This window comes from Lepus europaeus, unplaced genomic scaffold (assembly GCF_033115175.1).
Source record: "Lepus europaeus isolate LE1 unplaced genomic scaffold, mLepTim1.pri SCAFFOLD_425, whole genome shotgun sequence".
NCBI lineage: Eukaryota > Metazoa > Chordata > Mammalia > Lagomorpha > Leporidae > Lepus > Lepus europaeus.
This window is the reverse complement of record NW_026909301.1, coordinates 8903-80216: the sequence shown is the minus strand read 5'-3', so window position 1 is coordinate 80216 and position 71314 is coordinate 8903. Positions and strand designations below refer to the sequence as shown.

Here is a 71314-nt window from a genome sequence, read left to right as displayed (position 1 = left end):
GCCTTTCTGAGGACTTGATTTTCTTTTTCTTTTCTTTTCTTTCTTTCTTTTTTCTTTTTCTTTTTCTTTTTTTTTTTTTTTGACAGGCAGAGTTAGACAGTGAGAAAGAGAGACAGAGAGAAAGGTCTTCCTTCCATTGGTTCACCCCTCAAATGGCCACTACGGCCTGTGCGCTGTGCTGATCCGAAGCCAGGAGCCAGGGGCTTCCTTCTGGTCTCCAATGCGGGTGCAGGGCCCAAGCACTTGGGCCATCCTCCACTGCCTTCCCGGGCCACAGCACAGAGCTGGACTGGAAGAGGAGCAACCAGGACAGAACCGGCGCTCCAACCAGGACTAGAACCCAGAGTACCAGTGCCACAGGTGGAGGATTAGCCTAGTGAGCCTCGGCGCCGGCTGGGACTTAATTTTCATACATACTCTGAGCTTTTTGCCTGTGCAAACATGTCCCTTTTTCTGGAGGGGAAAACATCTTCACTTCCCATATGATACAAATAGACACCTCCTCTCCTTCCACCAGGTACATAAAGTCCCCATGCTCAGGCCTTCCATGCAGGAAAATCTTTTCTTTCTTTTTATTTATTTATTTTTGACAGGCAGAGTGGACAGTGAGAGAGAGACAGAGAGAAAGGTCTTCCTTTGCCGTTGGTTCACCCCCCCAGGGGCCACTGCAGCCGGCACACCGCGCTGATCTGAAGCCAGGAGCCAGGTGCTTCCTTCTGGTCTCCCATGCGGGTGCAGGGCCCAAGCACTTGGGCCATCCTCCACTGCACTCCCGGGCCATAGCAGAGAGCTGGCCTGGAAGAGCAGCAACCAGGACAGAATCCGGCGCCCCGACCGGGAATAGAACCTGGTATACCGGCGCCGCAGGCGGAGGATTAGCCTAGTGAGCCACAGCGCCATCCCTTTCTTTTTATATTTTTTAAGATTTATTTATTTATTTATTTGAAAGGCAGAGAGAGAGAAAGAATGAGAGAGAGAGAGGGAGATAGAAAGATCGAGTGATTGATCTTCCGTTCTCTGGTTTACTCCCCAAATGACTATAACAGCCAGGCTGGGCCAGGCTAAAGCCAGAAGTTAGGACCTCCATCCAGGATTCCCATGTATGTGGCAGGGGCCCGAGTATTTGGGCCATCTTATGCTGCCTTCCGAGGTGCATTAGCCAGAGCTGGATTGGAAGTGGAGCAGCTGAGACTCAAACCAGTGCCCATATGGGGTGCCGGTGCAGCAGGCAGAGGCTTTATCTGCTATGCCATAGTGCCAGTCCCTGCAGTGAACTCTTAACCCTATACTGTTGTCTGCCCCAGTGTCTAGGTTAGTCTACTTCCCCCAGAAAGGTCCCAAACAGAACACACAGGAAACTGGGTTCTATGACTTAAAAACATATGATAAAATCTACACAATATAAAATTTGCTGTTTTAACCATTTTAAATGTACAGTTCAGTGGTGTTAAACACAGCTGCATTGCTGTGCAACCATCACCACCATCCACTTCCAGAGTTCTGTACCTTGCGCACCTGAAACTCTGTCCTAATTCAACACCCTCTCCCCACTTCCCCCTTTCCTCCAGCCCCTGGCAACCCTGCTTCTACTTGCTCTATGAAGTTGGCACTGGTTCCTCATGTAAGTGGATCCTGCAGTGTTTGTCCTTGGCTGATGTCACTCAGCCTGTCTTTCAAGCTCACCCCTTTCGTGGCCTGTGTCAGAATCCCCTACACCCCATTGTCCACACACACCACCTTCCGCTGATTAAGTTGTCTGGTCGACGAGCGTTCGGGTGGTTCTTGCCTTTCACTACTGCTGTGAACGTGGCTGTACACACAGCTCTACATGGCCCTGCTTCCGGTTCATAGGCATAAACACCCAGAAATGGAATCCTGGGCCACATCATCATTCCATGATGAATCTCTTGAACCGCCTTTTTACCGATTTACTTATTTTCATTTATTTGAAAGAGAGAAAAAGAGAGAGATCTTCTATCTGCTTGTTCACTCTGCAAGTGCCCACAAATAGCCAGGCCTGAGTTAGGCCAAAGCCAGGAGCCAGGAACTCAAGCCAGGTCTCCCATATGGGCAGCAAGTAATCCAGCCAAGCCAATTGCCTGCTGCCTCCCCAAATTTGCATTAGCAGGAAGCCAGGTTTGGAAGTGGGAATGGGGTTGGAACTCGGGTGCTCTATACGAGGTGCAGCTGCCCCCACCAGTGTGTTAAGTGCTGTGTCAAATGCCCGCCTCTTGAGGTACCTCTGTTCAGTTTCCATAGCAGCTACAGCATTTTGCCCAGGTGCTTCTGCTTTCCACATCTTCATCAATACTTGGTTTTCTGTTTGTGGCAGTAGCCATCATAATGGGTATAAGATGATACCTCCTTGAGGATTGCATGATTTTTTCACCCAGAAAAATTTGTTTTCCATCCCAGGTTTTGATGGGAATGCCATGGCTTATTTGTACTTGGAAGAAGAGTTTTTGAAAAGCTGCTCTCTCCACTGAACAGCAGTAACTCAGGGTACACTTGCCAGCAATGCTTGGGCCTAAATATAGAATACAACCTTTAAAAGGTGCTAGCTGGGGGAACCCTGCACCACTTGGCCATGCTGGGCTCAGTGACCTCCTCAGGGGATTCCTGACAGTTAAATCCTGTCCTGGCTTGGTGATGGTGGTGATGGGGGGGCAGGTGGCAGCAGGTGGGGAATGCACTCGTTAACATAACACCAGTGGCAGCTTTGTGCATGCTGTTATGTAAAGGCGAGAATGTTCTTCGTCAGGGTCAGGCAGAGACTCTCCTCCTATTTCAGGACTTGACACCAAGATGTACACACACAGAGCCTTCTCTTCTGGCCGCAGAAGGGGGAGTTAGTGCACGGTGGTGTTTGTGCAGAAAGTGAAAACGCCCATTCAAGGAAAGATTGTGTTGCTTTCCTTTCTCTAAAAACACTCTCGTACTTGTCACTTTACCCTAGCCACAGAGTAATCTTCATATCTAGTGGAAAACATACCCATTTTACAGAGAGAACGTAGTCTTGGAGTTGAGTTGTTAAAGGGTTTCCTGGTCAGTTGGCCCAGCATCCTATCTACAGATGGATACAAGGCTTTGGATGGTGATGACATGGCAGGAGCCAACATTCTGTGGGGTTGAAGGGGCTGCATTCTTCCGGACTTCCCAGGGCTCGAGCAGGGCACTGAGAGTGGTGAGTGGTTGCAGAGAGGAGCCGGGGTCTGAGCCTTTTGCCATCCAGTCTTGGTGTGTTGAAGCTCAGAGCAGGTCCTGAGACAGCCACACCTCCGCTGGGCCTTCCTCACCTGCTCACTAGTGCTCGAGGTTCAGTTTAGTTGATTTTGCTTAGCTCAAGTTTAGAGACCATGGCTTAGGACTCCGATGATCACTGAACTCAACTTCTCACCACATGGTGTCAGAGACTCGTGAATTTGCCGGGTTTTTTGGTGATTGTTGCTCTGCTTTGCACAACTTGGAGACCACTTGAAACTGCGTCACTGACGATGCCCTCTAAGTGACTGCTGGCTCTCACCTTCCATTTGAATGGTCCGAGTGGACACGCAGGTCTGGGCAAGCTGGCCCGCATGCAGTCCCTCTCTGGAATTTGCCGACGAGGGCCTGCGTGTCGGAGAGAGCACAGGACGCTCAAGAACACGGTCCCTGAGTGCCGTTGACAGACAAAAGGCAACCCGCTTGGACTGGCAGCTCCTGTCTGCCGAGGTCATCCTTCGGCTCAGGTGGCCTCCGCTGGATCCGAGCCCCACAGCATGACAAGCCTGTTGTCCCAGAGACTGGAGGCATGGCTGCCGCCGCGTTTCAGATTACTGTGGGGATGGCTAGGAACGTGCTGATGGTTTCCTTAAATAAGCCAGCTCACAGCAGTCTCTTGCTCGTAAAACAAAAGATAAACAAAACCGACTTCAAATGGGCAGCTCCGATCAATATTCTGGTGTGGACTTACCTGTGTGATGTATAACTTGTGTTTTCATGATTTGTGTCTTCCCAGAAGCACATTTTGTCAAGGGTGCCATGACAGAAGGACAGTGCTTCAGTTAGCAAGAGAAATAGTTTTCCTATGTGTTATACTATTAAAATTTAACTTAATATATATATATATATATTTTAATTTTTGACAGGCAGAGTGGACAGTGAGAGAGAGACAGAGAGAAAGGTCTTCCTTTTTGCCGTTGGTTCACCCTCCAATGGCCGCCGCTGCTGGTGCGCTGTGGCTGGCGCACCACGCTGATCCAAAGGCAGGAGCCAGGTGCTTCTCCTGGTCTCCCATGGGGTGCAGGGCCCAAGGACTTGGGCCATCCTTCACTGCACTCCCGGGCATAGCCTGGAAGAGGGGCAACCGGGATAGAATCCGGCGCCCCGACTGGGACTAGAACCCGGTGTGCCAGCGCCACAAGGTGGAGGATTAGCCTGTTGAGCCACGGCGCCGGCCAAATTAATATTTTTTAAACCGAAGATATTCAATTTTAGTTTGTATAAAAGTTTTTTTTTTCCTTTGGTGTAATCAGTGGATAATGTTACATATTACGTGCATGTCTCAGATGTACCTATAAGGCATCTTTGCACCATGTGGCTTCTTCTTTTTCTTCTTCTTCTTTTTAAAAATATTTTATTTATATATTTGAAAGGCAGAGTTACAGAGAGGGAGAGAGAGAGAGAAAGGGAGAGACAGAGAGAGATCTTCCATCAGTTGGTTCATTCCCCAAATGGCCACAATAGCTGGAGCTGGGCCTATCCAAAGCCAGGAGCCAGGAATTTCCTCTGGGTCTCCCATGTGGGTGCAGGGGCCCAAGGATTTGGGCCATCTTCCATTGCTCTCCCAGGAAACTGGGAACTGTATTGAAAATGGGGAAGCCAGGACCCAAACTGGTGCCCATGTGGGATACCAGCACTGCAGGTGGCAGCTTTACCTGTTACACTACAGCCCCAGCCCCAGTAGTGTGGCTTCTCAGATAAAGTCCTCCATGTGCAATTGTATCCACTCTAGAGGCTGACACTCTATGGCCAGAACCTTATCCTCTTGGCTCATAGGGATGAGAAGCCTTAGAATAAAAGGAGTCTTCCTCCCGTTTCATTTCTTCTTTTCTGAACCACAAGAAAGGAAGCAATGAGTAACAGGAAATAAGAATATTTAGGGTAGGAAACCACCTGAGCACTAAGGCAGGGTAATGGAAACACATCCAAAACACTAACAAAGCGTGTAACACGTGTTCCCTTAGGAAAACGCCATGTTCTACTCATCCCCTTTCTCCCAGGTTACTAAGCCAGCTAACGAGGGGAATGCTGTGATTTGGATTAATTCTCAGGTAGACAAACCTCTCTAATGAGCTACGCGCAGCGATAGGGAGCAAAGTGCAGATCTGGCTTTGTCTAGCTTTGAGTGGGATGCCAAGCCTCACTGGCAGAGCCACAAAGAAGGCACTAGTCATATGACGATGGAGAAAAATTGGAACAACAAGAAGGCAAATCCGTTTGGGGTGTAGGGTATTGCTGGAAGATGACATTTTCTTTCTAATATGCAAAGATCAAAATCTTTAAAACATGACCAAATGTTATGCAATCTATGGATTATAAGGAAAAAAAGAAATGTTGGAACAATTGGTGTGGAGTTGAGCTGTAAGAGCTGATGGGTTTCTGAGAGAAATAGCCCTGAGTCATTGTTCATAGATGTGAAGTAGACTAGTAGCTGAAAAGATTGGTAGCGTCTCCTGATGGCCAAAGTAGGAGGAAATGTCAAGCAGCTATCAGTCCCTGATGAAGAATGATGAATCCCGCTAACAGGATCACGTCTACAGCAGTCAGTCATGGTCAGCTTGTTCTTATCAAGCTGGAGAAGTCACACTGTCTTCTCAGAAGCTGGGGACAATCTCAAATGTAAAATGTTCATGGCCTGAGACAAGAAGTTGAACTTTTCAGGTGTTTTAAAAGGTTCTCTACCAGAGTTGTTCATTTGGAAAGAAGAGACAAAGTGTTTCCAAGGAGATGAGGTGTCTAGAAACTATATTGAGATGCAGAAGCGCAGGATGAACCCCAGAGCTTACTAATTGTAAAGACTTCTGCGCTGAAGGGTCATGCTCCTGCCTGGGGACAGAATGTTCCCTTATGAGTTGAGTGCCCAGTAATGGGGCCAAGAATTAAGTGGTCTGGGCGTGCCTTGTGAGGAGCTGAGAGTCCATCAGGGTGGCCAGTGTGCTTCTGGGCTGCCTGAGATGCATGGAACAAATGGCTTCAGTCAGAGTAGACATCAGGGTACTGAAGAAAGCACCTGGAAAATGGAACTAGAAGATGAATGTATTTCAGCACAGAAATCTTTGAAATCCATTTAAGAGATCTTCAAGAAGTTCATGAACAATGTGTATTATTAAAAAAACTATTCATGGATTTCAAAATTTTTTAACACCAAAATATACTTACCTTTTAATTCCATTTTCCATAACATTTTTAAGTACCCTCACATCCTTTAAAAGTTAATTAATTAATTAGTAAATTAGAGAGAGAGCGAGAGAGAGAGCATTCCTTTCGGCTAATTCATTCTCCAAATGCCTGCAATAGCCAGGGGTGGGCCAGGCCACAGCTGGGAGTCAGGAACACAATTCTGGTCTCCCACGTGGGTGGTAGGATCCCAGTTATTTGAACCATCACCATTGCCTCCCCTGGTGAGCATTCTCCAGAAGCTGGGATCAGGAGCCAGAGTTAGGAATCCAACCATGCACTGTGATGTGGGACACAGACATCCTGACCTCGGGGCTAATGGCCACCTCCATCACTCGTGTGTTCAGGATTGGATAACTGCTGCTGCTTTGTGAGCAGAGGAAATGGGAGAGCGAGGCACGGTTCCTTTCCTGACAGCCACAATGAAGTCCACATTAAATGGCAAATCTGTGAAGTTAAACTCCGATTAGCCAAGATCACCTCCCTTGTATGTTCTGAAAAACTTCCCACAAAACCATTGGTGGAAAAGCTAACAAAATATTACACTCAAAAGCAAATTTTTAAAAAGCAGCTTTTCATCAAGGAATATTGCTCGTAAGCACACACTTTTCTTGTTTCTAACTACAAATATGTTGTAGATTTGCTGCCACCTTTCCCAACTTCTACTTTGGAGCTGGTGTTCTTTGATTATTGGTTGAACTTAGTAAGAAAACTTACTTTATTAATTATTAAAATAAAATGTTATTATGAAAGTATGTTTCAATAAAAGGCTGAGATTAACACTATCAAAATTCTTATTTTTGAAATTTAATAAGATATTAGATCATCTGGAGGGGAAGTTACATATACTGTGTGAATGTGAGTTTTCTTAAATCAGTGTTGATGGGAGCAATATTTTAATGAAAACATGATGCATGTGAATGGCATGCTATTTCATTAAAATATATCCATATTATGTAATAAGCTAGATTTAGTTATTTAATCACTTGAAAAAATATAGATTTGGGGATTTTGAGTTGAGGATTTTTATTTTTTTTTCACAACTAAAGTCTCCATTTTATAGAATGTGGATTTTCATAGGAGACCTAATCCTCATTTGGTTAACTCTTTAAAATTTAAAAGAAAAACTGCATTTGACTGTGGCATTTATTATCACAACTTTGAGTAGGATGCTAGCTAAATGTGGAATGCATGCGACATACTAGACGCTTTCTATGGCTTTACCTGGAAACTGAACTGATTCTAAATAACATTGCTTCCCTATTAAACGACACTTGGGCAAATATGATTAAGTTTGTAGGGGTGAATAAAACATGAGCAACAGCAAAGTGCAGGAGCTTTTCATGTCCAGCTTTAACTGATGTATGTGTTCGTATAAATGTGCTCCTCCAATAATGAGATCAGTTTGAAAAATATATTGCTGTATGACTGAATTAAATCAAAATGAAAATTTTTATAGTGATTGTTAAATCCCAAATTGAACTGATCTCATTAAACATGAAATTCAAGTATATTTAGACTATCGCCTACATGTTAACACACGAAAATAATGAGATATGAACAAAAGACTTGGAAAAAGTTACTTCAGGTTTTTTTTAGCAGTTTCTCCGTTCCCAGGTTTGACTGATTTTCTGTAATGTGGTGAAATAGCTGGGGACATGCGTCTGAAGCACGTTGTCCGTGTGGGCTACTGGGGGCCGCGCAGACTGGTGTGGTCCCCTGCTGTCTCCCACAGGGCGTTCGCTCCTGTGCTTGTGCTGCTTAGGTCAGGTGGTGACCTGGAGCTGCAAGTCAGCGTTCACAAACCAGAGACGTGCGTTCTGCTCTTTGAGGAAGGCGCGCTGAGTGGAGGAAACAGAGGGGCGCAGTTTTCCAGGGAACTCCTAACCTGCAGCAGATTTTACTTCTGTTCCTGGAATCCCTATCACAGAACTTTCTGTGATGATACCACATGTCAGCCATAGAGGCCGGCTGCCTCTTTATCATGGGCTCGCCCTTCCTTCCTTCCTTCCTTCCTTCCTCCCTCCCTCCCTCCCTCCCTCCCTCCCTCCCTCCCTTCCTTCCTTCCTTCCTTCCTCCCTTCCTTTCTCCCTCCCTCCCTCCCTCCCTCCCTCCCTCCCTTCCTTCCTTCCTTCCTCCTTCCTTTCTTCCTTCCTCTTTATTTATTTATTTGAAAGGCAGAGTGACAGAGAGAAGGAGAGTTGGAGAGAGAGGTATCTTCCATCCACGGGTTCACTCCTCAAATGGCCGTAATGACTGGGGCTGGGCCGGGCTGAAACAAGAGCCGGGAATTCCATCGAGGTCTCCCGTGTGAGTGGCAGGGCCCAAGCACTTGGACCATTTTCTGCTGCCTTTCCAGATGTGGTAACAGGCAGCAGAGCAGTCGGGGCTGGGACCAGCTCTCCAGTCTGGGATGCTGGCATCACAATGATAGCTCCACCTGCTGCGCCACATCACCAGGCCCTGAGCTGTACTCTTTATTTTGCTGCTTGAAACCTACGTGACAGCCTGGCACTATAATTATGGGGTTTCACCTCAACCTTTACTACAATGCAGGTACAGAAATACACAGACACATTTTTGGAGGATTGACATTGCAGAAAATGCAGCACACATTTCTGTTTATCGTAAGAAAAGAAAGTGTTCAAAAGGTATGCATTTCAAGTTATTGCAGGTTATTGTGTGAGAATCTCTGCAGGTAAAACATGTTTAAATTCAACCACAGGACTGTCAGTGCGTTTAAAATCAGGCGGAAAATCCTGGTGTTGTTGCTCATGGCAGATCACAGGGATGCTGTATGTTTAGGACGAGGTGCCAATAACTGAGTTTTCTTTGGGGGATGAAAGCCATTCAGGGACAAATGCAGCAGCAAAATATCACCAGATCAAAATAACATTCTGGGGCCAGCGCTGTGGCACAGTGGGCCAAGCCTCTGCCTGCAGCCCTGGCATCCCATATGGGTGCTGTCTTGTGTCCCTGTTTGCTCCTCTTCTGATCCAGTTCCCTGCTGATGGTCTGGGAAAGCAGCAGCAGGTGGCCCAAGCCCTTGGGCCCTTGCACCTGAGTGGGAGACCCGGAAGAAGCTCCTGGCTTCAGGCTTCGGATCTGCTCAGCTCCAGTCTTTGCAACCATTTGGGGAGTGAACCAGCAGATGATAGACCTTTCTTTCTGTCTGTTACTCTAGTTTTCAAGTAAATAAAAAGCAACAACAACAACAAAACAAAACAGCGGGCTGGATTTGTGGTAAGAGGATTAAGCTGTGGCCTGCAACATTTGCATCCCATATGAACACTGGGAAAGACATCTGTTTAGCTCTTGATTTGGTGTTGGGTTAGGTGATGTACAAAGAACTTGAATCAGATATCTCAAAGGAAATGGCTACTGTTGGCTCTTGCTTTCTGGATAAATGAGTTCATTATCCCAGTGAAGGAAAATGGTAGGGGTGGGCAACAATACCAGCCTTTTAACCGCTGCTCAATTCCCATTATAAAATTGTTCATGATGTATCTGTCTAGGCTGATGTGCCGAAGCATGCTAAAGAAATTATGGTCAATGCAGAAATGTGAATCATAAATCTTAAATGTATACATTTAGCAAATGAATGTTTATAGTACATGTTCTGATTTGCATTAGGTATAAGACATTTGCTGGGAAGGTGATCAAATAGTAGATTACCCCCAAAACCACACTGAAGATACAGTTCCAGATATTATTGGCGACACAGATATTTGAATTCCTGCAATGGTCTGAGAAGATTATAGCTTCTTCCTCGAGGCACAGGACAGAAAATTTCCCTACACAAAAGTGGAAATTTCCAGATACCACAGGAGTCGGGGGGCTGGACATTAAGCCCTGATACGGAGGAGGATATAGTTAAGAGGGATGTGGTCATAGCCTATAAGAAAAAAGTTTATCCATACTCGGTTTGGATGCTCAGTAACTACTGCCAACATCAGTTCCCCCACCCACTTACTTATCAATGGCTGAGTCCTTAGTTAATCACTCTGTCCTGAGCCCGACACTGAGTTAGACGCTGGAGATACTGAGATGTTGCAGCCCCCAGACATGCCTGCAGTTCCCCCACAGAGCCATAAAAGCTTCACAGCTGTGTGGCCAACACAGGTAGAGGGAAGTGTGACTCCCTTGGTATAGAATGTACAAGGGCTGTGTTTCAAAAAGAATCCACAAAGGGAAAACTTCCTGAGCTGGAACTTGAGTAAGGAGTGGGAATTCATGTTTCCTCAAAGTATAGTCCTTGGATCACTGGCATGAGGATCACTTCCCTAGCTTGTGGGAAATCTTCTTGGGCTCCAACCTAGGCCTACTGACCCTCCAGGGAAGAGCCGAATAAACTTCAAGACCCCTGTCTCGAGGTCTGAGGTGTTACTGGCAAGAACCACCCCCCCCCCCCATCATTCATTGCTCTGACTTGCAAAGCATACTTTCCATTTGCTACTCATAATTAACTTGCAGGGACGGCATAAATACAACAAACGACTTTTACGGATGGCTGGCAGCCTGTTGTGGCCAAGTGCCTTCACATTCCACGGGCAGTGCTCTGTCCAGTAACTGGGAGTTTGCAGTCAGTCACCTCTCAGACTGTGCTGCACTGGGCAGAGTCCTGGAGGCCCCTGCTGTGGCAGCTCGTGGCCCTGTAGTCACTGGTCAGAGGAAGGTCCTCAGGTTCAGGACATGGAAAGGGAATTCTGGGGATCTTGGGATATTCTCTGTTCATGAGGGTGCTTCAAAAATTCCATGGGAAGTGGAATTAAAACATGTTTATTTGGGTGCAAACATTTTCTTGAAATCCCTGTATATGAGGGAGATGTACATAAAGGCCACAAAATTACATGTTATGAAAAAACTATGCATGGATTTCAATTTTTTTTACCAAAGAATATTTTAATTCTATATTTCCATGGATTTTTTTTGAGCCAGCCTTGTACTAACCAGCATGGATGTATTTTTGTGTTTTGACAATTGGTATAGTACCAGCATACCAACTAAATATTGCCTTGATGTCCACATAAAACAAAAGACAATGAGACAGTCACGTGAAGAGTTCAAAAAAAATTTCTGTTCTCCCTACATTGAAGGTTTCAGCATATCTTAAGAGTAAAGTCACAGGCATTTGGATAGTGTTAGAGAATATGCATTATTAGAGTTTAAATTATTAGCTTATTTTAGTTGACAAATAGTGAGTGTGAATATTTGTGGGCTACAATGTGATGTTTTGATATTGTGGAAAAATTCAATGAAACCGACTAACATAGCCATCACCTCACCAACATACCATGTTTTTGTGGTGAGAACGTTAAACACCTACTCTTTCAGCAACTCTGAAATCCAAAGTGCACTATTATGAACTGCGATCACCCTGGAGAACAAGAGTTCACTGGCACTTCCTTCTCCAGTCTAACTGAAGCCTCAATTAACATCTCCCCTTTAAGCAACATTTGCCCTTCCTCACCCTTCCCTCTCCCTTCACTTTCTAAATTTGTGATTTGTAAGAGCTGGCCTAAGTAGAATTACTTTTACGTCCTTCAAAATCAGTAATCACCAAGTTCCTGTAACTTGCACACATTCTAACTGCATCCTTTGCATTTCGGGGTTCATCAGAATGTATTCCTGATTTGACTGGCGCCGCGGCTCACTAGGCTAATCCTCCGCCTTGCGGCGCCGGCACACTGGGTTCTAGTCCCGGTCGGGGCACCAGATTCTGTCCCGGTTACCCCTCTTCCAGGCCAGCTCTCTGCTGTGGCCTGGGAGTGCAGTGGAGGATGGCCCAAGTGCTTGGGCCCTGCACCCCATGGGAGACCAGGAGAAGCACCTGGCTCCTGGCTTCGAATCAGCGCGGTGCGCCAGCCACAGCGCGCAGCGGCCATTGGAGGGTGAACAACGGCAAAGGAAGACCTTTCTCTCTGTCTCTCTTTCTCTCACTGTTCACTCTGTCTGCCAAAAAAAAAAAAAAAAAAAAAAAAAAAAGAATATATTCCTGATTCGCCAGGGCTTACCCTTGGGTGGTTTCCTTTGCACCCAAAAGCTGTTCTCTGAGGCCTGAGTCTGGGCACGCTGCAGACTGCAGAGGGAGGTGGAAAGTTCCAGGCCTCTGGTACCCAGTTGTGCATTCCCTCCTCTGAGGCCCTGCCAGGAGTCTGGGTCAGTGTCAGGGTCAGGACATACTGAGAAGCTCATCGAGATCCTTCCCAGTGTTGGATTCCACCACCAACTCCTCTCGGGGCGTCCAGATACCTGGGTGCTGCCTTAGCTCCTGCCTCTTCTCTTGCTTCTCCCCTGTGAGCTTGCCCAAGCGAGCTCCTCAGAGGCAAGATTTAAATAGACACAAGACCATGCTAATTGTTTTGTGAATATTTCTGCACATCAATTCATTATGTACTAGAGTACTTAAAAATTTGGTGGAAGTAGAATTAAAATGTTTATTTTGGTGAAAAATATTTAAAATTTATGCATAGTTTTTTCCCATAATAGACATTTCCATGAATTTTTGAATACCCCTCATAGGCACAGAGTTCAGTTTTTTTGTTTGTTCGCACCATGGAGTGGGGTTTGGTACAACGGTTAAGACAATATTTGGGATGCCTGCATTCCATATCAGAGTGCCTGGGCTTGAGTGCTGACTCCGCTTCTGATTCTAGCTTCTTATGAATACCCTGGGAAGCAGCCAATGATGGTTCAAGTATTTGGGTCCTTGCCATGCATGTAGAAAACCTAGATTGAGCTCTAGGATCCTGGCTTTAGCCCGGACCAGCCCAGGCTGTTGTGGGCATTTCAGGAGTGAATCAGCAGATGGGATCTCTCTCTCATGATGGTTCATGGACCCATTCACTAAGTGGAAGGGACCAGACACCTAATATTCAGGACTGATAAGCTTTTATCCACAGAATCTGAATTACATACGTCATATTCAGAAACATTCTTAAGGGCTTTGCAGTTTTCTTGTTGCTTTTTCGAAATATATTTTTTAAAAGAGATTCATTTATTGTATTTGAAAGTCAGAGTTATACACACAGAAAAGACACACATACACACACACAGAGAAAAAGAGAGAGTGAGCGAGAGAGAGTGCTTTCATTTGCTGTTTCACTCCCCAAATGGCTGCAGAGGCAGGGACTGGGCCAGGTGGAAACCAGGAGCTCCGGGTCTCCCACAAGAGTGGCAGGGATCCCAGCACCTGGGCCATTCTTTGCTGCTGTTCTCAGGCCATTAGCAGGGAGCTGGATTAGAAGTGGAACAGCTGGGACTCAAACTGATGCCCCTGTGGGATCTCAGCATTGCAGGTGGTAGCTTTACCCCCTGTACCGCAACTGCAGCCCTAGAGACATCTTTTCAAGAAAATATTTGAGAGGCAGACAGAGAGATTCTATCTCCTGGTTCTCTCTCCAAATGGCCGCAAGAGTCCCTTGGGTGCTGAAGCCAGGAATCAAGAACTAATCCAGGTCTCCTATATGGGTGACAGGAACCCAATTATTGAGTGGCCTCCTAGGTCTCCATTAGCAGGAAGCTGGAGTCAGGAGCCAGAGCTGACTATGGATCCCAGCACTCAGATGTGAGGCATAGGCTCCCTAAGCTGCCCCAGCAATAGCGTTGTGGAAGTGGGTCTAACATAGAATGCCCTGGGGACCACAGAACCTCCCCTCCAGAAATGACCCAAGAGGAATCCAGGGAGGGCAACACATAAAAAAGCTGATGCTCCCCACCATGCCTCCGGGCCTTGGCCTGGCTGCATCCCATTTCCCTTGGCAACATGTGCGGGGGAAGATGCAGGAAAACAAACCACTGGAGATGAAACATTTTGCTCGGCTAGTCTAAGCTCTGATCTCCGAACATCCCTGCAGCCGTGGGACCACACAGCCTCTCACCTTAGGAAACGCCGAGCTGCGGCCAGCCTCTGCCGGCACCCGCCGCCGCCAGCAGCCAGTCTGCCGGGAGGGGCTGAACTGAACTTGTGCTCAGAGCAGGAGACAGGAGATGGAGTGATAAAAGTGAGCCCAAAATAAAAATTAAATAGCATACCGAGAACACCACGTGCAAGCCATGCTCTTAAAACTGTCTGCGGTGAGAAGAAATCAAAGAGTTTTATTGGGTGATGAGAAAACACTGTAAACTCCATGTGAAAACATTCCAAGGTTTGGTCTTGCGTGGCATAAAAGAGGAATTTTACTAAGCAAGACTCGTTTTGATCAAATGGACATAAAGGAGCTATGATTCCCTTTGAATGTGGTTATTACACGCGCGCACACACACACACGTGTGCCCATGCACACAGTGTCTTAGTAGTCTCGTTGCACAGTTTTTGACGTGTCCAGGTGCTCTGCTGGACGACACTTGAGAAGAGGCATGCCGTGATCTGTGGTTTGCAGCTTTAGCTTCGCAGAAAGCGCTATAGATAATTCTACACCCGCAAAGCCAGGTTTCCTCACCCCAGCCTGGGCTCTCCTCTCTTCTGCGCATGTCCATTTTTGGGAGGACTTAAACCACTTCCAATGATCCCATTTTGACCCAGAATCAAGACAGAAGATCGGGGTGGAGGACCAGAGGCAGGGTGAAGAACATTGGCTTTGCATACTTGCCACCCTCCCTGGATGCTGCCTCGATCGCACTGGGGGGAGGTTTGTGGTTCCCAGGGCAGTCTGTTTTAGACTTAGACCCACATCCACACCTGTACCCCCAGGTGGTGGGGAGACGAGCAGGCAATGGTTTGCTGGATCGTCTATCCCAGGTGAGATCAGAGATCCTTGCAGGTGGGTGGGGGAAGCAGGGGCTCCAGTGGAGTCCTGTCACTCCCTGCTGCAGCTGCAGGGGTCTGACTGGGGAGGAGGACTCAAGCAAGGCCAGAGGGCCCACGGCTGTCAGAGGTGGTGGCTCCCAGCCCATGCAGGACGTTATCCTCCTGGAGTGTGGGTGGGGCTGAAACTACCCAACAACTGTTTCATCAGATCCTTGGGGTGGGGTGGTGGACCAAGGCTCAGTGGTGTGCAGACACCGTTACCCCCCACCCCCCACCCCCACAACCCCTGGCTGGAGGGTTGAGAACCAGTGTTATAGCAAAGGTGAGTTTGGGCAAGACAGTCCTTGGTGGGGAAGGTGGGGGCAGCAGGCAGGGCCAGCAGGACAGGAGTCATGTTGTTGGTGTGAGAACAGAAAAGTAGGGACTGGCGTGGTGGCACAGCAGGTAAAGTTGCTGCCTGCGATGGCAGCATCCCATCTGGGCACTGGTTCATATCCCGGCTGCTCCACTTCCAATCCAGCTCCCTGCTATTGTGCCTGGGAATGCAGAGGAGGACGGCCCATGGGAGACCTGGGAGACGCTCCTGGCTTTGGCCTGGCCAAGTGCTAGCTGTTGAGGCCATCTGGGGAGTGAGCCAGTGAATGGAAGATCTCGCTCTCTGTGTTTCTTTCTCTCTCTCTGTGTGTGTGTTTCTCTCTCTCTCTCTCTCTCTGTCTCTCTGTCTCTCTGTAACTCTGACTTTCAAAATAAAGAAATAATTTTTTTTTCTTTTTATAAAGAAGAGAAGAGCAGTTACAAGTCAGAGGGTTCAGCATTTTCTCCCTGGGGAGGACAGGGAAGGTGGCAGCTGAAGAGAAGTCACAAAAACGAACATCAGTTGTGTCGTAGATCAGCTTATTCATCACATATATGATAGAAAAATAAAATCTGTCTTATCAAATGACCCAAGGTGACTAAATATGAGAGATTTTAAAAAAGCCCATGGGAGGCCAGCGCCGCGGCTCAACAGGCTAATCCTCCGCCTGTGGCGCTGGCACCCCAGGTTCTAGTCCTGGTCGGGGCACCAGATTCTGTCCCGGTCACTCCTCTTCCAGGCCAGCTCTCTGCTGTGGCCCAGGAGAGCAGTGGAGGATGGCCCAGGTCCTTGAGCCCTGCACCTGCATGGGAGACCAGGAGGAAGCACCTAGCTCCTGGCTTCGGATCAGCGAGATGCTCCGGCCGCAGTGGCCATTGGAGGGTGAACCAACGGCAAAAAGGAAGACCTTTCTCTCTGTCTCTCTCTCTCTCACTATCCACTCTGCCTATCAAAAAAAAAAAAAAAAAAAAAAGAGTATCCAGTAAGGTGATGATCCACCAAGAGAGCGGATTTCCGCAGTGCTGTGCTCTGTTCCGTCCTAGCACACCTGCGCATGGCACTGCTCGATACATAATGTAATGAAAGGAAAGGACAGTCACCCCGCGTCTCCCTTCACCTCCTGAGCCAGCGCCTCTGCCTCCAGGCCCCTTCTGCTCTGAGAGTCCGCTGCTTGGATTCTGAAAGGAGCCCTGTTCACAGCCCCTCGGGAGAGGGAAAGGTTTTCCTCTCCCTGGCAGAGCTGTTTGCTCAGGTGACCGTTCAGTTCTACCCCACGTCGTCGGCAGCCCTGGGAGGACCCCTGGCCGAGCTCTGAGATCAAGGCCAGCATTTTCCTTTCCTGGATTTGCTCGGGTCCTGCCCCGCCCCACAGACCACAGAGCAGGTGTGCTTAGTGAGGATGCCTTTCGTCAGCCGCAGACATCAGGCTGTTTCATACTTAATGCACAGAGAATTTCAAAGTATGCTGAGTGAGGGTGTACACTAGAAGTGATTTCAGAAAGGATCTTCTGTGCTCAAGCGAAGAACCACAGTTTTAATATTTCTTCCGCAAATTCCTCTCACTGTACTCCATAAGGGCTTATATATTTTTTTCCTGTCCCTTGTTAGGAGCCTAATCAAAATTTTAAAGTAATTACAAATTGTTGAAATTTTGCTTTTTCTATTTCCAGGAGCTGGGTTAAAATGACCCTAACATCTTCATCTTGGTGCCTCCATAAGCCTTTGCTAGGGAAACATAATTAATCTAGTCTGTGTCCCATACACGGTGTCATGAACCCAATATTCTTTTTTTTTTTTTTTTTGACAGGCAGAGTGGATAGTGAGAGAGAGAGAGACAGAGAGAAAGGTCTTCCTTTTTGCCATTGGTTCACCCTCCAATGGCCGCTGCGGCCGGCGCATCTCGCTGATCCAAAGCCAGGAGCCAGGTGCTTCTCCTGCGGGTTCAGGGCCCAAGGACTTGGGCCATCCTCCACTGCACTCCCGGGCCACAGCAGAGTGCTGGCCTGGAAGAGGGGCAACCGGGATAGGATTGGTGCCCCGACCGGGACTAGAACCCGGTGTGCCGGCGCCGCAAGGCAGAGGATTAGCCTGTTAAGCCACGGCGCCGGCCCTGAACCCCATTTTCTGTAGCAGCAATCATCCCAACATGCCAGGGCATGGCTATCACTGGACACTGGCTAAGTGAAGTGCAGACTGTGGGAATGGGTAGCAAGGGTGTGTTTGAGGTGGTTTCCAGTGGTCTCCAGGTGGTCACCTGTGGCCAGGTGACGGGTCCTTCTCACTGAGAGTGTTCTTCCTGAAAACGTTGCTTTCCTGCCTTGCACATGGCCCCATTCAGCATTTTTAGAACCCTCACGGGCTTGTTTGGTGGGAGGGGAAACAAAAGTGGAGAGAACAGTTCACATTCCAGTGGGGGACAGATGAGTCTCCTGATGGTATAATAACACAGGACGTGATCACAGGACTGCTGAAGTCCAACGGAAATAGCCACCATCTCAGCCCCACTGCTCTTTGAAGGCTAAATTCATCTTCAAGTTGACTTTTTAAAAAATTGACTTTTATGGAATGGCAATGAAAGAGGGAGTGGGTAAGGTTGTCCAGTTGAGCTAATTTTCCGGTGTTATTCCATCACTTGCAGGAAACGTAGAATTCTGAGGTAGCCCTGGGCCAGGTTCGCAGCACAGGGTGAGAGTGAAATGATGCCCAGCCAGGCGGGTGCACGCCCACTGTGGATTGGCCACAGACTGCCATGCCCACTGGTTCAGGCTGGATCCCACAGCAGTCAGCAGAGCCACAGACAAGACAAGAACGTGTACTACTTAAAACTGGTTACGCAGTCAAAATAGGCATCTGATCCCCTAAAAGTAGTATTTTATACAGGAGAAAAAGAATTGGCAAGACTTAAACTGATAGTTTTAATTGTGTACTTGCCCTTGGACCTGCTAATTAGAAGGACTCGTTTCCAAAACATGGTTCAGAAAATCAGAATGCGGGAAATACTCTTATCTAAAGGAACGGTCTCAAAGCTATTTTGATTCTGCACTGCTATCAGTAAAAGGTCGTTAAGCATGCCTCAATGTAGGTATTTGTTTATTTTAAATTTATTTATTTAAAATTCAGTTACAGACAGAGACAGAGAGGGACACACACACACACAGAGACAGGGACAGAGAGAGAGTGAGAGAGATTCTATTCACTGGTTCACTCCCCAGATGGCTGCAATGACCGGAGTTGGACCAAGCTGAAGCCAGGAGCCTGAAGCTTCATCTGGGTCTCCCACGTAGACCCAAGCACTTGGACCATCTTCCACTGCTTTCCCAGACCGTTAGCAGGGAGATGAGTTGGAAGTGGAGCAGCTGGGACATGAACTGGTACGCATAAGGGGTGCCAGTATTGCAGGCCATGGCTTTTTCTGCTGTGCTACAATGCCAGCCCGGATGTATTTATTTAGTTATAAAATGCATTGGTAACCAGCCCATAGGGATTTACCTTTACACATAGCATTCAGTATATCATAGGTACTTACAAATTATGTGTCTAGTTTTGTTAATATAGATTTTAGAGCATGTAAAACATACAGTTTTTAAACGTGGTGCCTTGGCTCTGGGTGCTGCAGCAAAGCACGGTGTACTGTAGGGTGCCACAACAAACCTTTATTTCCCACAGTTCTGGAGGCTGGACGCTGGGATCAGGGTGCTGGCAGATCCAGCGTGGCCCAGGCCCACTTCCTGGTTTGCAGATGGACATTTCCTGTTATAGTCTCACATGGCAGGAAAAGAGAAAGAGCAGCCAGTGCTGTGGCGTAGTGGGTAAAGCCACTGCCTGTGATGCTGACATCCCCTGTGGGCACTGGTTAGGATCCCAGATGCTCCTCTTCCAATCCAGCTCCCTACTAATGGCCTGGGAAAGCAGCGGAAGACGGCCCAAGTCCGTAGGCCTCTGAACCCACATGAGAGACTTGGAAGAAGCTCCTGGCTCCTGGCTTTGGCCTTGCCTAGTCCAGGCTGATGCAGGAGTGAATCAGTGGATGGAAGACCTTTCTCTCTCTCTCTAAATCTGCCTTTCAAATAAATAAAAAAATATTTTAAAAAAATACAGAAAATGGAGAAAGAGAGTGAGCTCTCCTGTCTGCTCTGCCAAGGCCACTGAGCCTACCCATAAGGGCTCCACCCTGGTGACCTAATCACCTCCCAAAGGCCCTACTTCCTAAAACCGTCATCCTGGGGAGGGGACACACACATTCACTCCATAGGAAATGGAATCAGTAGAAGAGAATTCTGACATTTCCTTCACACTCCCCACGGGGACACGCCCCTGTGCATAAGCCCCGTGTAGGAGACCAGCCTGAAAAATGGTTTGGAGTGGAGAGAACTGAAACTGAGCTGTGTTTATTTGTTTATTTGAAAGAGTTGCAGATGCATACATACACACACACACACACACACAGAAAGAGGGAGAGAGGAAGAGAGAGAGAGATGTCTTCCATCTACTGGTTCACTCCCCAAATGGCTATAATGGGCAGGGCAGGGCCAGGATGAATCCTGGAGCCAGGAGCCTCCTTCGGGTCTCTGACACGGGTGCAGAGGCCCAAGGGCTTGGGCCATCCTCCACTGTCCTCCCAGGCCGTAGCAGAGAACTGGATAGGAAGTGGAGCAGCTGAACTTGAATTGGTGCCCACATGGGATGCCATCGCTCAGGTGGTGGCTTTACCCGCTACACCACAGTGGTGGCCCCTGATAAATTATTATAAAAGGAATTGTAAATAGTTACAAAGGAATCCATATGCAAATACATTAACTATCTCATGAATGAGTGAACTTGAGTGATGTGAGGTACTGTGATGCCGTTCTGCCTTGAACGTGACTTTGCAGAGGTGTGGTTTGCGTGCCTGGTGTGGTTTCCCTCCCTGTAATAGTGATGGGCAGAGTCACTGCAGGAACCCATGCCTCACTGCTCTTCCCACTTTCTTGGGTAGAGGACCCGTTTCCCTTTGGGACAACAGACAAGGTGGGCCCACAGCTCCGTGCATCCTCCAGAAGCAGCTTCTTACGTGACTCAGAACTACTAAGTTAAAAGGCTTCGTGTCGACCTCCCCAAGGACAGGAGAGGAGAAATGCAGCTTGTGTTCCCTGGAAGCGCTTCAGTTCAAAGTTCCTCTAGATGTCAGTATTACACAGGGAAATGAAAACACAGCAGCCTGAGGCCATGAATAAAGTCCTTCGTACATTATTTAACTGGTAAAACCTATGTGGTGCAGAGTGGCCCAAGAATGAGCCAGCCTCATTCAGCAGCTGGTTTCCTCTTTGGTTGGTCAGGGCAGGCTCTGCCTGAACAATGCCAGTCCTACTTGTGGGTTACACCTGACACTCAGTGGCCGCAGAGCAGGTGCTGTCTGATGGGCACCCCAGGCAGTCTTGCAGCCACATTCTCAAGCTTACCTGTTTTCATGAGCTGAGACTGACCGGTGGACATCAGTTGTCATAAAGTCCACATATGCTTCTGGGTGTGACGCCACACAGAATAAACCCAGAAGCCCAATACACGTCAATCCATCGGAAGTTTTTGCTTCAAAACAATTTTTGCTTCAATCCATCGGAAGTTTTTGCTTCAAAACAGCAGTGCTGAAAGCCAAAGCTACAAAATTGTGTCTTAAACACAATTTGTTTAACTGTTTTATTCGACTAATTTGGATATATACTTTCAAAATTGAACTTGAGTTATCTTTCTCTTTTGTTCTGTCCCTATTCCATGTTAATTCTATTGTTTTTAAAAAAGATTTATTTATTTAAAAAAGATTTATTTGAAGAGCAGTGAGAGAGAGAGAGATCTTCCTTTCTCTGGTTCACTACCCAAATGCCTGCTACAGCTAGGGCTGGGCCAAGCTGAAGTCAGGAGCCAGGAACTTCATCTGGGTCTCCCATATGGCTGGCAGGGGCCCAAACAGTTGGACCATCACCTGCCTTCTTTCCAGGCACATTATCAGGGAGCTGGGTTGGAAGAAGAGTAGCTGGGACATGGGATGCCAGCATTAAAGTAGTAGTTTACATTGCTGTGCTACAATGCTGGCCCTAACTAATCTTTTGACCAATAAATGTTTATCTCTTCATTCTGCTAATCTGTTATTCGTTTTATGGTTTTTCTCTTAAATTTTTTAACCTCCTGTGGTAAGAAAAAAGAACCAAAGTAGTAGATCTCAATAAATATTAACAATGTAACATGTCCCTAATCATTCTTTTTTTTTCTCCGAGTCAATACAAAGTAGAAATTAAGAGCACAGTCTGAAATGAACATCTAAGTTAGAACTACAGCTGCCGCGGCTCACTAGGCTAATCCTCCGCCTTGCGGCGCCGGCACACCGGGTTCTAGTCCCGGTCGGGGCGCCGGATTCTGTCCCGGTTGCCCCTCTTCCAGGCCAGCTCTCTGCTGTGGCCCGGGAGTACAGTGGAGGATGGCCCAAGTCCTTGGGCCCTGCACCCCATGGGAGACCAGGAGAAGCACCTGGCTCCTGCCATCGGATCAGCGTGGTGTGCCGGCCGCAGCGCGCCTACCGCGGCGGCCATTGGAGGGTGAACCAACGGCAAAAGGAAGACCTTTCTCTCTGTCTTTCTCTCTCACTGTCCACTCTGCCTGTCAAAAAAAAAAAAAAAAAAAAAAAAAAAAAAAAAAGAACTATAGCTCTACTATTTCCAGACTTTACAGCACTGGGAAGTTATCTAACTTCATTTGTAAAATGGGACCAATATTATCTATCCCAAATTGTTGTTATAAGGAGCAACCGAGTTAACATTATAAAGTGTGTAGAAGAATTGCTGTCACATATCCCATGTTCAGTATATGCGAGCCATCATCATTGCTATCATCATCATCACCAACCACACCATCGTCATCACTGCCATCATCACCTTCTTCATCACCATCACCATCATCATCATTACTGGGTTAAGCCCCCAGAAGTCAAGGTCTTTTTGTCCATTGGAAGCACACAATCTAGTAGAAAATGACCAGGAAGAAAAAGTTCCACAACATACTGCAGGAGACACGAGGAGTAGGGGCACACGCCGAGTTCTGTGCAAGCTTAGAGGACGGAGTGACTGGTTTTGCTTCCCTAACTGAAGGCCACTTTCCCTGCAGTGGAAAAGCAGGCACGGCCATCTGCACGTTTCCTGGAAAGAGAACCTCTGAGGCTCTGATCTCCAACCTTGGTTTCCACAGATTTGTTAAGCCCCTGGGTTGCAGGGTCCTCATCTGAAAAATGGAGAAATTTTGAAACTGGAAACTGTGCTTTGAGTCTGTGCGCCACACTTACAGGGTGTTTTGGGTTTGCGAATCACCCTAAGGCAAATTGTGTTCTGTTTCAAAGTGAGGAAGGAGCCTAAATCATTGGGCATCCATACAATTTCATTCATTTATAAGGCATAACTTTAGAATTTGTGATAATTTGGGTGGATTGGGCTAATGTTTACCTTTTATATGGTATTTTAAAAGGGTTTGCTAAACTAACTCAGAGAATGCAGGGTTGTAAGAAGAGTGTTTATCTACTCAGGAAAAGAGCCATCTGTTCTAAGCAATGTGAAAGCTCCTCTTACAAAACTTGCTTTCATCTCCGACTTTCTGGTTTACAAAGCCTGTTCACGTATATCCTCTCATTTTTATTCGATTTATATGTGAGCCACATCAAGATAACTTAAACAGAGGTCAAGGGTGACATACACATGATCAATATCCTTTAATCTATTCACGAAGATGAGCTGCCTTCTACAAACAATGACAGAGTTTTACAGAATTTCTTTGAAAATAGTGAGTCCATTTGCTTTCAGATCCCATTGTCTATCCAACATTTCTTTAGTTCATACTATTCTGTCGTCTGCATTACTGTTAATTTTTGTGCTTTCCCCCTTTGTTTGAAACCATATAATAGTTCTCAGCCTGGGGTAATTCTTTCCCAGGGCACATTTCGCAATTTCTGGTGATTTTTAAATTCGTATGATATTTGATTGACCAATTTTCAAAGTGGAGGAACAGGTTTTGAGATCTGTTGTATAGCAGGGTAAACAGGGCCAACGTTAATATAGAATAACTGAGAGTAAACTTCAAATATACGGAGCCACCTATGGTTATTGCAAGTGAGAGAGAAGGTACGACTGGTGTGTGTGACAGTGGCCAAGGATCCTCTCTCCGTCCTGTGATGCTCACGGTGTCAGCTGTGCTGAGGTTGAGAACCCTGGTGTGTGAGTAACCTCATCCCTTGTGCATCCGCAGGCTAAGGAGGAGGCGTGGTCGGACCGTGGTCTGGAGGGAAGGACACCTGCCAGCTGTGAGAGACCAGCAGCCCTCACAGGTAACACCTCTGGAAGACTAGAGAACCATGCCAGGAGTGCTCTGCCACAGAGGCCTTGCTTGTTCAGAGAAACTCACAGGGCCCTGGAGCCTTGTAGGGGGAGGTGCGGTTTTCTGAATACCTCTATTTGAATGGCTTTGGGTCTTACCAGCTACAAACAAGAAAATCTCTTGAAACTCAATTGTCAATCAATTGGTCCTATTTCCTTCTACTTTGCTGTTTAAAGCTTCTGTCTGCTAATAGAAGGAAACCTGAATAAAAATGCCATTATAGGAAGCCTGGCATATATCTGGTCACATCAAATCCCCATTAAAATGTTTTGTGTCCTATGGTGGCTTCTAGAAAGATCTACTCAGAAAAAGCAGCTCTCTTCTGAAAAAGAAAAGGTTCATATACTCAACGTAGAAAACACCGAGAAGACCAACACCTCTCTCACGCAGAGAAGTTTTACCATGTATCACTCGGCAAGCCCAGATGGTGGCGAAGACTTCGCTCCAAGGACTTCCACAGAGACAAGAGCGAATATGGATGAAAAAGCCGCTTCCAGCAGCCTGAACGGGCAGGAGAATAGTAGAGCTGGAGACGACATGCAAGTTGCCATGGATCAAAATGAATGTCCAGTGTTCAAAGGAGAGAAAACTGGATTTCAGGAAGACACTGGTGAAAGAGAAGCGGAGGAAACAGGAGAATCAACAGCCGCAAGTGAGACAGTGCCCGCCCAGTGCTTTAGCAAAGAGCAGAACGCTGATAAAGCTAACGGGGATCAACCCCGCGGAAGGTAGGGTCACGGCAGCGCCCACCACGGCTGACGCCTCTGCAGATTGATGTCCATCTCCCCATAAACGGAGGGCGTACTCTTAAAGCAAAGCTTCAGAACCGTCTCTCAGCTTATGTGGGTTTTTCAGTGACATTTTCTCCCTATTATTTTTTTTTCTGTGTCTCTGTGATATTTTTAGTCATTTTATTGTTCTTTTCTAAGTCTTCTCCCAGCTGGTAGACAAAAGCAGTAACGGTTAGTGTTCACAGGAATCAGGGTTTTCAGAATACTCGGCAGGGGTGGTGTTGCGATGCCCACAGCCTGTATCCCAGTGCCTCAGGTGCAGTCTGCCTCTGCTCTGGTCCAGCTTTTTGTTAATGTGCACCTGGGAGGCAACAGGTGATGTAATTTGGTCCCTGTTATCCATGTGGGAGAACTGGATGGAGTTCCTGGGCCCTGACTCTTGGCTGTGGCTAGGCCCGCCCCCAGCTGTAGCAGGCATCCTAATTTTCCAGGAACTAAATATAAACACTAGCGATGATTAAGAAAGTCCCTTTGTAAAGAGGTGCTTAGTAAGGGCAGGAGCTGTCCAAAACCAGAATCTAGGTCAGATCTCCCACCAACAAAGGTTTACGCTCACTGCTGTTAATATTCAGAGAGACTACTGCTTCTTTTACTATGCTGTACTTTAGTCACTTCTCCCTCCTGTAAGGAAAGAAAGTGTAAGAGAAGATCAAATCAGGCATTGCTGAATGACTGCGTTGGGACAGGGCCATTGGAAGACTGTGGGGTCACCAGGAGGGCACTGGGGAGAAGCCTTGGGGTCCTGGTAACTCTACCCCTCTAGAGGGGGAGCACACTGCTCTTCTCCGGTCCCATGCCAGAATGTCAACTCCCTCACAGAGCCTCCATCCTCTTCCCTGAGCCGCCGTTGTAGGGAAGCTTTGACGCTGAGGATGTTAACCATCTGAAAGTTTTCACCTTGAAACCTTGAGAGCTGCAACTGGGTTTTATTTTCCAGGTGTGTCAGCAGCACAAAGCCCGTTGCCACATCCCCAGGCCTGGGAAATCCAGCAACAGAACTCGCTGTCCAGAACGTGGACCAAAGCGAGTCCACCGGCTGCAGCAAGCGCAGAGTGACCGAGGAGGAGGAGGAGTCCTTTGCCAACGAGGACAGCAAAAAGAGCAGAATAGATGTAGGGGGTGCAGGGGAAGAGCGAGCCTTGGAAAGGCCCCAGGAAGCCCTGCGAACCCAGGCACGCGTACAGGGCAAGCCCCAGGAGCCCACGGGAACGAAGACCTCCAGGGAGCCAGGCCCGGGAAGCCCACTGGGTAGGACACGGCTTTTGTTGCAGACTTTTCAGGCTTCTTAACCTTCTCATGCAAGCACCTGCAGCCAAGCCTCACGCAGCCTAGCAGTCTAAGGGATCTGTGATGTTATCCCGAATCACTTGTGTCTTTAACTCATCATTTTCTTTTGTAAATCTGAAGCAATGAATGCCACCAAGAGAATTGGCTCATGATGTTATTTTCCAGCATACTTACAATGTGAGAGGTGAATGCCCCTGTCAAGTCCAATTCCCAGAGAGTTATGTTATCTAAAGTTTCAAAGAACGTTGACATTTGGCAGTATCTAGAACAAGATAACTGCTCAAGAAACGTATTGTGAAAAACATAAATCATTGAAAGCAAAGCTGTTGTCTACTGCCCTCAGTATCATTACTGTATGCAGTGGCTGCTTAATAAATGAATAAATGGAGAATAAGTAGGTTCGTGGCCAGCAACTATAACAGCAGTAGTCATGGAAAAGTAAAAGGAATATGGGGAGACATATTATTGAGTAATTATGTAAGTTAGAACTGAAGCCGACATGGACTAGAGCTTAAACACGTAAGAAGGAAGGTGCAACGTGGGAGAAATTTGAGAGCTGTAGAATACACACTTACCTAGTTTTATTGGGTGTTTTATTTCCAGCCAGCCAGGAAAAAGTCATCTTTGTGCCTTACATGTGTCTTAAATAAAGCCCACAACATTTTGGAAAGTAATTCATAATGTCAAAGATTTCAATGATGTGAAGAAATGTTTCATTTTTCCTTTCTTTTCTCTTCATTTTGATTAAAATAATGGACTGTGGGGATTTTTTTTTTTTTTTAAAGAAATTGATCAAACAATTTCCTGTGTTTGAATGAAAATGGGCCCAGGCTTGCGGGTAGCATCTGTTTGGACTCAGTTAGAGCTGGAGATTTTTGACTGTTTTGAGCTTTCTTGGGCCTGAAGACGGTGAGAGCAGTGGTTGTGGGGTCCTGACCGTCTTCCTCAAAGACGGCAGGGGTCGCCTTCAGAGTCACCGATCATGACAAAAAGTGAAAGTGAATTCGGATTCTTAGGTGTGACACAGATGGCCTGTAATATTTTATTAAATGACAGATCTCCATCAGGATGCCGACGCTTGATGCCATAAAGAGGTTGGGTGCCTGACAAGTGACCCTTCTTTTCCTCTTACCTTCAAGATGACATCCTGGCTCCCGCTGCCCCGTTCGATCATCGCATTGTGACAGCCAAGCAGGCGGCCGTCAACAGTTTCTATACTGTGAGCAAGACAGAGGTTTTAGGAGGGTAAGTAACGCGTGGTTTGAACAGTCTTTCAATGGAAGCAGCCTCCTGCGGGAGCCTGAGGAGCTCCTCCACCTTGGCCATCTTCCACCTAAACAAACACTGGAGGAGCTGCGGCCATTTCTGCCAATCGTCTCTGCTGCCAGAGGCTGATGTGAGGACCCTGGAGGGGCTGTGCTTGTTATCTGCCCAACTTCCTGTGTTCTGATGTCCGAGAGTCAGAACATCCCAGTGTGCGTCGCTGAGGGTCTAGAAGCTGTCCAAAGCCGTGGCTTAAACCTTGTGAGACAAAGTGGAGAAATGAGTCCAGACTGTGTATTTCTTGTGGCAGGTGTCAAACCTTTCGGTCATTATGGCTGGTTTTCCAGTTCTGTTGTTTCTGTATTAATTATTATCACCCGGTTCAGTTGATTACTTTCTGTACTGAAAGGTTTGTTTGAGGGACACCTACGTGCACCCTTTCTCCCTAGAGAAGGAAGGTGTGGGTGCATCAGGACTGCATTCACAGTGGGGATGTTTGTTCTTCTTTGGCTTCATTCAAAATCCACCTATAAGGCCGGTGCCTCGGCTCAACAGGCTAATCCTCCACCTGCGGCGACGGCACACCAGGTTCTAGTCCCGCTTGGGGTGCCGGATTCTGTCCTGGTTGCTCCTCTTCCAGTCCAGCTCTGTGCTGTGGCCCAGGAGTGCAGTGGAGGATGGCCCAAGTGCTTGGGCTCTGCACCCGCATGGGAGACTGGGAGAAGCGCCTGGCTCCTGGCTTCTGATCAGCGTGGTGTGTCGGCTGCAGCGCGCCGGCCGCAGCAGCCGTTTGGGGGGTGAACCAATGGAAAAGGAAGACCTTTCTCTCTGTCTCTCTCTCTCACTGTCCACTCTGCCTGTCAAAAAAAATCCACCTATAATTCTTGCAACTCAAGGCCTAAATGATAAAGTTTACTACCATCAGCACATTAGTGCAAACTCTGAAGAGGAAGTCAGAAAGTTCACACATGTGCACACACACACACGCATGTATACATGCAAATATGTCAACACATGGAAACTATAGGTGGTACAGGTTGTCTGTGATTGGTCATCAAGAAGTAGTTGATACTGGTAAAGTCTGCTCTTCCCTTCCCATTGCACATTTCTTTTGCTCTCTGCCACATGGAGCCACCTGACTTCTTTTTCTCAGCTGGTTAATCATAGAAAAAAAACCCCTCAAGAGCCCATGGGGATAAGCTGAGGGAGAAATGAGAATTACAAAATACGAACTGGTGCCACGGAAGTCTGAAATACTCGGATCTTCAGGGACTCCAGTGGCAAGCCAGTAGCTATTTCGCTAAAGGAGGATAGTTATTTGCAGAAAAAAACTGAAATGGTTCCAAGGGTTTGTGCTGCTTTTCCAGTAAGGGTTGTCACCGGCTCCCTTCTGCCCCTCTGGGCCTGGTGGCCCTGCACCAGTGGCTGGTCATCACTTGCTCTGGGCGCCACTGCACATCAGCAGCTGTAATTCACCCACAAGTAAGTTAGACGAGCGCAGGTGAATGCGTTGCTTAAAAATGCAGAGAGATCACCCCCAGTTGTACTTCTTCCTGCTAAAAAAAAGTTATGTGAGAAGCAGAGAGACAGAGTTTCCACCTGCTGGTTCACCCCCCCAAATGCCCACAATGGCTGCGGTTGGACCAGGCAAAAACCAAGAGCCAAGAACTCAATCCAGATCACCCAGCTACCTGAGCCATTATCTATTGCTTCCCAGGATGTACACTGGCAGGCAGCTGGAATTGGGAGCTGGAACTAAGAATAGAACCCAGGCGCTTCAATGAGGGACGTGGGTATCTCAACTGTGCCTTTGTCATTAGACCAAATGCCCTCCTTGTATCTCCTTTTTAGTATAAGGAGTTTCAAGATCAGCAGCTAGTCTGGCATCCTTGGCAGAGATATTCCAATATGCTAGAGATCACTGGATACCAGGAATTTTCTGGGATCATGTCTTAACCTTGTAGACTGTAGGGTATTTATAACTTCTCTGATATCCATGTTCCACTAGCATGAGGCTATTGGTCTGCTGGACCAGCATGAATTCTGTGAGGTAGCTGCAACATTTAAGACCCAGCAAAGCCCGAGAGTTGAGGTAGCCCTGGAGTCAGGCAGTTCCAGGGACCGTGGCATGTGAAGGCACAAAAGCGTTTCTTAATCTGTGCTGTGCTGGTGTGCTCCAGTAGAAACTGCAGCTGGAGCCATGGTTGGAATTGAAGGCACTGCTCAGGGGTGTTTACAGTAATCTGACGTCATTACCCAAGAGCCACCTGCTTCGGTACTGCGCGGGATGTGATAGCTGTGGTGGCCCCTGCCTCAGTCCGATGTTGCCGTGACCCCTTGTCTCTGGTGGTGTGGCCTCCCTCGAGTCCCCTGTATTGCTTGGGAGGCCCCCCTTTCACTGGCTGCCATGACAGCCACCATTGCACACAGCAGGGACATGTGGTCTATTTCACATTCCTAAATAAGGAATCAGAGTGAGCAAATCAAATATCAAAGTTGCTTATGAGTGTGATTGTGTAGGTATAAACCTGACTTACAAAGTGCATGTATGTTTGTCCTCTGGAGTACTTCAAAAGGGTCTTGGAAAAATAGAGTCTAAAGATAAGCTATTTTGGTCCAAATTTTTTTAAATTCTTGCATAGTTTTTAGACACATTTCCATGAACTTTTGGAAGATCCCTTGTACCTAAACTAAACTATCAAAAACCCATAGGTAACTATGTAAAATGTATTCTTATTAAATGTATCTATATACGATATTATTATTATTTATATGCATTTTTCCAAAAAGAATTTGGTGGGCCGGGTGCACAGAAGGCTTTGTTCACATGCTTATAAAGCTCTGCTTACCACATTCTCGTGTGCATATTTAGAAAGATTCTGTGTTATCTCTAATGGTGGTTCTCAAATTTTAGGGTATAGAATCACCTAGGGAATGGGCTAAACATGCAGCTTCTGTAGCCTCACCCTGGGCTTCTGCTGCTGTGGGTCTGAGGTGGGTCCCAGGAACCTGTGTTCTTAACAACCGCCCAGGTGTTTCTGATGCCAGTGATACACAGACCACACCTGGACAAACACTGTCTTACAGTTGATTGGATGCAGTGGTTGAGTTCACCACTTTGCACACTCAGCGCAGAGAGCCATGCCCAGGACCAGTGTGCATCACCCACTGCCAGGGACTGACGCTGTGCCCCCCTTTCTTGGCAGGGGGCGTTTTGGCCAGGTCCACAAGTGCGAAGAGAAAGCAACAGGCCTGAAGCTGGCCGCCAAAATCATTAAGACCAGAGGCGTGAAGGACAAGGTAAAGGTCACAGGAGGGGGTGCTCCCCTCCCCCTTCCTGGCTCCGCCACACTGAGGCCCATGCCCTTCCATGCAGGAGGAAGTGAAGAACGAGATCAACGTCATGAACCAGCTGGACCACGTGAACCTCATTCAGCTCTACGATGCCTTCGAGTCCAAGAATGACATCGTCCTGGTCCTGGAGTAGTAGGTGTCCTTGACCTCCCACACGTGCCCCTGCCCCCAAGCTCATGCACCATCGCTTCTGAGAACCACACGGTCACATCAGTCCCAGCGAGGAGACTGCATCTGCTTGTGCAGCTCCACTGTAGTCATTGACGAGAAGTTAACGGACACAGCAGATCGAGCTTTGCATTGAAGCTATACTGTCAAAGACAAACTTACATGTTGTGTGACCTGGAGGGAGGCAATTACTGCACTTTATTTTAAAAAGATGTATTATTTACTTATTTGAAAGGCAGATTGACAGAGAAAGAAAGAGAGAGTGAGTGAGAGAGATCGTCCATCCATCTGTTGGCTCACTCTCCAAATGGCTTCAATAGCCGGGGCTGGGCTAGGCTGAAGCCAGGAGCCCAGGGCTCCATCCAGGTCTCCCATGGGGGTTGCAGGGGCCCAAGTACTTGAGCCATCTTCTGCAGCTTTCTCAGGCAAATTAGTAGGTAGGCAGATAGGAAGCAGAGCCCCCAGGACTTGAACTGATTCTCTAATATGGGATGCTGGTGGCTGAACTCACTGAGCCACAACACCAGTCCCCACTACTTCATATTTTAACTACATGCTATAGCCTCCACTTCTCCATGAGGGGTATGTCCCCAGAACCCTAGTGGGGAATAGTGCTGAACCCCATGTATGCTGTTTTATCCTATACATTCACACCTGTGATAAAGATGATAAAGATGAATTTATGAATTAGGCACAGGAAGAGATAACAATCACTAATAATAAAACAATAGTTAATACAATACACCATAGTAAACTCCTGTGAATGTGGTCTCTGTGTGTGTCTCCCTCAGAATAGCTTATTGTGCTGTGCTGACCACAGCCAACCTCAGGTAACTGAAAGAGTGGGAAGTGAGCCAGTGGACAAGGGAAATTACTGTATCTGCTAATGATTGGAGCTGAGAAGCTTCAGTTTAAACTCGCGTTTATAAAAATGTAACCCCCGGTGAGTTAGAAAATGACTAGTTCTATGCTGAATCCATACTCTGACTCAGTTTGTATTGTTTTCTATTTTGGGTGCTGTTTACCACAGCGCAGTAAGGCATCTTGGATAATAAAGTGGCTCGCCTCGACGCCTAGATGCAACTTTTCACTGAGGTGATAAGCCTCGGGTCTTCCTGGGCTGAGGGGTGACTCACCTGCAGTTGGCGTTTGGATTTCCCTCCCTGCGTTCTCAGAGTCCTCTTTATCTTTGACACATGTTCAAGAGTGGGACACAGGGACTCACCCCAGAGCTGCAGCCACTGGCAAAAGAGCCCTTGAGATTTTTCTGTTTGCAAATGTGAAGGTAGACAAAAGGACAAACCTTGAACACAAGGTAGCAAAGAGGGCAGAGAAGTAACTGTGCATATACATCTTTCTGCAGAGTTAAGGAACTGGCATGCCAAGTGGCTACGAGGAAAGCTCATGGTGGTTAAGGGAGCAGAGCTAAGGGTTTCCCTCTCTCCATTCTGCAGCGTGGATGGTGGGGAGCTGTTTGACCGCATCATTGATGACAACTACAACCTGACAGAGCTGGACACCATCCTGTTTGTCAAGCAGATATGTGAGGGCATCAGGCACATGCATCAGATGTACATTCTGCACTTGGACCTGAAGGTACAGCAAGTCTTCAAGGGCATGGACTCTGCAGCTTCTTGAGCCTCACCCATGGGGATCCTGTGTCCCAGCAGAGCCTGTGCACCAGCTCAAGACATCCGTGGTGTCCCTGGCTGTGTTTTCAGGAATGAATAACAACTGAGTTTCTTAACTTCATCTCCTCATTCTCAACTTTTCTCGCCCCCTTAGATTTGTATGTCTTATCCTTAGAGGTTACTATTCGGATTCTTGTGATTGGCATGTGTTACAGAGCTCAGCCTGGTGGAAGGTTTGCTTAAAAGTTTAGAATTAAAACCACCACCACCACCACCATGGTATCCTTCTCCTGAGCAAGACAAATAGTTGGGTGGATTTTAGCTAACTCAGGATCCCCTGGTGGTAGCCAACCTTTCTGGATCTCCAAGAATCCCCAAGGTCCTCCTGAAGTCTTTCAGGAAAGTCTGGACTTTGGGATCTAGTCTCTGTGGGCGTGGTGCAACAAGGAGCAGACGCCAGACGGGATGGAATACAGAGCAGCCAGAGGGCGGGCGGGGCGGGAGTGCTGAGGAGCAGAGGGTGTGGGCAGAGGGTGCCATGCTGGGAATTTTGGACTGCACACGTGAGAAGCAAATTGCCTTCCTTTCTTCTTGTGTTCATGGCTCTTGCTGTCCCCCTTTGAAGATCTATTTATTTATTTGAAAGGCCGAATTACTGGGGGCAAGGAGATTTTCCCACCTGCTGGTTTACTCCCCAGATGGTCCCAACAGCTGGAGCTGGTTTGAATTGAAGCCAGGAGCCTGGAACTCTGTCAGGGTCTCCCAAGTAGATGCAGGGGCCCAATCACTTGGTCATCTTCTGTGCTTTCCCAGGCATATTAGCAGGGAGTGCAATCAGAAGCAGAACAGCTGGTACTCTCATTATGAAGTTCTTAGTATTGGACTCCAGACAGTCCTAGATACAACCAAGAAAAAACCCAGGCCCCCAAGCCATGATCAAGTCGAACACTGGAGCTAAGCAGTCTAAAGTATATCTTCTTGTGTGGCTCCATCATTTTCTCATTTCCCTGTCTGTAGAGCATGTCAGTGAGATAAAATATACCTTCCACATAATATACCAACTATTGCAAATCACCAGGGATCATGCAGCTAAATAAATTTAGCCTCCTTAAATAGGTTTCCATGGGCCTCTCTTCCTCCAGCTTTGCTCCTCTCACTGTCTTGATTTATGGGCATTGCTTTTCCCATCCACTGTGGAGCAAGAGACGAGTGGGGAAGTGGGATATAAAATGACCAAGTTGGAGGTTAAAAATCATTTGCAAAGCCCTTACTGTGAACTGAGTTTGATAATGCCTGTTTTCGTGGAATGTTTCCACTGAGTGTAGATAGTCCACAGATATCCCTGCAGGGATTTCATTGGCAACTGGAGATGGGAGCTGACCTATCCTTAGCCAACTGACTCTGCCTGTGGCTTCATAATGTTGATTGAGAATTTGCAAAGGGTTATTTTAGCTATGGCTTATATGTAAAGATAATACTAAAGATGACGGCTGGATGAGTCGTTAAGGACCCAGCTTTTCAGAAAGCTCCTTAGAAGGAAAAGGGCCAAAAATATTAAAAGTGCTTGTTCCTATGTGGGGGAAATTATAGGTGACTTAAAAAAGGTCTCTTTTATGCTTTTCTGTTTTGCAAACTTTATTCTTGGTTTTCATGACCGTGAAACATGAACTTTGGGGAATGCCCTCAGAGGTGTTTCTTTGCATTCTGCAAACCAATTTTTGGATGTCCTTGTATTCTTGGACAACTAACGGCTTTGTGCATGATCGATCAGTTATTTAAGCATGAAACCAACTGTTCTTACATAGCACCCACTATGTCTGTATAAAATGACTTTTACTTCCCAACATCTGGTTTAGAGATATTTTAGAGAAAGTCTTCCAAAGACACTATACTCAATCAAATGGACTATTGAATATTGATTAAGGAGACACTATATCATTTCATAAACTGTGGCTGAGTTTCTCATCTGAACCTCTTCTCCAGAAAGGTGTGGGAGGCGGAAGCCAAGATCCTATCTAAAGATGAGGAAACGGAGCCTTGAACATCCAGTGACTTGGCTGATTTCCTGTCCAGTTCTTAGGCAAGAGTGTTGGGACCAACATTGGAGAGTTCTTGGCTTTTCTTTGAAAGATTTATTTCTCTTTCATGGGTGACTTTGACTTTAAATCAAATCCCATATTCTTCCCAGGCCACAGTTTCTCTATCCCACTGAATGTAGGAACATGTGTAACACATTCTATGAACACTGAACAGTGGTGCTACAGCCTCCTTTTCTCCCCCATTCCCTCCCGAGTGGTTCACCAGCAAGGTGAAGCCTCACCCAAGTCGAACACCAGAGGGACACTTAGTCAAGGGTCTTGGGCATCAGGACGAGGCACAGCGGAACCCTGGAACTGCACAGAATGCAGGACGACCAAGAGAGGAAACTTTGCCTTTCACAGGAGGACTTCCTCATAGACCGAGCGCAAAGGGGGAATCGAGAGGTCGACAATGTTCGGGTTATATTGCATGTTCAGAGTGCTTGCTCAGATGAATCAGGCCCTTGCTCCTGGAACTCATAAATCTTTGGAAGAAGTCCTCTTCCAAAAAGGAGAAATTCATACTTAATAATTTTCTGGAGGCAGATGTCGAATTCTGAGCGGGGCTCTGCCAGTTCATCTGCAGTGTCCCAAGGCAGCCTCTTTTCTTCCTTCCCTCCAGAAGGCCTCTGCCTGAACTCAGGCATTATGGTAACTGCAAAACCCGTGGAGTGGGACAGGCAGGGTAATGCAAGGCTGGCAGGGTACCCACAACCTCATCCACCACATAATTAAAGGAGAAAATACCCACGCAGACAAGCCAGTCCCCAAGTGAGAGGCCTGATATGTTTTTCCTGAGTACCGTTGTATTTTTAGTTGTGGTTCAAGGACAATTTGACTGAAGGATGGTTGTTTTCATTGCTAATGTGTCTCTTTCTCCCGGCAGCCTGAGAACATCCTGTGTGTGAATCGGGATGCTAAGCAAATAAAAATTATTGATTTTGGATTGGCAAGAAGGTAAGTCTACTCGGGCATAGGTGTGTGAATGGAGTTAAGGGAAGTGATAGATGCGCTTTCTTAGCAAAGGTAAATCTGATACGCCCCCTGGGTTTCATGCCCTCATTCAGAAGTAATCTAACAAAAATTGTGTTCAACCTTACCTTGCTGAATTTGAGATTGGAATGCTTAGAGGTTTCTAGAACACGTGCAACAGTGGCGTTTACTATGCCAGGAGCCATTTGTTTTACATTTGGAAGAGTTGGCCTTTGCCTTTTCTGTGTGCTCCATTTGTAAAGAGAAGACTTACTCGGAGAACAGTAATTGTGTAAACAATATGGAGAAGGGTCCTGGCCCACGTTGAGCCAGGAACAAAGAGTTCAACAAGGACCCATGAACAAGTCAGCACATTGGACACAGGTGGGAAGGACGTGGCAGACTGTGGGAGCACCTTGCTTATTCATTAATATTGACTTGTTGGCACCATCTGCATGTCACGGACCCCATCAGCTTTGCTTTTGTCACGGACGATCATTCAGACATCCTGAGTATTCAGTGTGTCTCTGCCCACGGTTCTTTCAGATTATTAAGGTTTCAGAGTGTGAAGTGTGACTCTGAAAACCCCTGGGACTTCCGTACAAGCTGCATGGACTGCATTGTTTCAGTGTTCACGAGTTCTGATTCTCAACCAACACCCTCCATTCCTCCACTGTGTCTCTTAAATTTCAGATACAAACCCAGGGAGAAGCTCAAGGTGAACTTTGGGACCCCAGAATTTCTCGCCCCCGAAGTCGTGAACTATGATTTTGTTTCCTTCCCCACGGACATGTGGAGCGTGGGAGTCATCGCCTACATGTTGTAAGCAGTTCTCTCTCTGACATTCGTTCACAATCTCCATGCCTATTCTAAGAGGCCTGGCTATGTAAAATCCCCAATTTAGATCTTTTAAGAATGAGCATCAGGGCTGGCATTGTGGCACAGCAGGTCAAGCAGCCATCTCTGATACCCGTATCCCAAATGGGCTCTGGCTCGTGTCCCAGCTGCTCCACTTCCAATCCAGCTCCCTGCTAATGCACCTGAGAAAGCAGCAGACGACAGCCCAAGTGCTTGTGCTCATTCCACTCACATAGTCTGCTGTGTTGCTGGCTCCTGGCTTTAGACGCCCGCACCCCCCACCCCCACCCCGCCTGCCCGATACTGTGCCTTTCAAATAAATAGAGGAAATCTTTAGAAAAAATAAGTGTCACTGTGCTACATTCAGTTGGTTTATAGGTTCTGTTGAATCCTGCAGATGAACAGAGTGAATTTTTCTCCCACACTTCATCTGAGAAAGTAAATGGCCGTGCGTTTCACCAATCACTTGAACTCCTAGGAAACCACCTAAAGCCCGGAAAACAATTCTAAGAGACAAAGCTCATGGTCTGAGGGCCTTATCCTAAGGGGGCCTTCCTGGTGTTCCCCATCTGAGCTGGTGACAGCACTTGCCAGCTGTAAGACGCTTTATTTTTTAAAAAGGTTTATTTATTTGAAAAGCAGAGCCTCTCTCACACACATAGACACACATGTACACAGGTATTCTATCCACTGGCTCACTCCCCAACATGGTCACAACAGCCGGGGCTGAGCCAGGCTGAAGCTGAGAGCCTGTAACTCCATCCAGGTTTCCCAGGTGAGTGGCAGAGCCTGCCTGAGCCACATTCTGCGGCTTTCCCAGGCATATTAGCAAGAAGCTGGAGCGGGTGGAGCAGCTGGGACTCGCTATGGGATGCACCGTTGTTGCAGGTGGTGTCCTAGCCACTGAGCCACCATGCCAGGGCTCCTGAAAGATGCTTTGCAGGGGAAGCTGTGCTGCTCTTTGAGATTCTGATTTGAGGGTAGCTGCTGTCCTCATTGCTGTGGGTGCTTCCTAGGCACTGGGGCACTGTCTTGATCAGAATAGCATAAAACTATGCTTCATTATTGGATTACTTTCCTTCTCTCACTCTTACATGACAGAACCGAAAACAGCCTGTCTGTAAAGGATCTGAGGCTTTTTAAAAAATTACTGTCTCTGAATCCCATGTGCCGTAGACTCAGCGGTCTGTCGCCTTTCCTGGGAGACAATGACGCGGAGACGCTGAACAACATCCTGGCCTGCAGGTGGGACCTGGAGGACGAGGAGTTCCAGGACATCTCTGAGGAGGCGCGGGAGTTCATCTCCAAGCTTCTGATCAAGGAGAAGAGGTACCCACGTCGGTCCTGCACGCGAGAAGCAGGGCTCAGCAGGGCTCGTGGGACGCATTCCCTTGCTGACATGTACGATGTGTGCCTAGTAGAGTGTGGCAGAGATCTTGCTGATATCTGAGAGCTCAGACTGCCTCTGTGAGGCTCGAATGGGGCTCTAGAAACGTCCGTCCTGCCTTTCGTGACGAAGTCCTGACAGTCACGGACCCCTGCAGAGCCTCTGTTGACTCAGCCTGAAAATGAAGGGTTTGGGCTAAGTTATTTCTGCTACCCTCGCACCTTCACAAAGCACGCAATGGCTCCGTTCAGCTGGACACTTAGCCAGCGTGTTATTTGCAAACCTACTCTGCGCCAGACCACACTGAGTGCTTTAGAGACAGTGTCTATTTTAACCACCACCCCAGCTCCCAATTTCATGAGGTAGAAATGATGTTTATTACTGTCTTGCGGGTGGGACTCTAAGTATTTTCCCACGAGCACATTGCCAGTAAATGGCACAATGGAGACGCAAACCCTTGTCAAGCTTCCCTGAGGGCCACACACTAACTGTTATGTGTTACACGGCCTTTTGTGTTCTCTCTTACCAAACCCGTACAATTCAAAATGCGCTGGATGAAGAACAGTGGCATTGAAATAGGGGGGCTTGCATTTTAGAATCATGGTGGGGGAAGGGCATTGTGATTACCTCGTCACTGCTTCCAATGGCTTTATACCAAAGCCATAAACAGTATCTGAGATTTTTCAGGGCTAGTATATGAGGAACATTTTAAAAATTTACGGAAAAAGAGAATTATGGAAAAAAAGACATGCTGAATTTAATTGTACCCAAATAAGATTCATTTCAGAGGCAGAGCTACGGAGAGAGGGAGAGACAGTAAGAAAGTCTTTCCTCTGCTGGTTTACTCCTAAATGCCCACGACAGCTGGAGCTGGGCTGATCTGAAGCCAGGAGCCGGGAGCTTCTACTGGGTCTCCCACGTAGGTGCAGGGGCCCAAGCATTTGATCATCTTCCACTGCTTTCCTGGGCCATCAGCAAGGAGCTGAATAGGAAGTGGAACAGTCTGGACTTGGACTGGTGCCCACATGGGACTCCAGTGCCACAGGAAGAGGCTTTATCCACTATGCCACAGCCCCGGCCCCAAGATTTATCTTCTAATTTCACTTTTCTTTTTTTTTAATATTTATCTTATTTGAAAGGCAGAGTTATATATATAGAGAGAGACAGAGAGAGAGAGACAGAAAGATCTTCCATCCACTGGTTCATTCCCCAGATGGCCATAAGATCAAGGCTGGGCCAGCCAAAGCCAGGAGCCAGGAGCTTCATCTAAGTCTCCCACATGGGTGCAGGGGCTTGAGTACTTGGGCCGTCTTCCACTGCTTTCCCAGGTGCATTAGCAGAGAGCTGGATCAGAAGTGGAGGAGCTGGGACTTGAACCGGTTTATACATGGGATTCTGGTGTTGTAGGTGATGGCCTAAACCACTGCACCACAATGCTGACCCCTTAATTTCATTCTTCCACACACTTTTCCAAGTTCCCTCATACAACACAAAGAAAGAGCCAGAACTGAGTTTCTAAAAGGCAAAGAGGGCTTAGCCAGGCCAGGAGTGTCAGTCTGGGTGGTGGGGAGCGATTTGGAAATAGTGGGCTTTCCTTGTCTTTCATAATGGGAAGACACAATGACAGGTGAAGTGGTCGTTACTAGCTGCACACGACTGTCCCAGGCAGTGAGCAGATGGGAAATGTGAACCCTATCACATCTTTGGAGAATGAGAAACTCACATTGACGGAGAGCCTGTTGTACATGCACACTCTTTAGTGATACCTGATGGAAACTCCAGGTCACACTGGGTGTGTGGGTATTACCACGATTAATGTACAGTGAGCAAACAGAAGGCGAGAGCAGTAGAGCAGTCGGTCAACACCAAGGACACGCGAAAGCAGGCCTGCTGGACCCCAGCCCTGTGCCCTGCCCGCTCCTTCAACCTGAGGGCTGCACTGGAGCCATTCGAATAGAATAGCAGAGGTGTGGTCTTTGACTCAGTTCTGGCCTGAAACTAAGGCCAAGCCAAATATCACTATCGTAGCTTGTACTTCCGGGGCACAAAAATGTACCGAAACATTATTAAAAGTTTAATTATGAGTATAATGTTACTGTTCACTATTACAAAGTGTAATAGTCTCAGACTATTACAAAGAGTAATGGTCATTTTTCAGTACTGTCAGCTGTTGAAATGCTCTGGGGAGTCAATATGGAGAATTGATCACATTAACAAAATCACTCATGCAACAGACATTGGAGGTCAAGAGTTTTTTTGTTTGTTTCTTTGTTTCCAAAAATTACCTCTGCTTGCACAGGGTCCTGGAAGGGGGTGTTATCAACACGCTCTCGCTGAAGTAGGGCTAGGGCTGTCTCAGGTCTCCAGCTTAAACATCCGGCGTCTGCTGAGGACGCGCGCTGACGCAGACCTACACACCGGAGCCTCTCAGCTACTGGAGCTCCTTGCTTGGCATTGTCAGAAGCACTCAGGCTTCAATTTCTCACTCACTTGCAGTTTTGATTTGGAAAAGTCATTTGGTTTAATGTGGTACTTGTTTGCACACCAAACGAGTTTACAAAACCTAGCATTAGGGTATAATAGGATCTTTATTATTTTCTAAGGATGCCACTTCTTCATAAAGGTACCTACTGTACTTTATCTGATGCTTCAAAAGTCCTTACTTCAAAAGTTAGTAATATTTATTGTAAATTTCAGTACACAAATGCGTTTGAATCACTCTAGCATTTTGTTCTTAACCATTTGTTAATCTATCCACTTAACTGACTGTTGGGGTTCTTGGATTTTTGAAGCTTACATGTTCTGTCCCAGGAATGGTTATCTGTGTTTGAAAGAAGACGTCTGTTTCTTCACGAGAGTTTCAGTGCTTTGTCTTGCGAACCTTACCCATGCGCTACCCTGCCTGAATTTCATGGTAGCCATTGCCATCAGTGATGGCACACGGGCCAGAGAAGCAGGCTTGTCTGTGGGTTTGCATTTGGCCTCTGGTCTGCTGAAGAGAGAGGCCAGACCTGCGGCTCAGTGGCAGGTGCATCCTCATTTGCTATTCCTACTAATAACCTGGATTTCCTTCTAGTTGGAGGATAAGTGCGAGTGAAGCTCTCAAGCACCCTTGGTTGGCAGACCACAAGCTCCACGCCAGACTCAGTGCCCAGGTGACCACACCTTCTTTCTCCTCTTCTTTCCCTGTCTTTTGATGAGCTGATGCCAGCCAGTCACATTAACCCTAAGTGAAGAAGTGCTTCCTCATAGCTTTCACATCTTGTGTTTGTTAAAATGCTTTCATTGAGCAGTTCATAGTTTAAAAAATGCCAATATTACTTGTATATGTTTAGTAGAGTGTTATTTTCACCTTCACTGGTTATCTTTATTGTCAACTCATCATACTCACTATAAATGAGTCGCAGCTTTGTGGTACATGCACACACTTACACACACGTGTGAGGGCTCTTTACAACGTTCTCGGACAGTGATTATCATGACAAAACTGCATGGATCTGAAAATGTTCTGTACCAAACGAAACATCCCTTTTCAAAAGAGTGATTGATTGATTTGAAAGGCAGAATGACACACAGAGGGAGAGAGAAAGAGAGAGAGAGAGAGAGGGAGAGAGCTTTTTCATCCACTGTTGTCACTCCCTCAAACGGCTCCAACTCCTGGGTCTGGGCCAGGCCAAAGCCAGGACCTGGAACTCCATCCTAGTCGCCCACATGGGCAGCGGGGGGCCAGGTACCTGGACCATCACTACGTTAGCCGGGAGCTGGATCAGGAGCAGGGTAGCTGGGACTGGGGTGCAGCCGTCACAACTGATGGTTTAACGTTCTGTGCCACAACACTTGCCCTGATAAACTTACCTTGTAATTTCATTTTTCATAAAATTTTTGAAGGACCCTCGTGTGTAGCCTAGGGTATACAAACATAAAAAGCACTGGAAAGTCTAGACAAATATGCATTTGAGAGAAGTTAGAGCTCTAAGCTCTGTTGACCTGTTTTGGCCTGCTCAAGGCATCAAGTCTTAACTCCAGCACTGAGCTGGGACAAGATGCCATACAGGTATTTGTGAAGGAGACTTTTAGTAGAGTCTGAGGACCGCAGTGTTTGTTGAGCTCCAGGGAGCCCCATTCTGTGGTAACCTCTTACAGTGAATTCGCACCTGCTCCCATTGATGTCACTGCTCTCTCACTTCTGTCTGCACCAACTCCTCCCTAAGCCTCAGATCCTTCGATTCAGATCCAGCCCAGTAGTGTGTTTCCACTTGGACCTTCCAAGCCCTAAACCAAGCTCAGCTCCCCACACCTCCCCTCAGCGCCCCCTCCCGCTTCCTCAGGCCCGGCCAAAGGTGCCCCCTGGGCAGCCTCAACAGATCTTGCATCTTCCTTGTTTCCTGCCTCTCCTTCCACCCCCCCTCCCCAGCTCATATTTCACTTATCCCCAAGTCCCTTATTCCTCTGGAATCTGTCCACTCATTCCAGCTCCATGGTTTTCCTGGTCTGGGACGTCTGTTCCCCAAATCACTACCATCACCTCCCTAACCAGCTGCGTTGCCTTCTGCATGTCATTTCCATCCAAATAACCATGGATTACAGAACGGACACAGAAGCAGATGTGTGGCACAGGTCTCTACCACATACGTGGGATGGCCGGCTAGGTGCACACACAAGGCTCACCGGGGACGCAGCTCCCACAGGTTTCACGAGGGTGGCGCTGCCGTAGCCTGGCACGTACGAGCCTGACACACGTTCATTTCTCCCACCTTTTCTTCCCCACTCCCTGGGGTTTCTGAGTGGAACTTTTCCCCTGACCAACAAACCCTGGAATGACTGTGCTTCAGGTACTCATTTTTTCCACATCCAGCTTTTATTGAAATTAACTCTACTTCTAAATCCAGCACCAGAACCAAGTTTTATTTGTGTCTGAATATACCTTTCCTTGATAATTGGTACTGATGTCAAGCAAAAATAGACTTATTACCTAGCTGGTACCTCACCCAGACGACATAAACTGCTTATTAGGGTGACCAACCTATTTTAGGCCCACTCTCCACCAACGTATTTTTATCCAAGCTTATTGGTGTCCAGATACACTTTGACGTGGCAGGACAATATAGAAACCACAGTAGAGAATTAATGACATTGTACAGCCTAAAAAGTATTTTAAAATATTTTTAAAACCATATAACGACAACCAAAAAATCACCTTTTTTGTTATTCCACCTAACTGCTAGTGCCCAAGGTAAGTAGATATTTCAAGAATGATGACAATTAAAGAAGTAAATTCTGTTGTAAAAATCTGGTTATCATTCAAGTTATAATTATGTAACATGGTGCCAGGCACTGTTCCAGTACATTACAAAAGTTAACTCACGGAATCTTCATACCAAGCCTAGAGGCAGGCACTGTTATTATCACCATCCATAGATGAAGGCATAGGATGAGGGTGACAGTCTGGACTCAAGGTCAGAGCTTTGCCTCTGCTGGTGGACGGCGCTTGAATGAAGTTTCCAGACCATTCTTTTTCTGTGCTACTGAAAACCAATATCCAGACTTAATGTTTTATATTTTCTTTATTTATTTTGTTTGTAAAGATTTAGTTATTTACTTGAAAGACAGAGTTACAGAGAGAGAGAGAGGGAGGGAGAGATCTTCTGTTGTGTGCTGGTTCACTCCCCAAATGGCCGCAACGGCAGGAGCTGGACCAGGAGCCAGGAGCTTCTTCTGGGTCCCCCATGTGAATGCAGGGGCCCAAGCACCATCTTCCACTGCTTTCCCAAGCCATTAGCAGGGAGATGAATCTGAAGTGGAGCAACCAGGACTAGAACCAGCACCCATATTGGGGGCTAGCTCTGCAGGGAGCGGCCTCACCGGCTGTGCCCTGGTGTTTCGTATTTTCAATAAACTGCATGTTGAGTACCCCTCATTCGAGATGCTCAGGACCAGAAGTGTTGCAGATTTCAGAATATTTGCACACAAAAATTGTGCACATACACAATGAGATCCTCTGGGGATGGGCCCCAAGTCTAAGCATAAAATTCCTTTATGAATCATATTAGTTACCCATCCCGAAGGCATCTTACACAATATCGTCGTGCTCCTGTGTTGACCCTGTGCCGGTTCTCATTCTGTAGGTCAGGAAGTGATAGAAACAGGTGTCCCCCTTCTCAAAATGTCTTCTGGTTTTCCCAGAAAAAGAAGAAGCCGCACTGCAGCTCTGATTCTCAGAACCTGTGACCAAAGAGTCTACGGTGGATGCCCGTTTGAAAGGTTGGTGCCAGGGCTTTCTCTGTGCAAACCCTGAGGGAAGGGCGTGTGCAAGGACTTACACTTGAGCTTGCACAGACTGTGGGAGGCTGGCAGTGTTTCTGCAGAGGCAGAGGGCCCTGACAGCAGACTGTTGTGTTTGCCTCCTGATTCTGCCCTTTCCCAATGTGTGGGTTGGGAATGGTCTCACTTCCTAGCTTGCTGTGTGGCTCCGGTGGGATACTGAGCCAAAGCCCCGAGCCCAGGGCCTGGGACACTGGAAGCACTCAGTAGCCAGCTCAGGAGGCATGACACTGGCCCAGGTCACCCTTACAATCGGTGAGCCAGAGGAAGACATACTCCCTTTGTACAGACGGGAAAACTGAGGTTCAGAAGCTAAAGCCTGCGTTCACCTCTCCCCTGAGCTGCCTCCCGGCCTTGGCTCGGCCTCTGATCCCAGAAAGCACCACTCCCTACCAGCCCAGATGTGCGTTCTCTTCTCCCCCACCTGGAGTTTTGGCAGAATTCTTAAGAGATGGTTTTACGCACGAATGCCTCCATTCAGATCCACAGTCCAGACTGCTGCATGCCCTAGACGATAGGACATCAGTGTACTTCTATGGGGGGCCTTTAGCAGCCCCCAACATTTATGTCCTTGCTGGGGGTCACGGACCTTCCAGTCATCCGGCTCCCCTAGTCTTGGGCCATAAGTCCATGGTCACTTGTGCAGCTCACTTGTAACCACTGGGCAGGATTTATGACTTGTGAGTCGGCGACTTGCTGCCCACTGCCCTAATCCTCTCTTCTGACCTGTGTTTTTCTGAGTCTGAGGTTTCTGCTTGACTTTCTGGCCATGTGTATTCCTGTAAGCGGCCTTGAAGCTTTTGTAGAACAAGATGAGGTAGAAAGAAATCAGTCTACCATAATGGGCGGGAACCAATGTGAGCAAAAACCCTTGGGCTTAGCCTATCCTTTGTTTGGAAATCTACAAAACATTAACAGCAAGGCCCGCGTGCTTTTCTATTTACAAAGACTGTTCTTTTTTTGTTGCAAATAGCAAGGCCATAAGTTTTGGGAAGAGAAACAGGCCGTGGTCTTCCAAGGACTCTTGTTCTCCTGGGGTCCTGGAGCCCAGGAAGGGTCCTCTGCTTCGAGTCACAGGCAGCGGGCCCATGTCCGCTCCTGCTCTGTCCCCTCCTTCACCCTCTCCCCCAGAAGCAGTTTTGTCCCCAGTACCACAAAACCCCAAGGGTTTGCCACAAACCACCTTCCCACTGTAAGGCCTGGTGGGAATGGATGCCCGGGTGACAGGGGGGTGCATTCCAGGGCGGGCCGGTCGCCAGGGCCTGGCCAGGGAAGAATGGGGAGGAAATGGCAGTGGGAGGAGACAGAATCTTTCCACACTGCACTTTGCGCTTTGAACCCAGTGTGACAGGGACCGGGGCAGCCCACACAGCGGCAATTAGAGGACAAAGCCAGCAGCACTGGAGATGCTCACGCTGGCACAGTGAGACATACGCTTTGCAGGAACGGCCGGGCGGGCGCTGTCTGCACTTGGTCACGTCCACCTCCTGGCACTCACCTGGGCTGGCCGCTTCCCGCTCCAGGGCCACGGAAATCCACCTGGGTCCCACTGCAGGCCAAGAAAAAATCATTTCAGAACCACAGGGTCCGGATGCTTCCTCGTTGATATTCTTACTTCTCGTTTGTAAATTGAAACGTAAATTTAAGATGCTACTTCTAAGTTTGAATAAAAGGGACAAAGAGATCACCCTTCACCATTACGTTCTCTGCCAGCCTAAGAGGAGGGTTTGGGCGAGATCCATTATGAGTGCAACCAGTCTTGAGATAATATTGATTTTAAAAACCGAGTGGTTGAAGGTTATTCCTGTGGAAAAAGGAAGAGTTCCAGGCCAAACGAATAAGGCATAATCCACAATGTAAATTGAGGCATATAAATCTCCTGCAATTTGTTAGAGGGTTTTTGATGCATCAAAGAAACGCTTCCCAAATCAAGCCGGTGGCATTCACTGCCGGCCTCCGCTCTGACGTCCTGCCCGCCTGGGGGAGACCGGCCCAGGGCACCTCTGCATCCACAGAATGGCCGAGCGCAGGTCCAGGTGGGAGCTGGACAGAAAGCAGATGGGAACACAGCTGCTTCCCCCATCGCTGGCGTCTGTGTTCTCAGCCACAACCAGTCAAGGATAGAAAATACTCGAAAAAAAAAAAGAAGGGGAGCACTTAGCCTACCAGTTAAGACACCCACATCCCATGTCAGAGCACCTGTGTCTGGGGCAGGCATTTAGGGTGGGAACCAGTCGGTGGGAGCTCTCTCTGTGTCTGTCTCTCAAATAAATGAATGGATTTTTTTTTTTTTAAAGAGGGGCCAGTGTTGTGGCACAGCAGGTGAAGCCGCCCTCGTGACACTGGCATCCCATAGGGGGGCGCTGGTGTGAGTCCTGGCTGCTCTGCTTCCTCTCCAGCTCCCAGCTAATGTGCCTGGGAAAGCAGCAGAGGACGGCCCAGAGATTGGGCCCCTGCCGCCCATGCAGGGGGCCTGGGTGGAGTTCCTGGCTCCTGACTCCAGCCTGGCCCAGCTCTTGGCGGTTACGATTATTTGACGAGTGAACCAGTGGATGGAAGATCTCTCTCTCTCTCTCTCTCTTGCTTGCTGTTTCTCTGTCACTATGCCTTTCAAACTGATGAAATAAATCTTTCAAAAGGAATGAAGGAAGGGGAGGTACACCCTTGAAGGAAGAGGGGAAGGTAGGAAGGAAGGAAAACATATTTGGAAACACTGTGTTTGGCCTTATTCAGACTTTTTTTCTCGTTATTCTCTATTTTTTTTTTTTTTTTTTTTTGGACAGGCAGAGTGGACAGTGAGAGAGAGAGAGAGACAGAGACAGAGACAGAGAGAAAGGTCTTCCTTTGCCGTTGGTTCACCCCTCAAGTGGCCACTACGGCTGGCGTGTTGCAGCAGCGCACTGCGCTGATCTGAAGTCAGGAGCCAGGTGCTTCCTCCTGGTCTCCCATGGGGTGCAGGGCCCAAGGACTTGGGCCATCCTCCACTGCACTCCCAGGCCACAGCAGAGAGCTGGCCTGGAAGAGAAGCAACTGGGACAGAATCCGGCGCCCCGACCGGGACTAGAACCCGGGGTGCCAGCGCCACAGGCGGAGGATTAGCCTAGTGAGCCGCGGCGCCGGCCTCTTGTTTTTCCCTAAACGACACATCACCAGCACTACTGCATATAGCTTTGTATTGCGTTAGGTATTATAACTCACCCGGGGAGGCTGCGGCAGATTATATGCAAATACAATGAGGTTTTATGAAAGGGACCTGAGCACTCACAGACTTTGGTGGCCCTGGTGGCCCTGGGCCCAATCCTCTAGGGATTGCAAGGGACAAGTGTTTTTCCCAGTGTGCCATGCACCCTCACTAAGACTCCAGGATTGAGCTGACCAAGGGATGGGTGGCAACAGCTTCAGGAACAGCTGTGCTTCAGATAAAACAAAGGGGCCTTGTGCTCTGAGATTGCAAATAGAACAGAAATATCTTGCATCCACTAAAAAAAAAAAAAAAAAAAAAACAACTCTGGTAAGCAGTGGAACTGGTCAAGAGGTTTCTGTTTTTTTTTCCTCTCTCACATCCACACATACGTTATTAAAAAAGAAATCATCTGTGGTTTTCCTAAGGGGCACAACCAACTAATTACAATTTGAAAGTCCTGCTGAATTAACAAGATTCATATTCTGTTTGCTTTGCAGGAAAACGACTGCGGTTGCTGCTGCTTTGAGAAGATTTTTGGAAAAATCAGCAGTTCTGATGCCTTGACCCCTGTGCCGACGGGTGGCCAAAGCTGGGGGACCCTTTGAACTTGGACTTTGAGTGATTCTCCAAGCTCAAGGGGGATACCCAGCGCTGCAGCCTCCGGGGGCTCACACAGCCCCCCGCACTTTGTTTTTCCTGGCTGACCCTCGTCACAGGGGCAGGGCTGCATTGTGTCTGCTGTTTCTCAGATTGTTGGAGAGAGAGCATGGCTGGGGTCCTAACACCTGGAAGATGTACGGACAGGGAGCAAGTGGAGCCCCGTCACCGCTCTGTGCCTTTCAAAGGGGATGTTTCTATTGCCAGAAAGAGTCCTCCGTCTGGGACCCCCGGGGACACGTGGTCTCTCGGACTTTCTTGAGGAAGCCTGAAGAGCAGCTGCAGTTACGGCCAGCCCATTGGCTTGCTGGGACACAAAGCTTTCAGCTCCGAGCCCTGAGGCCGCAGCCTTTGGACCTCCCATTCATCCTGAACTCTCCCACGATTGCTCAGGTTCCTCCCAAGTCGCTGTCCCTACTCTCAAATTCGTTCCGTGCCTTTCACAGCGCACCCCCTGCCCTCTCCCGGCTGACAGGCCAGCCGGGAACAGCCTGGTTTGAGAGGCGAAGCGACAGCTCTCTGCTTATGGTGTCACTCTAGCAGCACCCCCTGGGGAGGGCGTGAGCAGCCTCGGGCGTGTCCTGAAGCCCTGTTGTCCCTGCGAAGGGACGGCTCAGCGCTTGGCGGCCCGTGTGGGCGCCCCTGGAAGCAGCCCTCCCGTTTCTAGGCAAACACAGATGTTCACGGGATCGCATGTGACTCGGTGGCTATGAGGGAGCAGTCTGAAGCCAAAGGCAGAGGGACTCCCTGTTCAGTTCCCTTTTTGGACACCAGGATGATGTCCAGGCGGGAGCGTCCTGTCCTCAAGTTCACGTACCATTTCCCGACAGATCTTTAATGGGGACGTGGGCTCTGCCGTGGCTGGCAAGTCGGGCACAGAAAGACACTGGGGCTTATACAAAGGGAAACGGGCACCATCTCCCTAGGAGGAAGAGACAGTGCAAGCCAGACTGAAACCTCACTGCGCACTCCACCCACGCTCGCCGCTGCGCGCTCTCCTTTTTCCGTGTCAAATGGCTGCTGTGTTGAGATCAGCTGCAACAATGCCTTTCTGTGTAGCCACCGGTCACTCTAGGCCACTGCTGTCCTGACAGCAGTGGAGGGCAGTGAGAGTCTCTTGGTGGCCATTTCACTGAGGCCAGCTTTTACTCGCCTCAGCTTTCCTTCATTCCCTCTCACACCCACCTCACGAATTCTTGCAGCCTGCCCAGGGTCAACTACACAGGCGCTGTCCTTATTCTGTTCAGTGTAAAGGTAGAGATAGAAGCGAAATGTATCATTCAGAGACAGCCACATGCCAATCTCGGGGTCACACCTACCCCTACAGAACCTACCCCTTCCCAGCCTTCGCGCTTCTGTTATGATGCATTTCAATTTTTCTTTCTTCCCTTTGACCGATGCATTTATCCAAGGTTGGTTTCTCATGTTCCTGTTAGGTGACTATGCTTCAAATATTTAATTTAGTGCCCTTCAAAAAATTCACACATACACACACACACACACACCAAGCCCCGGGACTGAAGTGTTGTATTACTGTGCTATCTTTAGCTGATGCTGTTCATTGAGTCTGGAAAAATACAAGCCAGTGCCTGCGTTAATACTCAGACCACAGAGTGCTGGCACTGACTCAAATGCTAAATAGGACACAAGGGTCTGATTTGAAATCTCTCATGGAAGGGCGTTTTCTGTCCTGCCGTGGGGATCCTCCACCAAGTCAAACAGGAAATCTCTCGCGTGGTGTGCTGCTCACCTCCAGCTCAGTTCTGGCTCACATGGGCAGACCAACTTTCCCCAGGCCCTGCCACGCATGGGCTACATGGAAGAGGTAGCTTAGAAGGGGCTCTTTGTCAGATTAATCCACCAATGGCCCTGCCATGAGTGGGTGTGAGTTTTCCTTTTTCTCTTTGAGGTTTAGAAAGGAGACCATACTTTGAAAACAGATCTTGTTTGAATTTGTAGTTAAATTTCCACATTTGGCTGGGAAGGCATCCTTGTGCCAGCAGGGTGCCTTTTTATGAGAGCTGAGGACGGTTCGCCTTGCACAGTTGGTGATTACAGTCTAGGGTTTCGGCGAAATGGGAGATTATCAGTCTCGGGTTCATCCTGTCCCCTCGCTCCACGCCCATGGATTGCTGCCGGTATCTGGGCAGACTTGCTGCTCTGATGGGAAAAGGGGGCTTTGCAAAGCCCAGGGATCAAACCAGATGTGAGCACGGGCCCGGAGAAGCTGCGTCTGGCCGGACAGGGGCTGTATCCTGATCAGTTTTTCCAAGAAGTCGTCAGGGTTGGAGAGTGTATTTCTCCTCCACCCTCTACCAGGGTGATGCAGCTTTGCGCACTTTCTCCCAGCCACGAGGGGCCACTGCCCACTGCCTGGAGAGAAATAAACCCCACAAATTATTACGGAGAAAACAGGCCCACGTTCACTGATCTAGAAGACACCAACAACTACCCGGAATCTGGGAGGAAACGGGCTCCTGCTTTTATTTCTTACATTTTTTTTTAAATTGTGGGATTATGTCCTGAACTAACTTGGGGAACAGATTTCGAGGTTGAGCTTGGGTAACACACATCTGTAGATGGCCGTAGACTTGTTTTCAGGAGTTTTTGTGTCTGATTTGATATTCATTTGCTTTCCTTCCTTGAAGATGTAAATAGGCATGCTGCCATTGTCAGGGCTTACGTGAATATGTTTTGAAAGATGTGTGAATACTTATATTTTCATTCATTTCATGGAAATTAGAGTGAAAATTTTTTTCTTATTTTAGAATTGAAATATGGATTTTGTCCCAGGGCACTGAGAATCTTGCTCTTCATTCCTGTTTCGTGTGTGTGTGTGTGTGTGTGTCCCTCTGCCCTCCCTGACCTTTGCCCAGCCATCCAGCGAGGGTGCCAGCAGGCATACGTTTGCTTGTTTCGTTTGGGCTGTGGCTCAGCGGATGAACCCTCATTTGGAACATACATTCGTAAAAGCGTAAGGCAGAGGAAGGAGGATGCCCCGGTGGGCTGCGGCTGATGGGCTCAGTTCACGCTCTGTCCCTGGCCCGTCTGTCACGTGCGTGGCCTGCGACTTCATACCCGTCACAGTATACTCCTCCAAAGCCTTTGTGAGATGAAAACTTCACCTCCTAATGGCAAATTGCTGCGTCCCGGAGGAAAGTCCGGCCGCTGAGAGTCAGGCCACTCCCTTGGGTAGCTCCCTAGATTAGAAGAGCCGTGTATTGAGGTGTGTTTTGTACGGGCAGTTCCACCTTCCATGAAGGCTGATAACTCGATTCCCGCCACCCACTCAGAACAGCAGGAAACGCCCGGCGCTGGAGCGTGCTGGTCTTGACTGTGCATTTTGCTGTCATCAGCTGACAGACATCGCCTGAGTCCTTCCGATGAAATTTCTCCATGGAGACAGGAAATGCAAATGATTCGTCACGTGGTGATCGCCTACATCATGCACACGTTTAATTTCTGAACGTAGCTTCGATCAAGCGTACTGCTTTGTCTTATAAAGAGATATGAGTCATATACGTGTATTATATTAAAGAACAAACATGGACATCATTACTCCTTTGTTAATGAGGTTAATTATTCAGGGAAGTAGATTTGCCCCATGCAGTGCAGTCTCACATGTCAATTCCTGTGACACTGAGAACCCAAGGCACCTTCAGGCTCCTCCTTCTCCCAGGGGCTCTGGAGCTGTCCACAGGCCAGCCCCATGGCTGAAGGTGGCTCCCCACTGGAACGCACACGACGCACCCCTACAGTGTCCAGAGGGCTGCTTTTTCCTATCAATACAGAGCTGTCACCTGAGAGCTGTGTAACGTGTCCAGTGCCAGAACGGCGCTGGTAAATGACGAAGGCCTTTGGTGGACTTCCTGAGTCGCTGACTACGCGTGGGCCCTGAGAAGAATCTGTTCAGGCAACAGGAGACGGTCAGTAGGGAGGGCCATCCCATTACAAGTGGCAATCTTACGTTCTGAGCTCCGTGTCGGCCCTGGGGACTGTCCAGGTCCCCAGCTTGCACGTGCATCTTGGACGACATCTAGGCCCAGCCAACACTCCTGACTTAGCCCACCAGGGAAGGGAAGTTTTAGGCGTTGTCCCACCAGCACTGGGATCTCCCAACCCGTCTGGCTTAAGAGGGGCCCACTGGACTCTTCCCTCCTGTGCCACAGGCCTGGGGAGGGGTCGTGTTCTCTCCCTCAGCAGTTCTGTCCCTCTTTTCCTTCTTGAGCCTGTAAGCCAGGTGTTCTGACTTTCCCCCCGAAGCGAGGACACCTCATTCCCCTCCAATATCCGAGCAAAATAGCCCTGGAGCACAGCTCCGCTCTTTCCCAGGGATAGATCTTCAAAGCTAGAGTTACGGGGCAGCGACTCGGAGATGAGAATCAGTTGTCTTCCTGCTCCTCACCTCCCTCGTCCTCTCAGGGTAGAATGGAGTGGATGGTCTCCCTCACCACGCCCCCCAGGGGAGGGCCAAACACCCCTTTACCACATCACCTCCCCACCGCCACCTCACCATTCGGAGCCGCTGGGAAGATGACTGCTTCCTGGTGCACCTGCTTTGTCGTCCTTCCTTCCCCTCGTAGGAGAGGACTCTCCTGAGATCCGGGAGTCGGCATTCTCCAGAGGCACTGTGTGTAGACTGGGTCTCTTGAAAGATTCCACTCTTTATTTAGCTGGGTCTTGGCCTCAACTGCAGGGGTCAGGGCCTGTGTGTTCTACAAAGCTCATTCAGTTCTTTCTCCAGAATGTTCTTTTTATGTTTTTTAAGATTTGTTTACTTATTTGAAAGTCAGGGTTACAGACAGGGGTGGAGTGTTTGGGGGGGAGCTATCTTCCATTCACTGGTCCACTCCTCAGATAGCTACAATACCAGGAGCTTCGTCTGGGTCTCTCACATGGGTGCAGGGGCCCAAGCCCTTGTGCCATCTTCTCTGCTTTTCCCAGGCATGTGAGCAGGGAGCTGGATTGGGAGTGGAGCAACCAGGACTTGAACTGGAACCCATATGGGATGCCAGCGTCAAAGCCAGTAGCTTTACCTGGCACACCACAATGCTGGGCCCCCTCCCCAAAATATCCCTATGCAAGTTTATGAACCAGTGAATCAGGGTGAGGGGGACCTCCCCACTGCTGCTCCACTTCACCTACAGACGCCGCCACCTGTGCCACACCCCAGCCACGGAGCATCCCTCCAGAGGCCAGCGTTTCAAGGCAGCAGCAGTGCGGTCTTTCCTAGCGTCCCCATTGCCCTCACAAGATGGGCGCGGTCATGCAGAAGAGTGGAGAGCGATCATTGCCCAGACAGAACCAAGGAAACAGGGCCCTCACTGCTGCTGGGTTAGTCTCAGCAGCCGCTAGAGGCTTCCAACAGCTACAGGTGAGGGAAGGCCTAGATGGCCCCCACTTCCTAGGCTGCCCACCCGGTGGTATCTGATGCCTTGTGAGCAGGGTTCATGCTGAGTTCTCACTGATGAGCAGTGGCAAGTACAGCCGTTGTGACGTAAGTTTCACGTTAGCTAGTGATGAACCGGCTCCCTGGCCTTTCAGGCCCTTGGCAGAATCTTGCATGGACGCTTTACTCTGACTCATGCGACGGGATCCGTCTCGAGTGGCCTTTTCCATTCTGGTCACAGGACCCAACTGACAGATTTGTTGGCTCGTCGGCAGTGCGTGCTGTCAATGGCTGAACACCGGACTCGGTGAAGTTCCCAGATCTGAGCTCCTGCACTTGCTGGACTCCTCCCTTTGTATAGGAGTTACCATCTTATTACTAGGCTCTCATTTCAAATGACAAATACATTCTTCATTTAATGGACCAAAGAGCTGTACAACATTTCTAGCCAGTCACACACTTTAAAAACTACTAGTTTCACCAATTTAAAAAATATCCAATATGCTAATTTAATTTTTTTTAATTTGACAGGTAGAGTTATAGACACTGAGAGAGAGAGAGAAAGGTCTTTCTTCCATTGGTTCACTCCCAAAATGGCCGCAACGGCCAGAGCTGGGTGAATCTGAAGCCAGGAGCCAGGAGCTTCCTCCGGGTCTTCCCATATGGGTGCAGGGGCCCAAGGACTTGGACCATCTTCCACAGCTCTCCCGGGCCACAGCAGAGAGCTGGATCAGAAGTAGAGCAGCCAGGACTTGAACCCGCGCCCACACGGGATGCCAGTGCCGCAGGCGGAGGATTAACCAAGTGAGCCATGGCGCTGGCCCTAATTTAAAACTCTTGTGGTATTGGACAGACATAGGAGAGACGCCATGCTTAAACCCAGCCTTCTTTTGCCAATTTTAGATGTCACCTACCAACACCCTGGAGTGTATATTCTCAGGTCAACGTTCCTCGGAGGCTGACTAGTGGCCAGAGTGTGTTAGAGTCGATAACAGACAAAACTCCCTGCAGCGTCTCACACAGCCTTCCTGGGAGAAGCTCTTTCCACACCCGCCCCGGGCCCCTCATGGAGCTGGCTGAGGAAGAGCCGCGTCCCCAGAGACCCTCTTCCTTCGCCAGTGTTCCTGGGGCGACTTGTCCTGCTCCAAAGCACCATCTTCTACAGCCCAGCAGCCCCGCCCAACTCCCCGAGCCCCCTGCCCTGTCTGGTGCATCTCAGTGAGTCAGTGAGTGCCCGAGAGCCATGGCGGCTGTCAACCCCCAGCGCAGTCTCTGGCCTCCACAGAGCAGCTGGGAGGAATCCTGCTGAGCAGAGCGTCCTCCCTCCCAGACCCCTGGTCCTTCCGAGCCCACGTTCCTCTTCAAGCTAAGAGGCTGTCATTTTCAGGGGAGAGTCGCTCTACCAGGACAACGCAGGCGCCGTCTGCTCGCTCGCTTTCCAGTCCTCACGCCCAGCTTTGCTGCACTCTGGGATCTCGCCAGCGCTCGGCACTGGGCTCCTGAACTCCTGCGTCGTCCCCTCCCCCGTCCGCTGCACTGATGTTCGTTTTGCTTTTAAAGCACACATCCGGTCATTTCAAGGTTCGAAACTTGGGCTCGGTGTGTTTTCACTCCTGGCGGTGAAGGTTAAAGTCCTCGTGTGTTCGTGTGATCCACCGTACATTTAACTTCATCTGCCATGTTTCCCAACCTAGAGACACAGAAACTCATCCTTGGGTCTCCAGCAGGGTCGCAGAGCAGCATCCCTGACCAAAGATGGGCTACAGTGTGGATCTTTTTGGACATCACAGTTCAGACCATTTATGGTGTTACTCCTCCTCATCACAGTCGGTGCTAGGACAGAGGCCCTCTCCCGGGGGCTCACCTGCATAGCTGTTGGCAGGAGGCCACAGTGTCTTGCCAGGGGGGCTTCTCCACCTGTTAGTTGACCATGTGGCTGACACCCGGCTGTTCAGAGTGAGTGATCAAAGAGAGGGCAAGATAAAAATCCCAATGCCTTCTATAGCCTATCCAAATCCCCCCTCTGCCCAATTCCGCACAGGAAGTAGTGACCATCCACTATCCTATAGCTCCCCAATGATGCACGCCCTCCCCATGCAAAACGCACCCATCCCAAATGGCCCCTAACCTCCTATCCTATGACAGCGCCAGCTCAAAGTCAAGATTCTGACCTTCCAAATCAAGTCTAGCTGTGGGTGAATCTTCTCCAGTAACGCTCCTTGAGCACAGCTTCTCAGGTACACTTCCTCTGGATCCAAAGACTTATAAACCAGAGAGTACAGACGTCCACCCCTCTTGCCTTTCCCCATACACACCTCACATAGGAAGGTGGACAGGCATTGGATGGCCACTAAAAATATTGCTATTAGAAAGGAGGGAAGAGGACTGACATACAAGGTTCACTAGCTTGGGGTTGGCACTGTGGCTTAGTAGGCTAACCCTCCTCCTATGTTGCCAGTATCCCATGTGGGTGCTGGTTCATGTCCTGGCTGCTCCTCTTCCTATCCAGATCCCTGCTAATGGCCTGGGAAAGCAGTGGAAGATGGCCCAAGCCCTTGGGACCCTGCAGCCTTGTGGGAGACCCGGGAGAAGCTCCTGGCTCCTGGCTTTGGATTGGTCCAGCTCCGGCCATTATGGCCATTTGGGGAGAAAACCAGCAGATGGAAGACCTCTCTCTCTGTCTCTCCCTCTGTCTGTAACTCTACCTCTCAAATAAATAAATAAATAAAATCTTTAAAAAAAAAAAAAAGACGCACTGGCCCATAGTAATTCTGAAATTCAGCAAAGTAAATGTTGGGAGTTCCTTGAGTAGGATCAGTCTTACTCTTTCCCAGGGATGGTCTACCATGGCTCTTGGCTGCACCTTTTGGCCACTGGTTTATCCCTCTGCCTTCTCTGTGTGTGCGGCAGTGTAGGTTTCTCAGCCCATTTCCTGCCAGTAGAAAATTGAGAGCAGAGTCCTCTTCCTTCTTGGTGCTTTTTCTGCCTGTTTCAGCCAAGCTGGTGGTGCACCTGACAGCATGAGTGTCTGACAAACCCTATAGGCCTCCTGAGATGTTTACTGGGGTTCATCCCATTAGACAAAGATCATATCTACACATCTCTGACCACCTTGGGCTTCTGCTGAGCCTAAAGGGCAGTGCCCTTGAACTTCTCAGACGCTCTGCTGTTTGATCCTGCTTTGGGTGCACTGTCTTGGGTATTTCTGAAGACTTAACAAAGAATTTTAAACTCTTTTTAAAAAAGATTTATTTATTTGAAAGGCAGAGTGACAGAGAGAGAAGGAGAGGGAGAGAGAGCGAGGGAGGAAAAGAGAGAGAGAGAGAGAGGTCTTCCCATCTGCTGGTTCACTCCTCAAATGGCCATAACTGCCAAGGCTGGGCCAGGCCAAAGCCACAAACACGAGACTCCATCAGTCTTCCACACAGGAGGCAGAAACCCGAGTCCTTGGGCCATCCTCCTGCTTTCCCTGGTGCGTTAGCAGGGAGCTGGGCCAGGAGCGGAACAGCTGGGACTAGAACTAATACTTTGATAAAGAAATGCTTAATCTACTGTGCCACAATGCTAGCCCCGATTTTTAAATTCTTGATTTCATGGTTAGACCACATCATCTTTAGAATTCCCTGGATTTGATCTTTTAAAAGATTTATCCATTTGTTTGAGAGGCAGAGTTGCAGACAGAGAGAGAGAGAGGGAGAGAAAGAGGTCTTCCATCCATTGGTTCACTCCCCAAATGGCTGCAATGGCAGGAGCTGTGCCGATCCAGAGCCAGGAACCAGGAGCTTCTTCTGGGTCTCCCACAAGGCTGCAGGGTCCCAAGGACTTGGGCCATCTTCTGCTGCTTTTCCCAGGCCATCAGCAGGGAGCTGGATCAGAAGTGGAGCAGCTGGGACTCAAACCAGCATCCATATGGGATGCCAGCACTGCAGGCAGAGGCTTAACCTACTACACCACAGCAGCGGGCCCTGGATTTGATCTTTACCTGGAAGCCATTATTAACTGTTTCTTTCATAACAGTCCTCACAGTATCTTCTAAACTTTATCTCCCTCCCTCCTCCCTCCCTCCTCCCTCCCTCCCTCCTTCCTTTCATTTCTTTCTCTTTCTTTCATTTTACATTTTTGGCCCCAGTTTCTGCCTACCATAAATCCCTATGTACAGGGATTAGGGTCTTCTTGGCATAATCGATCTTTCCCCCCAAGTCTCAACAGAGACAATTTTGAGTGTATGTGTCCCAACTTCGCTGGATTTGGAATGAGAACGTTTCAACACCAATAGCAAGACCTAATGAAACAACTTCAAAACTATTTGGAATAATTTTTTCTTGTAATTTAGACTCTTTTTGGTTTCCCTTACATGTCTCATCAAGAGGTTGATGCAATAGGACAGAATTGCATAAATAAGTAAGTTTTATTTTCTGAGTATATTAATAATTTTAAAATATTTTTATACATATGCTTAAAGGTATGTCAATCTCAGAGAAAACAAGTCATAGTCCTAGTTCTTGCTAATTAATGTCTGAACTTTTCCCCCTCAATTATTTCACACACCTGTTCACTGTAAATTTCCTCAACTATTTTAATATCACATTAACGCTGACCAGAACTTGGATGCACACCTGAAGTTTTTCTGAATTTTAATTATTTTCAAATTAATTTTAATATTCTCGATGATTTCAAACTTACCATATGTTTAATAAAATTGAACTTCATATTTAAAAAAAAATGTTTAACTTTTCTTAAGGTTTCAAAAGATAACTTATGGTGTACTTTTACGAATGCTTTTAATATACTTTAAAAAAATTCTTTCCCTGAAAACCTTGTTTGTCCCAAATCTTATCATTCCGTGATTAATGTAGCAACTTGTTTCCTGCGCGGTTGCTCCCAGATTTCCACGGCGAAACGCGGTTTTACTCTGCTGGAAGTCCTCCTGCGGCTTCTCCTCGCCGGATTCCGTATCCTTGCCCAATCTGCTCTCCTCAGCCCCTGTCTGCTTCCTTCTGCCTCACCCACAGCCCTTCTGGTTCGGGTTGTGCTGTCTGACTCGCCTGGCTAACGCTCAGGTGTTTTTTGGTTAAGACGCCCCACCACACTCCAGCATTTGGTATTGATACCATAAATAGGAACAACCCAGGTGATCGCACCTGCTGGGACAAGTGACTGGGACTTGTAACGTTCAGAACGGGACTCTTCATGATAGGGCAGTGATGCGTACTGGCAAAATGGGATTTCCGTCTGCTCACAGCAGGTAGTAAACAATGTTCGCTGTTATCCTCTGCAGGGTAGTTTACGTCGAATGGTCGCTTTAACAGCCACTTTTATCCACGGTTGGCAGTTACTGCAGGGCGACAGCACAGAGGCAGTGGGGGAACCCAGATCTGGGCCTCGCCGGGTGCATGAGGCACACGGCCTTCCTGAGTGACAACACTCGTGCTCCGATGGCGCATGCACACATCCCTGGACTTACAGGGAGATGATCCCCGGTGGGTAGTGGGCAAAGAAGGAAGAGAGAAACTCACTTAACTGATATAAACTTGACCTAAAGACTCACCTCCTAGACCCGTTTGTGCTACTCACCATTTCCAATTTTCCTTTACTGTCATGGGGCGGATACAATGATAACCACCTGCAGGCAATGTGGGTGGAGCAGTTCCTTGGGTGCTGACGAGCCCTCCTTGGACTCTAGCATTCAAAATCCTCATCCTGTAGCGCTAGACACTCACTCCCACTGTGTCCTCTTTGCTTCAAGCCTGTTTGAAATTCCTCTTCAGGGATTGCCCTCTGTCCTACTGTGCAAATGTCCCCAGGAAAACAGTATGACCGTCTACCACCCAGCATTTAGACCAACAATGGAACCACTTAGCCTCATCGGTCATGCTGGCTCCAGTGACTTCTGCCTTCAAATGACATCTTATTTCACAGATCTTTTAAATGGAAACAATTGCCATCATTCAAGATGCTTTAAAAACTGCCGTGGAAGGAACAGGCATTTGGTACAACAGTTAAGATGCTGAGTCCTGGATCCGCCTTCAATTTCAGCCACAGGTGATGGCTCAAGTACGTGGGTCCCTGCTGCCCACGCGGGAGACCCAGACTGAAATCTGAGTTCCTGGCTGCAGCCTGGTTCCGCAGGCATTTGGGGGAAGACACCAGCAGATGAACTGTTTCTATGTCTCTTTTCCTTTCAAATAAAATGAAAATTAATTAATTATGTGGGAATAAATTATGGAAGATACAGCAAAAATTAGTTTGGAAACGTTCCAACATGGTTTTGAGATATGGTAGAACCACGGAATCGATGTCACTCCCAAGTTACTCCCATGTCAGTGAGCACAATCACTCCTCAAACAGGCTTTTGCTGATGTAAATTTCCCTATTAGCAATCATGTACCTGCATCCTAGCAGTTGGATGCTGTATTTTCACGTTCACTCATCTCAACGTATTTTTTTTTCTAGTTTCCTTGTCATTTTTTTTTTACTCAATAGTCCTTTAGGAGTGGGTTGCTAAATTTCCACAAATTTGTGAGTTTTCCAAATTTCTCTCTGTTGAGCTCTAATTTAATCCCTTTGTGATCAGAGAACATACTTTGTATTTTAGTCTTTTGAAAATGTTCTGTGGCTTGTTTTATGGGCGAACATGATCTAGCTTGGAGGGTGCTTCATGTCTGGAAAGAACGTATCTCTACCATTGCTGGTGAGGCGTTCTACAGATGTTTGTTAGGTGTTCTTGGTTTCTAATTTTGTTTAATTCTTTTCCTTCTATGCTGACCTGCGGTGTATTGAATTCTTTGACTACTCTGTAATTTGCGTATTTCTCCCTTCAAATCTGTTGGTTTTTGCTGTATATAGTTGGGAGATTTCCTGTGATGTACATACATGTTTATAATTGTCCTTCTGAGGAATTGGCCATTTTATCACTAAAAAATGCTCCTCTTTGTTCCTAGGAATAATTTTTATTGTAAAGTCTACTTTGTCTGGTGATAGTATAGCCACTTCATTTATCTTTGGATTACTGTTGGCATGCCAAATATATATATATATATATATATATATATATATGTCATTATTGATAAGTAGGATTTACATCTATCATTTGGTTGTTTTCCATATAACATATAATTTTTGTTCTATTATTACTGTTCTATGTTATGTTAAACAAATTTTTCTAACATAGCATTTTAATTCTCTTTCTGTTTCTTTTACTGTATTATTTATTTATTTGAGAGGCAGAGTCACAGACAGAGAAAGGTAGAGAGAGAGAGAGAGAGAGAGGTCTTCTGTCCACTGGTTCACTCTCCAGATGGCTGCAATGGCTGGAGCTGGGCTCATCTGAAGCCTTTTTCTAGAATTTCACATAAATGGGATCACATAGTAAACTCTCATTTTCCGTCTCTTCCCATGCGTGCCATTGTTTTCAGATTTACCCCCATTCTACAATAGCTGTTTGTGTTGCTGAGTATTGAGCCAACGTAAGGAAGCAGGATGCACTCAGCCAGCGATGGTCATTTGGTGGTTTCCACGTTTGGGCTAAAGCTGCTGTGAACATTCCTTTACAAGTCTTTGTACGGCCATATGCTTTCATTTCTCTTGGGAAAATATCCAAGCCAGGAGCCAGGCACCAGGTGCCTCTTCCAGGTCTCCCACGGGGGTGCAGGGGCCCCAGGACTTGGTCCATCTTCTACTGCTTCCCTAGGCCAGAGCAGAGAGCTGGATCAGAAGTGGAGCAGCTGAGACTGGAACTGGTGCCCACTGGGATGCTGGCACTGCAGGTGGCGGCTTTACCTGCTACATAACAACGTCGGCCTCTCTTAAATTTCTATATGAATTTTTGAATGAATGTGTCAATTTCAAAAAGAATATCTGCTTGAAATTTGCTTGGAATTGCATTGAACCTATAAGTTAATTTGGGGGGAACCGGGGGTTTTCTGATACTGATGCACAGTATATTTATACATTTAATTTGATCTTTAATTTTTGTCACCAGCGTTTGTTGTTTTCAATGTGCAGATCTTTTACTCCTGTCAGATCACTAAGTATTTCATATTTGTTAATGCTATCATAAATGCATTTTTAAAGATTTATTTATTCAAAAGGCAGAGTTGCAGAGAGGCAGAGGCAGAGAGAGAGAGAGAGAGAAGAGAAAGAGCGACAGAGAGGTCTTCCATTCGCTGGTTCACTCCCCAGATGACTGCAATGGCCGGAGCTGCGCTGATCTGAAGCCAGGAGCCAGGAGTCTCTTCCTGGTCTCCCATGCGAGTGCAGGGGCCCAAGGACCCGGGCCATCTTCCACTGCCCTCCCAGGCCATAGCAGAGAGCTGGACAGGAAGTGGAGCAGCTGAGACTTAACCAGCGCCCGTATGGATGCCGGCACTGCAGGTGGTGGCTTTACCCGCTACGCCACAGCGCTGGCCCCCAGAACTGTGTTCTTTATAAAATTATCCTGCCTTGGGCATTTTGTTATATAGTAGCAGAGGAGAGGCTCATACAGGTAAGTAAAACCTATGTGGCACTTACAGCACCATACTGAGACTCTATGCTGATGGCACTGACATAGCTTCATTCTCTGTGAACTCACACTCACACACAACACACACGATGCTTAACCTCAGGGACGCTGTAAACAAAAGTTAAGATAAATAATCCTAAGTTCACTTGCAAAACATCAGCGTACGGTAAAGTTGGTTTAAAGATGGAAAACTGTTCAAATACACACACACTCACATGCAATCACTTGCACACTCACATACACAAAACACACTCATATACACGCTCACATACACAAACACACATGCACACACTCACATACATGCTCACATACGCAAACACACATACACACTCACATGTACACATACATACACATACACACACTCATATACATACACACCCAAACACACATGCACACACATATACACACATGTACACACATGTACACACTCACACATATACACATGTACATACACTCACACATATACACACACCCACTCATATACACACATGTACACACTCACACATACACACACCCACTCATATACACACATACACACATGTACACACTCACACACATGTACACACACTCACACGTACACACATGTACACACATGTACACATTCACACACACACACTCACACTCAGCAACTAGGGATTTCTGCAGACTGCCTTGCACCTGACACGAAAGTCCACAACTCCAAGTGCAAGACAAGGAAGCACATATGGGATAATGCAACACCCCAGGCTTCTCCTAGGCTAGGTCAGTGCTCACCAGATAATTATTCATTGCAAACGCGTCCGTGAGCTGCCCTACGAGATTCTTTTATCAATCATCTGTGTTTTAAAATGAAAGTGTTCCATTACTTCTTTGCTTTCACTTCTGGTCTCAAGCTTTGTTCATATTTGTCAGCCATTCTGGAATTGTTTAAATTAGTGCAGGTTTTTTATGGAGTGTCAAATACACTCTGGGGAGAGGCTGGCCTCGTAGTTACCCAAAGTGTTCGGCCAGATCCTGGAAATTTTTGAGACAGGGAAACACCACCGTTAATAAAAGGTTTTCGTTATTAAGAGCTTATCTGAGATTCCCCCTCTTGCCCCCCGATTTCCCCTCTCTGAGCTGCTTGGCCTGGGGGAGGGGGGTTGCCTCAACCCCCTTTGGGACAGCGACAGTTTTCTTCCCAGATGGGAGCGTCTCAGAGAATTAGAGACATTTGCTCAAAGCTCCAGGTGGAATGACTGGAATGACCCCTCGGAGCAGGTGGGGGCACACTCAGCTGATATTTCAAATGTGGCAGAGACATGTTGATCACTCCCTGTCTCCAACGAAAAATTCAGAAAGCTCGTATTATCCCCCAGGCCATAGGGCAAGAGCTCTGATTACACACGTGCATATTAGGCGTACCTACCCCCGGAAGAAGGCTGGGGTATCCGATTGTCCTCCACTTAGATAAGTGGCCTCCATTGCAGGTGCAAGGCACAAGGGCAGGAAGTACGCCCCTGGCTTGCCTTGGGGGAACTGGAACAGCATTAAGGTTAAGCCGTGCAACCTCCTCCACATGTCTGTGTGCGATGGCTCAGCCTGAGTCTCAAGATGAGCACGACACGGGAACAATCTTGCTCCTTCGGTCAGAAAATTGTCATCGCCAGCACCACAGCTTCAACCCCTTTGATTTCCGTGCCTCGGGCAGCAGCTTTGCCCAGGTGCCTGCGGCCCTGGTGCAGGGACCCTCCCCCAGCGGGAGGGGTATCCCTCTTCTCGTCCTTTGGAAAGAAGATTCGGAGATTCCTCCCAGTTCCTAGCAGACACCCAGCGGGAGCTGGGCCCAGGGGCCCACGGCAGCAGCCAGGCCAATAGCAGCCTCTGCTGACTTCCGCTCCGGGTCCTCCGCTGCTTCTTCGGGTTGCTTTTCCCAGAAAGCACTTGTAGTCAGCTGGGCTTGCAGAAGAAGTCCAACACAGACACATCCCGACGGCCTTGAGCTTGGGTCTGCGCCTAACCCAGGGGACCAGCTGGCTCCATCCGTTCTGCTCTTTCTCCCCCCTTGACACAGTGGCGTTCTCAGGTGCACCAGCACCAGGCGGGCTGGAAGGGGAACAGCCAGGAATTGAGTCAGTGCTGGTGATGCTGGTGTCCGAGCAGTGGCTTAACCTGCTAAGCCGCCATGCTGGCCCCTAGAGTGAGTCTCTGAGCCAAGGGTTCAGCGCCTGGGGCGGTAATGCCTGCTAACGCCTGCAGGGGAGAGGCTGGCCAGGCATCTCCGCCACACGAGGCCCCTGCAGGACGCTGGGAGGGGACGGGGCAGGGATGTGTGTGTGTGTGAGTGTGCATGTGAGTGTGTGAGTGTGCATGTGAGTGTGCATGTGGGTGAATGTGTGTGTATGAGTGTGTCTGAGAGTGAATGTATGTGAGAGTGTGTGTGTGAGTGTATGTGAGAGTGTGTGTGAGTGTGTCTGAGAGTGAGTGTATGTGAGAATGTGCATGTGAGTGTGTGCGAGAGTGTGTGTATGTGTGTGAGTGTGTGAGAGAATGCGTGCATGTGTGTGAGTTTGTGTGTGAGTGTGTGTGAATGTGCATGTGAGTGTGCGTGTGGGTGAATGTGTGTGTGAGTGTGTCTGAGAGTGAGTGTATGTGAGAATGTGCATGTGAGTGTGTGTGAGAGTGTGTGTGAGTGTGTATGAGTGTGTGAGAGAATGCGTGCATGTGTGTGTGTGAGAGAGTGAGTGTATGTGAGAGTGTGTGTGAGTGTATGTGAGAATGTGTGTGTAAGAGAATGTGTGTATGTGTGTGAGTGTGTGAGAGAATGTGTGCGTGTGAGTTTGCATGTGTGAGTATGTATGAGAGTGTGAGTGTGTATGTGTGTGAGTGTGTGTGAGAGAATGTGTGTGTGAGTGTGAGTGTGTGAGTGTGTGTGTGTGTGAGTCCACCTGCAGGAAGGAGTTCAAAGACAGGAAGCCATCAGCCTGCTCAGTGGGACCTTGGGAAACCCAGCTAGGAGCCAGGGGCAGGGAGCGCTCCCAATCCCCCAGGAGAGGCGATCATAAGTGCTGGACCCTGGCGAAAGGCGCTTTCTGCCTTTCTTGATTAACTTATCAGGCGCTTGTCCTGCCTATGACCTTGTCGAGTTCCCTGTATTTTTAAAAAGGATTTCCCTGAAATAAACAAGGTTATACGTTTATTTTTAGGACAAGTGTTAAGAAAGAGGCCTCGGGAAAGAAAAGACATTTAAAAGGCCAAAACAGAAGCAACTTCCTAGGGCTTAAGGGAAGACAGGGAATCATAGTGGTGCCCTGGTCACGTGTACACGCGTGCTGGTGTGTGGGAGGTGTGTACACATGGTGTACATGTGCTGAGTGGTGTGTGTGGATTGTATGTGTTTAGGAGTGTTATGTGTGACTGGCGTGTGTAGTGTGCATGTGCGGCATGTATGTGAGTTGAGTAGTGTATGTAGTCTGTGAGGTGTGGTGTGTATGTGAGTGCTGTATGGCATTTCTTTTGGATACTGTAAATGTTTCAGTAAATCTCTTAAGAGAGCACCTTTTAAAATTGTTTTGTTTTATCTGAAAGGCAGAGCGGTAGACAAATGGAGAGAGAGATCTTCCATCTGCTGGGTCACCCCTCAGATGCCTGCAACAGCCAGTCTGGATCAGGCCGGATTCAGGAGCCTGGAACTTGGTGCCTGTCTCCCATGTGTGTGACAGCAGCCCGATCCCTGAGCCAACACCACTGCCTCCCAGGATCTGTGTTAACAGGAAGCTGGGTCGAAGCCAGGACTTGAACCCGTCACTCTGGTGAGGATGCAGGTGAACCAAGTGTTGCTTAACCACTGAGCCAAACGCTGGTTTTGAATGGTGTGTGTTGGGTGTGTGAACAGTATGAGTGGTGTGTGTGTGTGTTGGTGGGGGGAAGAATGTTGTGTGGTATGGAGTTACCTGGTATGTGTGTGTGGTATGTATGTGTGTTGCGTGATGTATGTGGTGTTTGAGTGGTGTGTGTAATGTGTCTGGGCACATGCAGTATGTGTGATATGTACAGTGTGTGCGTGTGAATGGTGTGGTGTGTGTGTGTGTGTGTGAATCCCGTGGCATGTGTGTTATGTCTGTGAATGGTGTGTGATGTGTACAGTGTGTGCATGTGAATGTGTGGTGTGTGTGTGAATCCCGTGGGATGTGTGTGTTATGTCTGTGAATGGTGTGTGATGTGTACAGTGTGTGCGTGTGAATGTGTGTAGTTGTGTGGTGTGTGTGTGAATCCCGTGGGATGTGTGTGTTACATCTGTGAATGGTGTGTGATGTGTACAGTGTGTGTGTGTGTGAATGGCATGGTGTGTGTGGATGGTATGGTGTGTGTGTGTGTGTGTATGTGAATCATATGGGATGTGTGTAGATTGTGTGGGATGTGTGAGTTATGCACAGTGTGTGTGTGAATGGTATGGTGTGTATAGTCTGTGCGTGTGAAGTGTTATGTGCAGTGTGTGTTTGAACAGTGTGGTGTGTGTATGTGTGTGTATGAATGGTGTGTGATGTATTACAAACAGTGTGTGTGTGTGTGTGCTGTGTGATTATGTGTGTGTTGAGGAAGGTAGACAAGAGGCATTGGTGCGGTGCCCATGTGGGATGCTGGGGCCGCAGGCAGAGGCTTAGCCCACTTGGCGCAGCGCTGACCCCTGTACCTGCACTTCTTTGGTGAGCGCAGGGATCCCAGGTCGAGTGTCCAGGAGGAACCGGGGTGTGGGACAGAGGCAGTCCCTCTTTTCAGTCCTCAGGCACCACACACACACCCGGGCACATAACTAAGCGCCCTGGGAAGCCGTGCGTATCTTCCAAGCACCGCGGTGGTCTGGCCTGCTAGTCCTGGGCACCTGTGCTACAAATCAGTCCAAATGTAAATCAATAGGCAGCGCGCGAAGGCCCAGTGGGGAGCAGCTGTGCTCCCGTCTCCCACCCGCACAGGCAGCGCCGCAGGGGAGTGAGGGTGGCGGCTGCAGGCAGGCTATATTTAGGTGGTTTCCTCTCCCAGCTCATTCCCAGACCTGGTGAGGGCTACGGTGGCTTCCCACTGGTCATTTGCGTCCATCAGGGTCTTGTTTCCTTATAATCTGGGGCCCTTCCCGGTTCCCAGGCTCCGCTGTGTGGCCACACTTGGGCGTACAGCCCCTCCCGGTCGGGATGGCCCCCGGAGCCTGGGCAGCCTGGCCCGGGAGGCTGATGAGGGCTGGTGTTGCAGCCGTGCGGTCCAGCCTGGCTGCTGTGAGCTCAGCATGCCACCCAGGCGCTGGCTCCCACAGCCTCCGAGGTTCCCCAAAGTCTGGGGTGCTCTCTCTTCCAGCTCCCAATCTCCTGCTTGGTGGTGAGGACTGGGGTGGGGGTGGCTGGGGAGACAGACGGACAGGAGCAATGGAGAGTCCCTGGGGAGGCTGGGTCACATCCTGGGCCTGCACTGGGTAGCTGCTGACTCACTCCCCCAACCAAGAGAATCACTCTTCCAGGGTGTCATTGTCACGTAAGTCAAGACAGCTCACACCCCTCCGGATGGCAAAACAGAAAATCGCGAATGTTGGGGAGGATGTGGGGAGCAGCTGCCGGGAAGGTCAAGGGCCCCCCGGTGGGGGACGGGGACGGTGCAGCGTTTCCTCGGAGGAGCTGAACACGGAATCACCAGGTCCGGCAGGCCACTTGGGCTATAGCCCTCCAAAACCGGAAGCAGGAACTCAAATAGACGTTCTCCCACCTGCGCTCATAGGAGCTCCAATCACAACGGCTGGAAGGAAGAGGCCCTAGTGTCCATCAGCTGGGGAACGGGTAAACAGAACGTGGCCCACTGATTCAGCCTTGCACAGGAAGGCGGGACTGACCCGCGCTGCAGCACGGGTGAGACCCAGGGACACGGTGCTCAGAGCGATAAGCCTCAAAGGGACAGACACCATCTGACTTGTTTCTTAAGAGGCACCTGGAGCAGTCACATTCATGGATGAGGGCAGACGGGGGCGGCCAGGGGCCATGGAGAGGGGCGTGAGGAGTTCCGAGTTCCCCGAGTGCCAGCTCTCCGAGGTGGTGGCGATGCTGCACGGGAGTGTGAACGGACTCCAAGGCACTGGCCCAAAAACTTAAAAACAGGCAGCATGGCCCAGGGGGTGCTGGGATGTATTTACTTCGGCAGCAAAGAGAAGGCACTTGAAGACCAGTGACTAGGAGCCCACCAGGTGGAAGAGACCATCTCCGTCTCCACATGGGTGGGTCCTGCTCTTGGGAAGTCGCACTTCACCAGGCCGTGGGGGTGTGCAGTGCCGTGGGCCAGCCTTTCTCTCCACGTGGAGGGGTCCTCTGGCCCGTGGTCACCTGTTTCCACAATGGGACGAGCACCCCACTGCTGCAGTGCGCTCGGTGGGACTTTGCACACTCCTTGTTCTGCGTGTTGGGACTTGGCTTTTCTGAACTGTGCTACTTAAAAAAAGATTTTTTTTTTTGAGAGACAAAGAGAGAATTCTCATTTGCTGGTTCACTGCCCACATTGGCTGAGTGCCAAAAGTTGGGAGCTGGGAACTCACTCCAGGTCTCCCGTGTGGGTGGCAGGAAGTAGCTGAGCCATCACCATGGCCTCCCAGGGTACCCACGGGCAGGAAGCTGGACTTGGGACCCAGAGTTGGGACTTGAGCCCAGGCACTTAGACAGGGACGTGGACGTCTTAACTGGCACCTCCGCCACGGGGCCAAATGCCCAGAACTGAGCTGTTTATAACTTCATTAGGAAACACCCCTGTCTGGGCCATCATGGTGCACAGTGGGTTAAGCCACCAGAGGCGATGCTGGCATCGCCAGTTCGAGTCCCTGCTAGTCCACGTCTGATCCAGCTCCCTGCTAATGTGTCTGGCAAAGCAGCAGAAGGTGGTCCAAGGACCTGGGAGGACAGAATGGAGCTCCTGGCCCTGGTGTTGGACTGATCTAGCGACGGTCATTTGGACAGTGTACCAGTGGGTGGAAGATTCTCTTTCTCCTTTCTCTCTGTAGCTTTGCCTTATACATAATAAGTCAATCAACGAACATTTAATTTAAAAACAACACTTTCTTCAGACAGACGCTTGTATTTATCAGGCACTTAAGCTTTACGAAGCAAAACGCACCACAAAGTCACGTGCAGGCTTCCTCGAAGTTTCTCTCCAGCTCTTTGGGAGTAGATCCGCTCTCCAAGGCTCTGGACACGTCCGGAGCATTTTACTAAAGGACACGATTACAAATCTCTATGTACTTTACTGAAGGTCATTTTCATGAAACAGTTTCCTTGAAAGAAGCTCAAAGTAGCTTTATTTAAAAAAACAAACCCTGCACTATTCCTCCCTCCCACGGGCTAGCGTGTCGGAGTGGGGAACACCAGGATTCTTCCATTCATGAAGAACTAGCGAGAGTTAAGGCTTTAAGACGATACGCTCGGGAGTGGAAAATACCAGAAGGAATACGCCTTCCCGGGCCTCGCGCTCCAGCCCAGTTTCCACGTTTCCTGCGACTTTCTCTCAGCTCAGCTAGGCTCCTGGATTTAAAGTGAGTGGTTGACGCTTTCACGATCGTCCCGGGAAAGGCGGACTTCCTCCAGGTCGGATTGTGGGCTCGGCGCCCTCCGCGAGGCTCTCACCCAGTCTGTGGATGAGCTCCTGGCTCCCACAGAACCTAAATTCTGAATTTATGTATCAAAAGTAAGCAGTCGGAATAGTCAAACATAAACACGCTTGCTCACGGAATATGTCATCTTAACTTAAGGCAATCGAAGCACAGGTCCCCTTCTTTTTGTGGAATTTCACAAGTATTTCATCAGCCGCTGCCCATGGTGATGAGTTAAATATTTTGTGTGTGAATAGCGACATTGTAAAATATTCTAAAAGGTCCAGGTTTCTTTTGCAAGCTCTGAGCTATTTGGAAATTCAGTTTGTTATTTAGGGGCTCCCAAAAATTCATGCTCTAAAAATATGATCTAGATTTTTCTACTATGCTTTTTCCCTGGGGTTGGCGCTTCCTGGGGAATTCTGCTCGGTGCCCCGTTCTGGTTTCTATGGGACCAATGGTGTAGAACAGACCCCTGCAGCCGCCCCTGGAGTGCCTGCAGCCTGGGTCCAACTCGAGTCGGCCACCAGAGGGCACTGTTGTCCTTTACTACCGGCACCCAGGCGGTCCCCACCCTGCTGCCGCCAGCTTCCAGTCCACTGCATTATTATTTTTTGATTTATAAAGCGCCATGCCTCAGCAGCCTCCCCATCCCCCAGCCGCTTCAGAGACAGCTCCCAGGAGCACTCAGAGAGAAGAGAGCGAAGCCCAGGGAGCACAAGGTGGGCTGGTGAAAAGCACACAGGTAGAGGGCGGGCGGGGAGGCACCAGAGCAGGAGCCGGGGTGCCTGCGGCCAGAGGGCACAGGGCTGGTGCATGAATGTGTTCCCACAGAGACAGAGAAAGACCGTCCCTGGACACTAGCAATCAAAATATTCCCTTCCAGCTCAGACTTTCCCGGCCAGAACCAGCCCTTGTTGCTGTCGGTCCAGCGCTGTGGCTGGCTCCGCCTGCGGGCACAGGACACGCTCCCCACAGCATAGGCAACCGATGCAAAGGAACCCACTGAGCCCCCTCTGGGGGGGAGGCCGGGGAGGGGGCTGAGTCCCGACAGCAGCCAGGGGTCAGCAGCGGAACCCTTGGCAGGAAGGCGGCTGCAGTGTGCAGGGGCCTTGGAGAGGGACAAGTCGCTAATGGCGCCATCAGAGGCGAGCAGGTTGATGGGATAATCACGAAAATAAAACGCCGGAGCAGAATGACACAGCTCTTGGCGTCAGACGGAAAACCCAACACATCGAGAGCTGGCAGGTTCCTGCGACATAAGCAGGACAGGCAGGGCCACCCTGGAGCCGCTGGCCCACCGGCCACTGCCTGTCCACGAGCTGAACTTGGTCCCAAGCCTCCTGGCTCCACAAAACGCTGCCCTCCGGCCCGTTTTATTCTTTTTATTTATTTATTTTTTAATTTTTTTTAATTTTTTTTAAATTTTTTATTTTTTGACAGGCAGAGTGGACAGTGAAAGAGAAAGACAGAGAGAAAGGTCTTCCTTTACCGTTGGTTCACCCCCCCAATGGCCGCCGCGGTTGGCGCGCTGCGGCCAGGACACCGCGCTGATCCGATGGCAGGAGCCAGGTGCTTCTCCCTGGTCTCCCATGGGGTGCAGGGCCCAAGGACTTGGGCCATCCTCCACTGCCCTACCGGGCCATAGCAGAGAGCTGGCCTGGAAGAGGGGCAACCAGGACAGAATCTGGTGCCCAGACCGGGACTAGAACCCGGTGTGCCGGCGCCGCAAGGCGGAGGGTTAGCCTAGTGAGCCGCGGTGCCGGCCTCGGCCGGTTTTATTCTAAGCGCTTCTCCCAGCGCCCCAGCGAGGTAGGTGTTCCTGTGTCGTTTGACACACGCAGGGACCGGAGGCCAGACATGCCGGCGTCGTGGCCAAGTGAAGTAAAGGCTGTCAGACCCCAGGTTCTCCTGCCCAGCCCGGCCTGGGGAAGCCCTAGCCCAGGAGGCACGGGGCGGCTTCTCAGAGCT

At 48.6% G+C, this 71314-nt stretch overlaps 1 protein-coding gene across 1 annotated transcript; it reads left to right on the top strand.

Moving 5' to 3' along the window:
• The first annotated feature begins 22376 nt into the window (after nucleotides 1-22376).
• Nucleotides 22377-40916, top strand: LOC133755390 (myosin light chain kinase family member 4-like). The gene is made up of 10 exons (XM_062185507.1): nucleotides 22377-22480; nucleotides 25659-25969; nucleotides 27148-27253; nucleotides 30478-30571; nucleotides 30648-30757; nucleotides 32248-32389; nucleotides 35389-35459; nucleotides 36168-36296; nucleotides 37509-37661; nucleotides 40796-40916. Exons 1-10 carry the CDS (start codon nucleotides 22377-22379, stop codon nucleotides 40914-40916), a joined length of 1341 nt encoding a protein of 446 aa, XP_062041491.1.
• The last annotated feature ends 30398 nt before the right edge of the window (nucleotides 40917-71314 follow it).

What these genes read in the sequence shown, in the direction of transcription:
- LOC133755390 (XM_062185507.1), top strand. Translation starts at nt 22,377, where the DNA reads ATGCGAGCCATCATCATTGCTATCATCATCATCACCAACCACACCATC. An exon ending in ACCATCATCATCATTACTGG is followed by an intron (nt 22,481 to 25,658) that starts GTTAAGCCCCCA and finishes TTTATTTTCCAG; the next exon opens with GTGTGTCAGCAGCACAAAGC. An exon ending in ATCGTCCTGGTCCTGGAGTA is followed by an intron (nt 30,758 to 32,247) that starts GTAGGTGTCCTT and finishes TCCATTCTGCAG; the next exon opens with CGTGGATGGTGGGGAGCTGT.